At 39.2% G+C, this 71,696-nt stretch overlaps 5 protein-coding genes across 9 annotated transcripts in view; 3 read left to right on the top strand and 2 right to left on the bottom strand.

Moving 5' to 3' along the window:
* The window catches only part of LOC121958973 (uncharacterized), a 9,437-nt gene extending 55 nt beyond the window's left edge, over window positions 1-9,382 (top strand). The window contains exons 2-7 of the mRNA XM_042508158.2: window positions 1,044-1,327; window positions 1,809-1,896; window positions 2,372-2,463; window positions 2,551-2,709; window positions 3,536-3,630; window positions 4,408-9,382. Coding sequence (XP_042364092.2) covers window positions 1,044-1,327; window positions 1,809-1,896; window positions 2,372-2,463; window positions 2,551-2,709; window positions 3,536-3,630; window positions 4,408-4,484 — 795 coding nt within the window. The 3' untranslated portion in view covers window positions 4,485-9,382. The remainder of the gene's footprint in view (window positions 1-1,043; window positions 1,328-1,808; window positions 1,897-2,371; window positions 2,464-2,550; window positions 2,710-3,535; window positions 3,631-4,407) is intronic.
* A 5,954-nt stretch (window positions 9,383-15,336) lies between these two features.
* Window positions 15,337-18,023, top strand: LOC121964560 (transmembrane protein 100-like). Its single transcript, XM_042514764.2, has one exon. It carries the CDS (start codon window positions 15,337-15,339, stop codon window positions 15,805-15,807), a length of 471 nt encoding a protein of 156 aa, XP_042370698.2. The 3' UTR covers window positions 15,808-18,023.
* An 11,682-nt stretch (window positions 18,024-29,705) lies between these two features.
* On the top strand, window positions 29,706-38,136 carry smim36 (small integral membrane protein 36). The gene is made up of 2 exons (XM_088070273.1): window positions 29,706-30,634; window positions 34,187-38,136. Exon 1 carries the CDS (start codon window positions 30,146-30,148, stop codon window positions 30,497-30,499), a length of 354 nt encoding a protein of 117 aa, XP_087926399.1. The 5' UTR covers window positions 29,706-30,145; the 3' UTR covers window positions 30,500-30,634; window positions 34,187-38,136.
* Window positions 38,137-40,932: 2,796 nt separating this feature from the next.
* Window positions 40,933-59,261, bottom strand: hlfb (HLF transcription factor, PAR bZIP family member b). 2 transcript variants are annotated; one of them, XM_042508057.2, is made up of 4 exons: window positions 58,866-59,261; window positions 56,486-56,860; window positions 46,294-46,508; window positions 40,933-45,130 (listed from the first exon to the last, which is right to left on the bottom strand). In XM_042508057.2, the coding sequence occupies exons 1-4, from the start codon at window positions 58,996-58,998 to the stop codon at window positions 44,912-44,914; spliced, it is 942 nt and encodes a 313-aa protein (XP_042363991.2). In that variant the 5' UTR covers window positions 58,999-59,261; the 3' UTR covers window positions 40,933-44,911. The 2 variants fall into 2 exon arrangements, with proteins under 2 accessions (XP_042363991.2, XP_042363992.2); XM_042508058.2 differs by having other exon boundaries at window positions 40,933-45,127; window positions 58,866-59,260.
* A 10,070-nt stretch (window positions 59,262-69,331) lies between these two features.
* Window positions 69,332-71,696, bottom strand: part of stxbp4 (syntaxin binding protein 4) — a 56,201-nt gene continuing 53,836 nt past the window's right edge. For all 4 annotated transcript variants that reach the window (XM_088069923.1, XM_088069922.1, XM_042508466.2 and 1 more), the window contains 2 exons: window positions 71,148-71,205; window positions 69,332-69,763 (listed from right to left, as the gene is read on the bottom strand). In XM_088069923.1, coding sequence (XP_087926049.1) covers window positions 69,548-69,763; window positions 71,148-71,205 — 274 coding nt within the window. In that variant the 3' untranslated portion in view covers window positions 69,332-69,547. The remainder of the gene's footprint in view (window positions 69,764-71,147; window positions 71,206-71,696) is intronic.

Raw genomic sequence — 71,696 nt, 5'->3', positions numbered from 1 at the left:
CAAACAAATCCCATGTGCAATGCAACACGACTGGTGAGATTTCTGCAAATCACTGATATGTTGTTTTTGTACATAATTATGTGGAGGATGTTTTAACTTTGCATTTCAACAACGCTGTAGTTAATATGTGGTTAGGCTCAAAAACACTTGGTTATGGTCAGGAAAAGATCACATTTTGGCTTAAAATACCAGCTTTTTATGGCAAAAGCAACAATGTCTCTGTAAAAAAAACAAGTATTAAAAAGTCTCACCATGGCTGGTTTGAAGGAAAGCCAAAAATAAAAATAAAAACATAAAATGAAAATTTAAAACATTAAGACAAGATTAAAAAACTGTAAAACCACAGAGAACGATGAGATTAAACAGTGACTAATAACTAAGCATAATTAACAATAATATGAAGTGTGCCTGAAATATCAATAAACAAATGGCAGCAGCAGGTTTAACCCTTTAGGACCCATTTTAATATTACACACACTCATATCGCTCTGTGTATTTTTTTTTTAAAATCAAGCTTTATAAAATATTATACATTAATATTATTTCCTACTTTCATTTAGTTATTTTTTAAACCAACATCAGTTCTAATCATAAATATCAAACATTCATTAATTCTCAGCATTTTAACCCTTTAAATGCCAGGTTTCTGTCATGATGCCACTATGTCTTTAGATGGAAAAAAAAACAAAAAAACACAAAAAGTGAATTATTTTCCACATAGTACATACTAAGTAGCTTATTTCTTTTTGTTTATTATTATCTATTTTATGTTATTGTCAGTATGTATATATATATATATTTTGAAAGAGGCTCAGTAATTTAATTAAACAGCTGCACACTACAGTTTTTAGCAAATATTACAGGAGGAAATAAGGCATTTGATGGGGACTATTTTCAGCAGCGGATTAATCCACACTTTGTCACTTTGGATGCATGCACATTTCCTCTCTTCCCTGGTTTAGGTTGATTGATGAGATTTGTTGAGCATATATGAACAATGCAGATCTCAGTTTGTGTAACTCACTCGTGGTCTCTCGCTGCAGGACTCCCTGAAGACGGAGGAGGAGGAATTCTTCAGATTACTGCCAGACGAGCTCCTCACGCTGACACAGACCCAAAAACAGTTGATGTGCACCGAAACCGCACAAACAGCAGACGTTCAGAGCAGAACTGTGCCGCCACAACGGCCCCCCTGTCTGAACTACAGCTCCCAGAATCCCACAGAGGCGGACGAGCGGCCAGGTGGGTCATCAGAGCAGGAGCCGGTTCGTCCCTCGGTCTCGGTGACGCCTAAAACGGAACAACCGAAAATCATCCCAAAGATTCGGTAAACCACCACAAAACAGTCTCATGTATCCTGCAGCAATTTTTTAAACTTAAATTATGAATGGTGATGTTAAAAATATTTGTTGTTATAATTAGAAACAGGAATTTATTGACTATAATAAAAAAGTCTGTATTTTTTGTTAAAAGTGGAGGAATCAAACTAGACACGTACAGATGCTCAGATCCAGGGTTTTGTTATTATTACTAATTATTATTTTTATTTTATTATTCATTATTTTTTAGGCACTGTGGAGGGATTTCTTTTTTTTCGGGCTTATAGGAGGGGCATCCAAATACAAATGGTTCTGTAATTTTTTTTCTTTAAAGATTTTTGATTTTTCTTTTTTTTAAGTTTTTGGTGATTTGTTTTTATTTCATTTTTGGGGGGATTTTTAAAATATTTCAGAGATTTAAAAAAAAACATTTCAGGGATTTGTTTCTTGAAACATTTTAGTGATTAATAACAAATGAATTGTGTGCAGGAACATCCTCTCTACAGTGAGTCTGGGATGCGGTCTGGACCTGGACTTCATCGCAAATAATTTGTGGAACGTGGAGTACAAACCCAAGGTAGACTCACCTGTAAACACCTGTGTGCGTGTTGGAGGTCAGCTGCAGTTTTTGGGTGTTTCTCATATTTTAGGACAGTTAGGATTTTAGATGGTTTCTCAGATTTTAGGATGTTTCCAGGATTTGAGGACATTTCTCATATTTTAAAACCTTTCATTTCCAGGATTTTAGGATGTCTACGGTTTTTGGGACGTTTCTAGGATTATAGGACATTTCTCACATTTTAGGACATTTCTCATGTTTTGGGATGCATCTATAATTTGGGGACATTTGTATGATTTTAGGACATTCGGGGGTTAGCTGGGTCCTCTGTCGGGGATCCTCCACTTGCAGCAGCTGGCTCTGATTGCAGCGGGTTTTCTGATGTGGGTTTGGCGTTTCTGGGCCTTCAGAGGACAATTTAAACTGTGTGGACTTGGTCCAAAGTGAGGTCTACGGCTCTGTGTGAAGCAGCCTGTTCTGTCTCCTGTTTCAGAAATTTAATCCGCTCATCATGAGGATCCGTGAGCCGCGAACCACCGCGCTGATCTACAGCTCTGGAAAGCTGGTCTGCACAGGAGCCACCAGGTCCGACTGCCTGTCCGTGTCCTCAACTTGTCTCTGATAACAGTCAGACGGTGTCCGCCGTGACGCTCCCTCCGTGTGTTTCTGCAGTGCGCAGCAGTCCCGGCAGGCGGCCAGGAAGTTCGCCCGCAAGGTGCAGAGGCTGGGCTTCCCCGTCCGCTTCCTGAACTTTAAGATCCACAACATCTTCGCCTATTGTGAGACCTTCCCCGTCAATCTGATGGAGCTGGCCTCCCATCAGTCCTGCAGGTCAGGACACAGAGGACACATGTCCCCCAGAGGCTTCAGTGTGAATGGAGCCGGTCCTCTCGATGAGTCCTGCACATGTCCTACAGTCAAGAGGTCCAATGTTTTTTGAGGGGCCATTTCTTTGAGTGGGGGCCACTTTTGCAAAATGACAGGAGGCCAGGGGCCAGTCCCAGCAGCCCCACACCTGTCTCTAAAATGTTAGGACGTTTCTAAGATTTTAGGATGTTTCAAAGGTTTTAGGACATTTCTGAGATGTTAGGACATATCTAGAATTTTAGGACATTTCTAGGATTTTTAGGACACTTGTAGGGTTTTAGGACATTTCTAGGATTTTTAGGACACTTGTAGGGTTTTGGGACATTTATTGGATTTATGGACATTGCTAAGTTTTAGGAGGTTTGTAGGATTTCAGGGCGTTTCTCAGATTTTTGGACATTTCTAGAATTTTCTGACATTTCTGCAGTTTCAGGACATTTTTTGGATTTTAGTTTGTTTTTATGATTTTAGGACATGCTGTTTTGTGCTCTTTGACAGCTTATAGAGACTAAAACTACAAAAAACAATTGTTATTGTGAATCTTTTTATTTTTACTGTGAATCAGAAAAAGCTTGGGGGCCAGACGGCAGCCTGTCAGGGGCCAGATTTGGGTCTCAGGCTGTGAGTTGAGCATCACTGCAGTATTTATTCTCTTTAAAGGAAGAAATGTTCTCCTGTTGTGTTTAGTCCAGCTTGAAATCAGCGAACCTGAAGCTTGAGTTTTGTTTTCGCTGTTTTCGCTCACATGCTGGTGCTCCGGCGGCTTCTGTGTGATTTCAACTCTTCACAGTTATGAACCAGAGATGTTTCCTGCTGGCGTCTTCTTCAGAGGAATCCCCGACATCACCGTCGTCATCGCTCAGAGTGGGAAGATCTCGCTGACGGGTAACTGACCTGAGAGAGTGTGTGTGTGTGTGTGTGTGTGTGTGTGTGTGTGTGTGTGTGTGTGTGTGTGTGTGTGTGTGTGTGTGTGTGTGTGTGTGTGTGTGTAGACACACTCAGAGAATCTGTTTATTCCTGTCAGTATATTATTTTGAAGTCCAGTACATTTTTGGCAGAGAGTTTTTATTTTGAACTTTTTCTATTTATTCTTACAGTATGTTTTGTTTATTTATGTTTAAGCCAACGTGTTTTTCGTATTTCTAGAATTTTAGGACATTTGTAGGATTTAAGGAAGTTTTATTTTTATTTCAGGAAGTTTATAGGATTTTAGCACATCTTGAGGATTTTAGGACATTTCTCGGATTTATGGATTTTTCTAGGATTTTTGCCTGTTTTTAGGATTTTTAGGACATTTATAGTATTTTAGCACATTTTGAAGATTTTAGGACATGTCTAAGATTTTAGGACTTTATATCTTATCTAGGATTTTAGGACGATTCTTGGATTTAAGGACATTTTTTAGGATTTAAGGATAATTTAAGGAAGTATCTAGTGCAGTTTCTGTTCATTCTTTCAATAACGTTTTTTATTTATTTGTGTTCTAAGCCAACATTTTATATTTATTTTGAGACATAAAATTGTGGTAATTTATCTCATGTGTGACTCTTGAACTGCTGACGGAGGGAAGATCTGGACCCTGCTCCTGAACCGGTGCCCTAACATGGAAAGTTTTGGAAAGTTCATAAAGTTTTACATTTGGGATTTTGTGTTGACTTCCAGGAACTAAAGACGAAGCTAAAATCTACAAAGCGGTTGACACCATCTGGCCGATCCTTCAGCGCTTCAGGAGGAGCTGAGAGGAGACCGACTCTGACAGCAACTCTTCATTTAAAAACTCATTTTTACAAAATAAACTCTGTTTTAGATTCAGTGTTTTAACGATGAGTCAACATGCACCAACCTTCATATCACTGAGCAGGAAACTCAGCCTGAATGCAGCACGTATTCTTGCACATTTGAGTGCATTTTTGTGTCATTTGAGAGGTGAAAATCAAGAGAAAACTTATAAAGGAGTACTTATATTTAAAGCCTTAATAAACTCAAAAGTCTCACATACATTCACAAACAGTTTTACTAAAATTATGCAGATTTTACAGATTTTCCTAATGTGTATATGAGCTTTTTCTTAATTATTTTTTTTATCGTTGTGCATTTATGAATTTTTTAGTGTCTGCTGCGTGTAACAATAAATCCCCCCTGAATCCTTGAGGGTTTTTGAAAATCCCTTAAGTTGCAGAGATAATCATAATTTATCCGCTATTGTTATTAAATTGCACGGCAGTCAAATTGAAAACATCAGGTCCTTTAACCCTTTAAAACCTGAGCAAATGAACCTGAAAAAGCACACAGCGGAGGATGGCTCATTAGTGGCCACATTGAGCTCTGTAAATGAGGTCATAAACAGCGTCCAGTTCCCTTCAGCACCACCAGATGTCAGGATGGTTGCAGGCTGGTTCATGTAAAATTCAACTATTAACTGCTTTTTCTGTCACAAACACGGGGAGCAACTGAACAAGACATGGCCCAAAAATTTGCAGAAAAATTGGTAAAAATGTTACAAGAAAATTACCTGAAAATAAGAAAAAAAGACTTTAGAAAATGACTGTATTTTATTATACTATTTTTCTGTGACTTAATTTTAAATATGAGATTAATATAATTATAAATATAGTTCTCTGGACATTTCGTCTCTTTTTTAAAGGATAACTTTGTAATAATGCTACATAAATCCAATAAAAATTTAAATTTGTTTTTACTGAGACATTTCTGAGTTTCCAGCAGAGTTAGTGTCAAAAAAAGTGACTGTTTCTTTACCGAGAAACTGCTGCATTTCCTGCCGACAGATCTACGAAAGTGGTCATTTTCTTTACCAAAGAAATTGCAAAGATAGTGCCAAAAAAAGGGGGTACTTTTGCTCAAACACGATCTTTTCCTCAACATAATTAAGTGTTTTTTGTCACCAGCGTTAATCATAATGTTGAATGTAAAGAAACGTGAACATATCTGCTATATAATAACGTGCACAGGTAAGATATCTGCTGTTTGCAGTTTTTCTGGCGGTTGGGTTGCTTCACTCGCAGCACATCGTTTGTCCGAACGGCAGTTTTATCGCATTCTCTGCGCTGACCTTTGCACTTGAGTTTTGTTGCAGAAATTTGAATCGGCTCACGTTTGAGTCGTGGATCAGTTTTGGATCGACGCAGAAGTCGTGTTGCAGATTTCTGAACTTCAGCCTGAAAGCTGGAGAGACACGTTTTGGCTCGGAGCTGCAGGACGTTTTCAGAAGGTTTCTGAAACATCTTGTTTCGTGTTTCTAGTGAGAGTGTTTTCTGTGACCCGCTGACCTCTGAACTGGAAGCCCTTCCTGTCTGCTCTCCAGGGCTTTCTGCAGTGTTGACACTGAGCAGCAGGAAGTGAGGTAATCCTGCGGCTGACATGATCAATCCGACATGAAAACGGTGAATTATGGGAACGCTTCCTCTCCTGTCCAAACCTAACGCTCCTCCTCGCTTTATCGACCTCTCACTGACACTTTCTCCTCCTTCTTGGTCAATGAACTTTTTGGTTTTTGAATTTTCTTTTCAGAAATAGAAAAATAATAAATAATAAATAGGTAGGTATTTGATTTTCACTTCAAAATCCAAAAATGAAAAATTAGACATTATTTATTCTTGGGGTCATCAAGGAATATACAGAAACTACATGTCAATTTTCTTTCATTCCCATAAAAAAATAAAATAAAAAAGCAAGAAAATATTTTCTGAAAACTGAAGTTGTCATGGGTAAAAATAAACAAACAAATAAATAAATAAAAACATTGCTCAATAAAGAAGTGAAGAGTGAAGACCTAACTTATTGTTATTTATTTATTTTTTGCTTTTGACTTTATTATATATAGGTCAGCCAAGCATTAAACTTTTTTTTTTGATAGTAGACAAAGAAAATTAAATGGCCTTTATATTCTGTTTTTTTCTTTTTTTTACTGAAAGGAAAATTCAAAAACCAAAAAGTACACTGACCCTTCTCTTTTTTGTGCATTTTAAAGTTTATTTGTCGAGTTTCTTTTTACATAATCGCTGCGCTGACCTTCCACACAGCACCTGTGACCTGCTCTCCTGTTTGATTTCATCTGTTTCAGTGTTTCACATCCTGTCGCTCCCTCTCTCTATTTGGCTCTTATCTTTCTCCCTCTAATAACATCCTCGGCTTCCTCTGATCCTAATAATACCAAACGATAGTCATGCTGACACTAACACATCCTGTATTCATCTGTCACATCCCCTCCGCTGTTTTCCCTCTTTCTGCTGCTGCTGCCTCGTAACTTTGGCTCATGTTTGCTTTTGTTTTTAAAGAAGGTTTTATTTATTTGGTTTTATTTTTTTATTTCTTAAAGGTTGTGTTGATAATAATAATAATAATGATATAATAATAGTAATAATAATAATAATAAATTATTTTTATTTTTATTATTTTTTAATTTTATTTTATGACTAGTTGCACTTGGACTATAAAGCACTGGATTTGGGTTTGGGTGGGTAACGGGTAATCTCGGCTGTGCTCGGTGTGAATATGGGTTTTGGTTTTGGGTAATGTTTATGTGTTTGTATGTTATTAATGTATTTTTATGTATAGATCTCAGGAGGAATAGTTGTAGCAACTAATGGGGATCCAATTTATCAAATAAACAAATAAATTTGCATTTTTGTGTCGGCCACCGTAGTTGGAAACTAGGTGTTTGGAAAACACTTTTTTTACAGTGTTTCACATTTTTTGGATGTAAAACTGTTTTCTTCAATGTTTTACTGGTTTTAATCAGCTGGTCTGTTTGTTTGAAAGTATCAGAGAAAAAAGTTAGCAGGTGCTACTGGAAGTCTCTGATAGGCCAAAATAGCATCTGAGAAATATTTATTCGTAACACGAAACGTCTTTCTTCAGTGTTTCACAAGCGTCTGAACTTCTGAAATGTAAAAAAAAATGGTTTGGTTTGTTTTGGGGAAAAAAGGTGATGAGAAAATTAGCTGAGGCAGAAGGAATATAACATAAAAAAATAGGAAAAAGTGTGCAGAAAGCTTCATTTATGAATTGAATCATTATATATTAAGAGTTATTCTACAAGATGAAGAATTTTGTATGTTTTTCCACACTTTCTTAAGATCATTTTAGTGTTTGTTTTCTTTCATTTTTTTGTTACTTACTTTCCTGTGACTTTCTGTAAATTTCTCGCTGATGTTTTGGTCATTTTTTTGCTCATTGCCTTCTTCCTCTGATGCCTTTGAGAAGAAAACGCTCAGCGTTAAAGCTGCAGAGAGGAAAGCAGAAAAGTCAAGAAAAGCGCCACTTAACCTTAAAGCTAAAGCTGATTTTCTTTTTTCACCTTTCTGGCTTTTACATTTTTGGTCCCGCTTGTTTTTGCTCCGCTGAAGCCTCGGAGGCTGCTGCTGCTGTGACGGCGCACTTTCACTCACACTTTTTTCTTCCTCCGCCCTGCGAAGCTACAAAACTGCAAAGTCAACTTTTCCACTTTGGTCGGAGCCAAAGAAAATGGAGAGACGACAGCGCAGCGGTGTGAACACACCTGTATTCACAGGAAGGAGGAGGGCGGGAAAAAAGCGCAAACACCGTCCTGCGCGCTCCAGTGAGCCGCTCACCTCTCACCACTTCACATGCACGCGCTGAAAGCATCTGCTGCGGAGAGGGAGCGCGGAGGAAGTCTCCAGAGAGCCGCATCCAAAGCAAATCACTCACATCATCCACAACCCAGAAACGGATCCGGGAAGGAAGTGATTTAGCACTCGTCCAGCGGCCTCGCGCGGGAAGGAGGATCGATCTCCGCGCGCTCATCAAACGTCTCATTTTTGCACTCTGAAACATCGGAAGACGTCCTTCAGGGAAATAATACCATAACACCATAATACAGCAGGAGAGTAAAATCAGTGTCACTCAAGAGGCCCCTGAAAGTGAGGGAGGAAAATTAAACGTGAGGCTGCACAAACATATTAACCCTTTGTGCACGTTGGCTTGATTTCTCTGAAAAACATGGAAATGAGCAACAAAAGAAGAAATGATATGAATGATTAATATTAACTATCAGTGTGCCCATTTAATCATCGGTGCTTTGTCTTTACTTTTAAATCTATTTTATTTATTTATTTCCTTCTGTGTGTTGTGCACTGCGAGGGGTGTGCAGTTTCACTGAATTTCTGTTCATGATGACAAATAAAATTCTTGACCCAAAAATTGATTTTTTTCTTCTTTTTTTTAATTTTTTAAAAGTACCAAAAGCATTACCTGAAAATTAGTTAGAAAAATCTTAAATTGATTTTTTTTAAATTGTGAAGCACTTTGAGCTGCATTCAATGTATGAAAAGTACTCTATAAATAAAGTTTATTATTGTTATTATAAGCTATAAATAAATAAATTTAGAAAAATGTTAAATAAGGATATGACCTGGTGCTGAAAAACTATAATAATTAACCAGCCTAATTTCAAATATAACTGATTATCATAAATATTTTTTTTTTTCTCTAAACTTTTAAAAATATTTTTTCCACTTATTTCTTGCAATTTATGGAATATTTCTTGCTAAGTTGCTCACAGCCTTTTCCCCATATTTTGAAAAAATTATCAATTGCTCTAATTTGCTCAGGGTTCAAAGATTCAAATACTTGTAAAAGGCCTCTGAAAGCAACATGAGAAAAGTTTTCAAAGGGTTAAAAGATATGAAATGACTCACTTTATACATCTGCATCTCTCAGCAGCTCCCAGTGTTTTTGGGGTTGCAGCTTCTCTCCCAGGCCCTGCTGCTGTGACCCCTCGACGTGGATCAAATGACTCACCGGGGCCCCGCTGACCCTCGCCGACCCCTCAGAGGATCATCTGCGAAAGCAAAAGTCCGCTCAGTTTGAAAATAAGGCCAGATGTGCTCAGCTGGACTCAGAGGAGGAGATTTAAATCACATTAACAACATAAATCTGATCTTTGTGTCTTCACCTTCTGATTTTCAGCGTCGTGCTCAAACAGACTCGGCAGGACGTTCACACCTGCGTGTGTTTGGAAAAACCTTCAAATCTGCAGGAACAATGTTCCCAAAATACTCCGCCTGCCCCGCTAACGCCAAACAGGCATCTTTAGCCCCCAAAAACTCTCACTCTGAGCGGTGAGAGTCAACTTGGCCATTAATGTTTCTAGGATTAAAGGACATTTTCAGATTTTAGGTTATTTCTTGGATTTCCTGACATTTCTAGGATTAAAAAAAAAAACATTTCTGGGATTTTAGGACGTTTCTGGGATTTTAGGACATTTTTGGAATTTTAGGACATTTTTAGGATAAAAAAAAAAAAGACATTTCTTGGATTAAAGGTCATTTCAAGGATTTTAGAACATTTCGCAGTTTTAAGGACATTTCTTCGAGTTTAGGACATTTATAGGAGATAGGACGTTCTTAGGATCTTAGGACATTTTTAGGATTTAGAAAGTTTCTCACATTCTAGACATTTCTGTGATTTTAGGACATTAGTGTCTTATCTGTGTCCTCTGTCAGGGGTGTGGGGGATCCTCCTCTGGCTCGTTTTTTAATTAAAAAAAAGCTCCGTTTTGATGCTGTTTTATGTCTCTGGCACCTTATGGAGACTAAAAGGACAAAAACAATTCACAGTGTGAATCACTTTATTTTTACTGTGAATTAGAGAATGGTTTTGGGGGGCCACCCAGCATCCTGGGGGGCCAGATTTGGCCGTAAATTGAGTATCACTGCCAAAGTGCATAAAAAGGCACAAAACTGATCTTGTTTATCAGAAAGCTTTGGGTTAAAACATAGAAAAGTTCAACATCCGCCTGAAGAATAAATCTTATTGCCAACAGCTGTGGCTGCTCCCCGATCGAAGCAGCCGGCACAGAAACTTCAGACCGAGAGAAGCTTTTCTCACTGAGGCTCATTTGGAGAAAAAACTTGAGCACGAAGTGATGAAGTCAGCAGAACTTTCGGAGTCTGTTATTTAGGTTGCAGCTGCTGTGAGAGTTTGGAGGGAAGAAGGTCAGCTGTCACCAGAAGCACCTGCAGCTGAGCGATCACACCTCAGATCAGCAGCTTTTATCCACCATTTCACAAATAACCTGCCGCAGAGCCGCCATCCTGAGCTTTTTCACCGTTTTAACCCTTTAACACCCGGAGCGACGTCAGTTTTCTTGCGCTGCGCTCACACGCCTTTCACTAGCAGAAAATTGCTTTTATTTCCTTCACAAACGAAGGGGAAAAACATAATTAGCAACTTGGCAAGAAATGGGGATTATTATTAAATATTATTCAAAAATGAGGTGAAAAATGTCCAGACAGATATATGTAGAATCCTCTCAATAATAAATGTAAAATTATGCACTAAAATTAAACTAACTTTTTAAAATATCATTATTTTCAGTTATTTTTTGTAAGTTTATACTAATTTCTTGCTAATTTTTGGGCAATTTCTTGTTAGTTGCTCGTTGCCCTTGCCGTGTTTTTGAGAAAAATCAAGCAAATTCGCTCAGGTTTCAAAGGGTTAAATGAGTCAGATGAGTGTTTTCTGATCTTACTGGTTGTTGTTGTTCTGAAATGTTTCATTTGATTTCTTCTTCGATTTTGTGACGAAAAATGAATTTATTCTTTCCTTGATTAATTGCCACAAATTCACACTGTGAATATCTTTTTTCTGATTTTCTTATAACTTTAAGGTTTACGAAGTAAAAGTTTCAAACGTGACCTCAGACTCTGGACTCATTAACGCACAGACGGAGGAATAAGCGTCACCATCACCTGCAGGAACATCTTCTCTCCCCGGTCCCAAACTGTCCTCTCTGGGACCACCGAGGACGCGAGAGCCGAGCTGTTTGGAGTCTTCAGAGGACGACGAGGATCAGGATGATAAATAAACCTCAGCTGCTCCTCTCAGCTGATTCCTCCCAGATGTTGCAGGTCTGCAGGGCGGAGGCTTTCCCCCGGAGGATCCTGGGAGGAGAAATCAGAGCGCGTTCAGATGTAAAGTCGCAGATTTACTGTGTCGATGCTTTCAGAGGATTTTCATTTCAGCACGCTTTTTATTTCTTTTTATAAAGCATGAGTTTGGTAGAAAAGAGTCTCCAGTACCACGAATAAAAATCGGTATCAGCCTCCTGTTTATAAAGTTTAAACTCTTAAATTTTAACCCTTTAAAACCCAGAGCAGCATCTCTTCTCTTATGCTTCCTTACACAATTCTGATTTTAATTTTTTTTTTCCAAAACTATGGAAAATTGGTAATAAATGTTCTGCACAATTCATAATTTGTAAAAAAAAAAAAAAAAAATTAGTAAATTTGGGGGAAAATTTCTAGTGAAAACATTATCTATAATTATCTGAATTGTTTATTTAAAATTAGCTTAAAGAATTATTATAACTTTTAAAGCACTTCTTTCTTTTTATATTTGTTTGTTTTAAAAATTTTAGGTATCGAAATGCTTTTTTTTTTACAATGCAAAGGAAAGACTTTTCCATTTTCAGCAGGGCCATTCTCATCTTCAAATAACATAACACAAATAAGGCTTCTTAAATCATGATTAAGCCTAAATAATCCTCAGGATGTTTGTATTTATGGTAAATCATCCTCAATTTTCTATTAAAAAGCAAACTGCCAAAGAAGAAGCAGCTGTTTAAGGTGGTCTCAACAAAAAAAGGCAAATTAAGGTGTTTTCCTCCTCCATCAATAAAATAATAATTTTTAAAGGATAATTTAACGAGAGTCTGGGGTTTATTTTAAGGAGCATGAGTGTGTGTTGGCACCAGCTGAAGGGAGGAAAGAGTTAAAACTTTTCTTGTCGGTCCAGTAGGAGGTGGAACAGAGTGGGGGGAGGGAGGAGGGAGGCGTGGGGGAGGGCAGGCCCCCCGTTTTTTCTATTGATAGCCATATTCCCCCATTTATTCCTGCAGTCAGGACGATGCAGAGCAGCGAGCGCAGACTGACGACCTGTGGAGCGTCTGCACAGAGCGACTGAAGACAGAGCATGGAGAGCTGCACACGGCAACAGTAAGAGCTTTACGTTTACAGCGCTAGAGGAGAAGAAGAAGGTGTTTGCATCATCAAAACTTAAGAGTGTGTGAGTGTGTGAGTGTGTGTGTGTGTGTGCTCAGCAGTCACATCTCTTCAGATCTCAGAGGTAAAAGGCATCGAGGTAAAATCTTTTCTCACTTTAAAAATGCTTCTCAGAGTGCTCTGACATCAACTAATGACTCCATTTAACCCTTTAAAACCTTAACAAACTGGCCTGATTTCTTTCAAAGAAAGAGGGCGATGAGGCTCTTAACAACAACTGACCCAAAAATTGGAAAAGAAAGAAGTAAAAAGTTAGAAGAAAATGACCTGATATTAGCAAAAAAAGAAAATGACAAGAAAAAATCATAACATTAAATATAAATAATATATATAAATTATAATGAATCTATAATTTTTCTGTCACCTAATATAAAGATATGATTATAAATGTAGAGTTATTTGATATTTTTTAAAATTATTCTCTTTATCACTATGGTTTGTTTTTTGCCCTCATAGTTCACTGACTCAGTGTCATGTGACCATGGTGTGTTGGAGTGTAATAAACATCTGATTTATTATTATTTATTAAACTTTCCAGCATTACATAAAATGAAAAGCTCCATCTGAAACAAACTTCAGGTAAATTGAAGCACATTGTGCTGATAATAGTCCAACCTCTCCTGACTGCAGGACTCTGACTTCAGCTTCTGTCAAACTTCTGTGCTGTTAATCATTTTACTCAGGAATTAAAAACGTTTGAGTCGGCCTACTTCTCCTATAGCTGCCAACAGCCTGCCGACATTCACAGTTAGAGAAAGGCTGAAAATAAACTCATGTGCTTGTGGCCCCGGGCCCCCAAAACATTACATCTGCCCCTGGAAATAATAATGAGAGCTCAGCGCGAGCGACTGGATGAGACACGGAGCGATGCGTCCTGGTGTTTCTAAATAATTTATCCAAAGTCTGATTAAAGCTGAAACTAACACAAAGTCGTCTGTAGAGTCTAAAGAAGTCACTTTCACCTCTGCAGATGTGTCTGTTTCAGACACTTTGGTGCTTTGAGGAGAAGCTGCGCTCTGTTTGTCTGTCTCACTGCGCTGCTGTCGGACCATCAGCTGTTTGATCTGTGATGATGAGATGCTGTGGCTGTCAAACACTCAGCTGTTCTACAGTCAAAGTTGTTCACTTTTTTACATCAATGTTCAACACTTCTGCCCTCGCTGTGTTTTGGTGTTTTTTTTGTTGTGAGAGCGTGAGACAGCCCAAAAGCGTGAGACGCGTGGCAGATGCGTGGGAGTTGGCTGCCCCGGTGGGGAAAGGGTTAAGGGAATTTTTAAATAACTGAAATACCCAAAATGGGCAAGGTTACATCGGTTAGAGGTTCTGAATGTCGGTTTCAATTATTTTTCGATTAATTGCCCAGCACTACTCCTTAAAAAATATTGTTCTCATTCTTACATTTTATTACAACTTGGCCACGGGTCCGGATGGGACGAAGTTTTGGTCCGGATCTGGACCGTGGTCCGCCAGTTGGTGATGCCTGGCTTACAGGTACATGTGATGAGTCGGTGGTATGGGCGCTATTAATAACCACCTCTGTGCATATTGTTCGCACACAATGACAGTTTGTAAAACTGCTCCAGTCGGAGCGGGCGGTTGGACATGATTTAACATGTTTAGAAACATAACTTTACAAAATCTTGCCAAAATGTCTTGACAATTTTATCTAACCCTGTCACTCTGGCTTGATTTGTTTAAAAAAAAAAAACATAAGAAGGCTAAGGGCAAAAAAAGAAAAAAATACCCCAAAATTTGTAAGAAATGAGTAAAAAGTAAAACAAAATAGCAAAATAAATAAATAAATACATAAATCAGGTAAAAGAAAGAAAAATAAACTAAAACAAAATAGTACTAATTACTCCACTTATTTGATGATGTAACTTCCAAACTGCAGCAGATGATGGACCTCCTGACCTCCATCAGGCGATTCTTTCTAACTGTCCCTGATTTATGTCTCTGATCATGTTTAGTGAGACCCTCCCTGTTTTCTGATCTGCTGTTAATGAAATCTAAATGCTTCCTGCGTCTGTTTCACATTAAAGTGTCGTTAGCAGCAGCTGAACATCATGAAACACATCAGGAGTCACGATCGTCGTCACTGAGGATGAGGAGTCAGAGGGAGGAGAGCTTTGTCAACGCATGCTTCAAATTAAATGAGCAAATTGGCTTAATTTCTTTCAAGAACACGAGTATAAGTTACAAGTTAGGAGAAAACTACCCAAATTTAATAAGAACGAAAGAAAGAAAAGGAAGAAAAAAGAAAGAAAAAGAAAAGAGTTTCTGGACATTAGTCGTTTTTTCCATGCCAAGTTGCAGATTTTTTCGGTGTTTTTCTCGGGTTTCAGAGGTTTAAATGCTCGTGAACGGAGTCTGAATGAACGCGTAAACTGATGTTGCTCCCGGTGTTAAAGGGTTAATATTTGTTGTAGCTGTTTATGTCATTTTCAGCCACTGAGGTCGATACAGGAGAGATTCTTTAACACCTCTTCAATTTTCCTTTTTCAGCTAGCTGTTCTGTGATTGGCTGACTGCTGACATCAGTGTAAAGATGGCCCACCTCTTCCTCGCCAGTAAGATCGCCATGCCGGACGACCTCCACAGCAAAGCCGGCAGGATCCCCAGAGGCGCCGTGAGGATGCCGGCATCCATCTCTGCCGAGAAGCTGAGCCGGGAGAAGGCCAGGAAGGACCGCAGCGTCGTCGTGACGACACACGTCCCGCACGTCAACGAGATCCAGCTGACGGCAGCCACAGGTGGCGCTGAAATGTCCTGCTACCGCTGCATGGTGCCGTTTGGCGTTGTCGTACTCATCGCCGGAGTCGTGGTCACGGCGGTGGCGTACACCTTCAACTCGCACGGGTCCACCATCTCGGTGCTGGGGCTGGTGCTGCTGTCTGCTGGACTGGGCCTGCTGGGATCCAGCGCCGTCTGCTGGAGGATCCGACTGAGGAAGAAGAGGGACAAGCGGAGGGAGAGTCAGACCGCCCTCATGGCGAGCCACGGTTACTGCGTGGCCTGAGCGGCGTGGAGTTTAAGTTACGTTGGTGGTTCAGGCTGTGAACATAAAACGCACCTCACCGACAAAGTTTAACTGGGACATAAACTGGTGGACTTTGCATTTTCGTAAAGTGCGTCTCGCCTTCACGCTGCAGGCGAGAAAACTCTGCAAACGACGCCTTAAAGGACGAGACGATGGTCAGAGCGAAGGACGAGTGTTTGGACACATTTGGACCTGCAGGCTTTAAACTCCAGACCGGAAGCCGAACTCTGAGACGAGTCTGAAACTTGAGCAAATTTGCTCAATTTCTTTCAAATATATGAGAAGAAGGCAACAAGCAACCAACAAAGGAAATGAGCCCAAAATCTGCAAGAAATTAGTAAAAAAAAACAAACAAACACACAAGAAAATTACATGAAAAATAGCAAAGAGAAATGGCATGAGTCCCGAAAATAATCATAATTATCATTTTGTGAGATCATTTTAAATATACAAGTATGATAATTACAAATATAGTTTTCTGTTTTTAATATAATTTTCTAAATCTAAGAATTTCTTGCAGTTCGTGGGACATTTCTTGGCGAAGTTGCGTTTTCAGTCTTGTTTTCCAAAGAAATCAGAAAAATCTAAAGGTCGAAATACTCTTGAAAGGCGCCTGAATGCAGGACAAGAAAAGTGACATCGATCTGGATTTTAAAGGGTTAATAATCGATTCTTCGGACATTTTACAGACTCAACGAATCGATTCGTCTGCAGGTTATTTGATGAAATAAAAGGTCAGCTGTGGCCCTTCAGAGCTCATCGATGATGTACAGTTTCTCTGCTGAAAAGCTGCTAATAAGCTACGAAAGACTTTAACATGGTACTCTGTTATTGATGTTTCTCTTCCTGTTTCTTCTTCTCTGACTAACTCGAAATGTGGCCTCAGCGGTTCATACGTTACTCTAATTCCTCTTTTTGTTGGATATAACATTTCGCTTCTGCATCGGCAGACATTTAATGTTTCTCAGTCAGTCGCCAAAAAAAAGCATCTCTGCAAACCACTGATACATTGCATTTGTACGTTTCATAACAACATTTTAAAAATAGAACATTTAAATTTATAAAAATAAAATAAAATAAAATTATACATTTTTTATTTTGTTTTATCTAAAAACAAAACTCCTCCACCAAAATAAAATTATTTATATTATAAAATGAAATAAAATAAAATAATACATTTATTTAATTTTATTTTGGCGGAGGAGGTCAGCGCCGCAACTTGACAAGTATTTGGATAGCGAGATGTTGTATCTCCATTTTTCCGCTGCTCATACTTCCGTGTTGGTAATCCGCGTCACCAGCACACGTACTGACGCCTACGTCGTCACCACAGCAACCCGTGCATCGTCATTAGTAGTTTTTTGAGTGATGTATGGACGCAACAAATCCAATCTGATCTCTTCCAAGTGACAGCGCGGACGGTCTGTCCTCAGGCGGATTTGCCTGCAGTGTGAACGTGGCCTTAAGGGCCGTGCTGCTTTTGCTGACATCACGGTGACGACATCTCGAGCTGTAAACAGCTGATGCAAAAGGATCCCTAAAACTTGCTGCTGATAGATTAAGATGACATTTCATGCTCCCAAGTGGATGAATCTCCTCACTGTTATTGGTCCTCTGACATCTAATCTAGTTCCACCAGTCGGGGAAATATCTCGTAATCTGGAGCGACACAAAATATGCAGCAGACGTTCAGGGACGATGTCTCCTAATGATCATTTATTTAACGGCACAATGTTCCAACAACCACTTTCGAGACCCGTCTCCTCCAAATTACATTTGCATCCTACTAATTTATCTTATCAATTATGTTTTAAGGAAAAGTTTGGCTGCTACAAAATAATGCAGAAATGTAAGATTTCCATGATTTGCAGAAATGCCAGCTCTTGTTCTGGTTTTGTCTAGAAGAGGATAAAGACGCACTAAAAAAAAAAAAAAAACATCGCGTTGAGTAGCGTTGTGAATGCTGAGCTCACAAACGGGTTAAATCTCTGATATGCATGCCACTTTGTATGTTTAAACTCGTGCACTATGATCCACAGTGATGAGAAATAACCAAATGTCATATATTCCACTTTATCAAGCTGTTAAACTGATGGTTATAACCCGTAACTTTCCTTTTTTTCAGTCTTATTTATTCTCTGCTGACAAATGAGTGAAACATATTTGTTGTATTAAACTCAAGATTCAAGTGCCAACATGAGGGTCCTTTTTTTAACCCTTTAACACATGAGCAGACTGGCTTGATCTCTTAAAAAAAGATGGGACACTCACACTTTCTTGAGATATCGCATTCACGAGAACGTGCTAAAAAACTCAACAAAAAAAACCAACTCAACTCAACAAAAACAAAAAAAACCAAATCATGAAAAAGAAGAAAAGAACAGAAAACAAAAACACATAAAATAAGAAAAAAAATTAATTAAATAAAAATTATTATTATTATTATTATTATTAATATATTTATTTTTCTCTGTAACATTATTTTTTTGAATTATAAGAATTATAGGAATATTTTTCTGGACATTTTCTCCCCCAGCTAATTTTCAGGTCATTTCCTTGCCATCTATTTTATTTTTTTTTAATTTATGGGACATTTCTTGCCAAGTTTTCACATGAAATCAGGGTTTCAGAGGTTGAAATACTTGTGAAAAGTGAACACAGCACAAGAAAAAGTGATGGTCTCTGTCCTCGGTGACGGTTCAGTGTTGAGAGCAGCTTGAGGACAGGCTGGAAAGTATACGAGCGGCTCGGGTTGATATATTTAGTTTTGTTTATGTTGCCTAGCGTCCCGCAGACACACGACCAGATAATAATACGAGGAGGAGGAGGAGGAGGAGGAGGAGGAGGAGGAGAGGGGGCGGAGGTTTGGTCATTGGGAGGAGGAGGTTGTGTTGACGGGTAACGGTTACAACGCGTTGTCACTTCTGCAGTGCTAACTTTATCTCCACCGGAGTGCAGCATCCTGGGAATGTGGGAGGAGGAGGAGGAGGAGGAGGAGGAGGAGGCGCAGACAGAGTGGAAAGAGAGAGGGGGAGAGACGGGATGCAGCGCTGCATCACCTCAGTCTCGATCCTGCAGGCTGTCAAATCTGAAGTTGACATTACTATAATTCTTAATTTGTGTTTACTTTACATCTAATTGTTGAGTTTACTTAAAACTTTTGTGAAGTTGTTTCAACTTAAAAATTACAGCTTTAATTAAATCAATCTTTCATCGTTTTAGTAACTTCAGAGAAGCAGGTTTACTTTGCTTTATATATCTGCACTCTGCTGGTTACAAACTTTTCAGTCATATTTCTATTTTCTAAAACCAAAACTTGCAGATCTCCTAACTTTATTATCGGCTAAATCCTCTTTGTGATGATCCAGTTAAGTCTAACTAACTAACTTGGTTTACTAAAACTGCCGAAACTTAGAGAGAACAAGGTCATTCCACGTGTCATTTTTGAATTGCAACAACTTCAAAAAATTAAGTAAATATTGCTCAATTTTAAGTAAATTTAACAGTTAGCTATAAAGTAAAGCAGAATGTATTTTTATTAGTCATATTGACTTTCCCTTTTCAAGGTAATTGGATTCCAAGATTTATTTGAGTAAAATAAAATAGTCAAATTTTACATTGTATTGTAAAATATTGTTCTTGACATTTTGCAAGTTTCAGCTTAAGCACAAAAAGAAATATATTATCAGAAATATATCTAAGTTTGGCTTTTAATTGAATTTTACCTGTTTATATTTATTTATTTAATGACTATTCATTTATAAATGTTACTCTGTTTGACTAGATGTTATATCATTTTATTATTTTTAACATTTTTATGTAGAGTTTGTTATGTTTTCATTTTGTTATTATTTTTTATTCTTTTATTTTAAATTTACATTTATCAAAAATTGAGAGTATTTCATTTACTTATTTATCTTTTTTAGTTATGATTAATAGTATATTTATTGATTGATTTGTTATCTTTTATCTGTTTTGGTGTTTAATCACTTTGTGTTTCCACAGTTCCCAGTTTGAAGAACGTTCCCACAAAGAGATCTCTTATTTTAACCCCAAAATGATTGATTAATAATGACATGTTATGTTCAATCTTAATTTTTCGACGTGTCTTAACTGAAGGAGAGGACCAGGACTTTTTACAAAGCATTACCAAACCAATCAAACATATTCTCACGACATAAAAACACCAAGTACCTTCCGGTGTTTTTACAAAGATTAGCTTTAAAACAACAAATGACACAATGTTGCAACACGATGAGAAATACAGAAAACAGAGTGAGATCTTACTTTTGGTCTTCACATTGACTTCAGGAGGCTCAGACGATGCTACTTCCTGCTGTTGATCATGTGACGTATGGACTGACCCAAATTTTTGGAAGGTGGGGGGGTGTCAGCAAATGAAAGCAGGGGACAAAAATGTGTTTTTGAGAAAATGTAGGCCTGTAGTAATGTCCAAATTTGAAAGACAGACACATGATAAAATAAATACAAGATAATAAAACATATATATAAACATACATACAGAGTTATATTGATAGTTATATTGAGTGATTTATTGATTTGTTTATTTAAATGTCATGCACTTTATTGTTCAAATTTCTCAGGTCGATATACAAAGGGCAAGAGAACAAAAATTCAATTTATCCTCAACACACACACACACACACACACACACACACACACACACACACACACATATATAAACTATTGTCCTCTGATTTCCCGCCTCAATTAAAAATCTGGACTCTGCTGAGACTGAGACTGAGACTGAGACTGAGACCAGCAGAGACTTCTGTAAGTGTTGCTGAGGCTGAGGCTGATCTCAAACATTACAACATCAGAGTTAGTGGGATTTATTTTCTGGTAAACGTGGATATTTGTGTTAAATTTCCCAGCGATCCAAACGATCATTGTTGAGATAAATGCAACCATTGCCAGCAGCTGCTGGGATCAGACTCATTTCCAGTTTGCCCAGTTTGAGGTGCTGACTGTTTGTTGGAGGTAAATAATTTGGATCAGCGAGTCTTTGTGTTTCTGCTTGTGTCTCAGGTCTCAGGCTCTGTGAGGACGGTTCGGAGGGGAAATCCCGACCCTCCCTTCCCTTCCTGTAGCACAGTGACCAGCTGAGTGACCAGAGGTGCAACACAGTGGCAGCGTCGCCCCCCCTGTCCCCCACTGTCCCCCTGTCCCCCTGTCCTCCCGCCGTTAAACACACCCCAGACTCTCGGACAGCCAGGGCCTGGCACGCAAAGAGACGGGGAGTCGGCAGGATGAAAAGACATCAGCCGGAGAACAGGAAGGCGGTTTCTGTTCCTACACACCCTTTACCAAAACTTTGAAATAATTCCCCCGCAGGCGTGTGATTGTTCTGTCATCGGGCCTCAAGGTCGGCGGGCGGCTGAACAGACCCGCCTCCACGCCTCTGAATCCAGGCGCGCACAGGTCTGCTGCTGCTCGTTTTCCTCTGACTGAATAAAGTTTCTGCAGCTTCAACAGTCGATCTCTGATTAAAGATTTCTGCCGACATGATATCAGGCACGACCCGCGCTTATTCTGAACTCGTCAAACGGCGCCGCTCTGTCGGTGCTTTCGGCGTACGAGCGTGACGCCAGAAGCCACCTTCCGCGTCCACGTGCAATATGCATCAGATAATAGCGTGGTCGGACAGAGCCGGTGGCGTCGTTATCGTGCGTTGGCCGACAGCCGGAAGGCGGCGGGCGCGTCCACATGCAACATGCACTGGTGACATCACTGGTCAAGGTGGCCAGCAAGCTACAACCCAACTCGTTAGAAACGCACGGACGCACAGACAGATTATTTATGGCGGTGTGATACGCACTGTGATATAAAAAGTGAAAAAATCCATATAGGCAAGCCGGAGAAATCAACAGATTCTGGACCCTCTGGACCCTAACCATAACCCGGGCCCCAACTTTACATTTTAATCACTTTCTAAATCAATGAAGCTAACTTTTCGCTGGCATCTTTTTTAAAATTTTATCTGTAACTTTTTTTTAAGTTTATGTTGTATGTCTCATGTAGTTTTTATAGTATTTAAAAAATATATTATATAGATTTGCCACCAAATGCCACCGATGTCTCTAAAAGCATGGTTTTAGTGGCACTGTCACCACTGGAAATGCTGCAAAGGTCTTGCCAAAAAACGTGCAAACAAGTGGGATGTTGAATGAATTAAAATTGACTTGATCTCCATTAATGTGAAATTATACATGAAGTCGACCGTAAATGCATCAGAGCTGTCAAAAATAAATACACTACAGCAAAGTGTCACAGAGAAATTGATGCCATATTTTGCAAAAAGTGAAAAATTTGAAAGGTTTGATAATCTGCATCAACCTGAAGCATCCAGTTCTCTGAAAAAGAATTGGTACGCCCACCACTGTGCAAGAATGCAAAGGGTTAAAGTGCTTCAGTGTTTCTGCTCCGGTGACTAATAAATGAAGAAGACATTGACCGCAGCAGCTGAGAGCCCTTGAAGTGGTTCTGAGGTGGAAACACAGGAAACATCGGAGGAAACTGTGAAGTCGAAGATGAAAGAAATCAAATCAGTGAGACAGCATGAAAGAAGACGCCGCCGCCTTCCTTTAACTGGAATTTGATCACTTATATTTAATTCTTACTTTTTTATAGTTTTACTCGCATGTGAAACCTCCAGGTTTGAGAAAAACAGCCTTTGAATCCTGTTTATGTTCTGTACATGTGGCACAACCGACAATAACTTTGACTTTTAAAGGTCGACACCTTCTATGATTTAAATGATCTAATGAGGGTCAGTAAGGGTTAAACTGTGAAGATCACGAACTGAAAATCCTCAGATGTCATCATTACAACAATCAGGTCCTTTAAGCTTTAAGGTATAGATTAAAGTGTGGTTACTTTAACGTTTTTTTTGTAAATTTTAACTTTCTTGTTTGTTTTTAACTCTTCAGCACTCGCCTATCAAGCTACATAGTTTAGGAAGCGTACAACACATTCTCCCTCCAAACTCCACGCATGCTGACACTCGGTCAGGTGACCTTCCAGTCAAACGATGACGTGCCGCTACAGAGATGCATGTGGCGGGATGATGTCATGGTGTAATGATGTCATGGCGGGATGATGTCATGGCGGGATGATGCAGCCCATCACGGTGATGTCAACAAACGCACGTGTGACGGGATGAAGCGGCACGGTCTCTGTGTTCACGCAACAGCGTTGAATGTCAGAGTCACGGCGTGTTAGATTTAGGCAAAGGCAGATGGTAAAGTGTAGATAACACACACACACACACACACACACACACAGGACACGAACTCCAGACTCCCACACAAAAGTCAGCAGTTTGTGTGGCTGCTGTGCTTCTCAAACGTTACTGTGAGAGGAGAAATCACAGAACATCACTCAGTGGAAATGCTGTCATCTCGCAATTGTGTTTTATCGACATTTCCAAATATCTCTTTAAGTTTTGCACAAATCTGAGAGGAAATTCGTGTAATTCCTGCTGTGAAACTCTGATTGGCTCAGATTATCTCAGTGATTCTGCTATCTCAGCTGGGAGAAAAAAAGCTTTGAAATCTGCATTTTCTATCTGCAGACTAATCGTCCTGAAGAGCTGCTACGTCTCTGTGGTTCATTTAGAAACGTTCATTTGCTTTAACGTCAAAAAAGAATCAGCCACTGAAACACTAACGAATTTCTCAAAGTGGAGCCGGTCTGACGGTTCGTGCTGCAGCTCGTTAGAGTCAGAGAGCGGGCAGACGGTGTCCCAGCTGTCTGCAGAGGTGAGCTTTAATTACCTGTCGGCAGACAAACTGCAGCTGCTGCTGACAGGTGGCTGAGTCAGTAATGAGGCTGGATGTGGAAGATGCTGTTGGTCAGAGCTGCTGGGAGGCAGCGCGGCTCATTACAGACTCGTTTCCTGCAGCTAAAACTGGAATCTGATGGGAACACTGAGTCATTACACGCCTCGCTGCTACCTGCCGAAATGATAACCAATGAAATTAAAGCTGTGAGACCTGACCAGGTCACCAGGATCCAGACTCACAATGTCATCAAGTTTAAAAGTTGTACCGTCGGTGCAGAATTAACTGAGCTCATAAATAATTCCTTTTGTGATCACTTTGACTTAACTCCGGCAGCGTTTCTGAGACTCTCGTGTTCTTTCACTGACGTTTTTACAAGCACAAATACTTATTTGCTGCTAATTTGGGAGTAATGCGAGCTTTGTGGCGAATGATTCATTTTAAAGTACAGCTCATCTCTTAACTGGTACTTTTGCTGATTTCGTCTAAAAATGTCACAGTCATAAAATAATGATTTTATGTGTAAAGCAGCAGTTTGGTACTGACGGACCATTCTAGCTGGAAATGCAGCTGCTGTCTCAACAGCTCCGCCAAATCAGCATGTTGTTCTGATAAACTTAGGCAGCATTTCCAGCAGCAATGGTGCCAACAAATATTGCTGATGTATTTGCCAAAAAACAAGCGGTTTTGGTGGAACAATTGACGCTGTAAATGCTGTTGACGTTTCGCCAATAGACATGGTTTTAGTGGCACAGTTGTGGGTGGACATAGAGCGAATGTCTCGTTTAAAAAAAACTTGGCTTTGGTGGTAAAATCACAGCTTGAAATGCTGCAGATGCCTCACAAATAAAGATTTTTTTTTCTGAATTGGTGGCACTATTGCTGCTGGAAATGCAACTGATGTCTTGCTAAAAAGATGTGCTTTTGGAAACAATCACAACTGAAATTGCCTCTAATCTTTGCTAAAATACTTGCTGAGTTAGTCGCAAAATTGATGCTAGAAATGTTAGCAATGACTTTCTTAAAAAACGCAGTTTTAATGGCACAATCGGCACTGGAAATGCGGCTGATGTTTCACAAAAAAATGTTGTTTTGGTGGCACATTTATGGGTAGAAGGCCATCAATGCCATGCTAAAAAAACGTGGGTTTGTGGGCACAATAGCTGCTGGAAATGCAGCTGATGACCAAAAATATACAGAGCGTGGCTTCACCAGATCAGGGAGCCCAAATCCTTTGTTTTAAAGCTCAGGAAAGTGAGTCCTCAGTTGCACGCTGCACTAAGAAATGCTGTTTTCAAACATCTGATAGGGATGTTCAAATGCAGCAGACCCTGAAGAAGAAGCAGAGGTTTTTGTAGAGCAGATTTCGGATCAGTTTGTCCTCTGTGGGACGGAGTGGCTCCGGTTGTGGTGGGAAAGATCCTCTGATTAGAAGCTGGTCTGAGCCTCTGAAGGAGACCAGCAGGGCCAACAATGGCACAGAGGCCCAGGAGAGCCCCGAAAGTCCCCATCAGCCAGGGAGGGGCACTTCCTTTCATCTGTCAAAAATCCCTTTTTTCCCCTCAAACTTTTTCTCTGCATGTGTTTCTTTCATTTGCTGGCGTGCTGATGGATTTAGAGGCGTATTGAAATAAAAGGGTGAGCGGGGAGCTCCCAGTTTGCAGTGGGTGCTGTGACAGACGGGCGGGGGGGCGCCGCCTCGATGCAGGAAGTTCACATTGTGTTTCAGAAGAATGGCAGCACCATGTTGATTGCCATCGTGGCCCGCTGACGTCCCTCCAGTCAGCGATAAGACGAGCGAAGGCTGCACATGAGAGCCTTAATGACTCCACTTCCTCTAAACAACACAATGCTGCACAGCCGCAGCGCGGAGGAACACCCAAAAACGACCGACTGGATGTCACGAAATCAGCTTCAGATATTCATGTTTCCCTTTGGATGATTATAAAAAGTGATTTCTTAAAGCAATAATTTGACGTTGTTGGAAGAACGCTTCAAACAATCTGCCACATATCCTATAATTAATCTGACCATTTTAATTTTAAACTTTTTTCTTTTATTGTAACATAATTTTTAATATATTATTAACAAAATTATAATATAGTTTTCTCTCATTTTCTTTTATTTTTTATTTTTTGAAATAATATCTAATAATCCAAACTAATAATTTTGGGGTCATTTTTTTTTTTAAATTTTTTAAAAAATTTCATTTTTTTTAACAAAATAAGAAATATAGGGGTTTTTTTTGTTTGTTTGGTTTTTTTTTTTACATTTTTCTTTCATTTTTTTGTTCTATTTAATCTAATATTTTAGGTCTTTTTTCACCTCAAAAGTGTTTAATAATATGCAATTTCTGTTGGGCAGCACTTTTCAAAAGTGTTGAGTGTAGTCATAAATCAGCCTTTAGTGCTCTTAAAGCACATTTTAAGTGTTTTGCAGTTGTTTTACTGAACCTGCAGACATTTCACCGACCTGTCCCTGGTCCTCCATCGACTTTCGTGACACCAAACATGGGTGTTCAAGTAAAAATGGTTAATCTTTTATTAACCATAACTGAGTGAATTTGATACCTAAACTGAACCACAAAGTTGGTAAATGTAAAGTTTCAACATATTTGTTCAAAACTGGATGTAATGTAACACTAGTTTGCAGAAACGTTCAATGCAAACATTTTTTCTGGTGCTGATTGGCCCGTCTGACCGAAGAAGCATCCCTGACTTTGAGAAGCAGCGCCTGTTTTTGGTTTAAGTCGGTAAAAACACAGAATCCCGAAGCATCCAGTTGACTTACGTTCGTTTTCTGCAGTGCAACAATTTTTATTTAACGCCAACATTTAGTGAAACGTGAAGACGCGTTTCTCCCCTCAGAAGAGAGTTGTCAGACGCGTCTGCTGCTGTTTACAGTTTAGTAGGTCAGGCTCATATTATTCCATTAGCAGCTCATTCCAGCTTGTTTGGGTGTCCTCTCTCTCTAAAGTCTAATATCCGCTTTTGCTATATATTTCCTGCTGTTATTTTTACCCCGCCTTTTTATTCCCCCGGCGCTCGCCATCTGCTGTCGAGGACAGTAGTTTAGGTGTCCCTGGTCTGAAAGGTATTTCCTGATTCTGTTGTTTTACAACATTTTTTGAAGAGACTGGATATCCTCTTTTCATTTTTCTCTGTTTTATTTAGACAGGAGGAGGGTTGAGAGGTTTAAAGACGGACACACGCGGGGTCCGCAGACAGTCGCTTGTTGACCTGTTTCTGCTTTTTTTGGTGGAATTGTGAAAACATGATTTTTTTGTTTTTGTGGAGGCTTTAATGCGAGTTTGAGGGACGCTGCGACACACGAGAAGCTGCGGCTCTGATGCATAATGCAGAACAGATGCAGAGTGAATTCAAACAACATGCAGAAAACTTTCATGTGGAGCCTCGTCCCGCTCCGTGTGCACGACGGCGGGGTCACATGACATCGTTTACTCAGTGTATACGTTCAGAGCTGCGGTCTGTGGCGCTGCGGCTGCTCAGAGTCTCACAGACGACGTTTAAAGTTCAGCATTAGTAAAGTTTGAACTCTCCAGCAGCCGTTAGACGTACTGAACAAACAGCAGAAGAAGAAAAAGGCGTGATGAGCAGTGCATGACAGGAAAGAGAGAGAAAAGAGCGCCACCTACAGGAAATTAACAGAAAATACAAAAAAGACTATTATGCTACATTAAATTTGATAATATCTTTCCACTATATAGATGTATTCATTTGTGCCAGTAATATTATGTTTTCAGTGCAGACTTTTGAGTCCCATCAGTCTGATTAAAAAAAATAATTCAGAAGCTTTAAACAATGAAAATAAAATTAAATTAAATTAAATCAAATTAAATCAAATTAAATCAAATTAAATAAAATTAAATACGATCAAATAAAATTAAATAAAATTAAATTAAAATAAAATATACCCTTAAAACAGAAACTAAAACAGCCGGATGTTCTGAATTTTAAACTAGTAAGGAGATGACTGGTCTCTGTGAGTTTTTGCTCCCTTTAGACAAAGGAAAACAATTTTATCCTATTCATTATTTTATCCATTTGTTATTTATTTATTTTTTATTGCTTTTGTTATGTTTTTGGTCTTTTTTAAATTGCATTATTAAATTAATTTAACTCTAGTCCATTTCTGACTTTGCTTTGTTTGTCAAAGCGCTTTGTAAATTCTCTGTAAAGGTGTTATATAAACATAGTACATCTGCAGAAATATGTAATGCAAACATTTATTCTGGTGATGAGCTGCATGAAGACAAGAACACTCTGAAACTGCAAGGACCTAAAATGTGGATAACAGAGTACGTGTTCAGAAACACGTTTCACTCTCTTGTTCTCATTTAAAGTTATGAAAGTAAAGAATAAAATAAGACAACACTCACTGAGAGAAGTATCATGGTTGTCAAACTGTCAGTTTCAGACTCCAGTTCTGCTGTTTCAGATGCAGTTAGATGATGTGAGGATCATTTTATTTTAAACAGACTAAAACTTTACTGCCTGCTTTTGTGCTAATTAACTAAAAGCAGGTTTTAACACTTTTTGATTATTGTTTAGCACCATGACACAAACTCAGCCTCTCATGGTGACTGTCTGACTCCTCCTCCACCTCCTCCTCTCCTCCTCTCCTCCTCCTCCTGCTGCTGCTGCACACTGAGATAAATAACAAACACATGGTCTCAATACAGATTACAAAAATCCTCCTTCACTCTTTCTGATGAATCCATCCAGACTTCAGTAAAAAGCCTCCTCAGCAGATTACAGGAGAAAAGATGCAGATGTAATCCACGACCTGAAGTGAGCCTCCCAGACTGCTTTAGATCACAGATGGCTGAAACCTTTCTGGGGTCAAAGGTCATGCCGCTGCTTATATCTTTATCTCTGGTGCATCGTATCAATTCTTTTATTCAAGACTTCCTCTGTGCACAGCTCCAGCCTCACCTCAGTGTTAGCGCCGCTGTTCAGGACAAAAAGAGGGACAAAGAGTCGACAAAATAAAATAAAATAAAATTTAAAAAAATGGAACATACAAGAAATTTAAGTTGGAATTAAAAAAAAAACATTTTAACCAGTTCAAAGCTGGATCGACATTTTCTTGCGCTGTGTTCAGGCACCTTTCACAAGTATTTAAACGTTTTAATCCTGCGCAGATTGGTTTGAATTTTTTGTTGAAAACATGGAAAAAATGCATTGAACAACTTTACAGGAAATATCCTGCAAATTGCAAAATTTTGAAAATATAGAATTTTCTTTTTTTTTAAGTTAGGGAAAAGTGTCCAGAAAACAGTTTTTCTAATTGGCATTATCGCAGATATAAAATTATGTTTGAGAATAATTGTTAGTTTTTAAAGACTTTTTTCCAGGTCATTTCTCTGTTGTTTTTTTCTTCTCTTTTGCATCCTTTTTTGTTCTAATTTTCAGTTTGTTTGTTTTTTTTAGGGCAAAATGTAAAAGATCTGAAATAGAGCTTGAAAACAAACAAACAATCAAACCAAACACACAAAAGTGAATGTAAAAAATAAAGAAAAATCACACTCATGCAGACGCACAGCCGTCACCTCGAGCCGGTTTTAACGTGTTTTAAAAAAGAGAAAAAGAGAAAAAAAATTCTATCTATTTAAAATATTTGGACCGCTATTATAAAGCTGTATCTGATAAATATTATACCATTTTAATGGTTAATAAATACCTTTTCAAGCGAGTGCGTCTGTATCCTGTTTGTGTGACTTTACTATAAGCCTCTTTGGGATTCTTAACCTCTGCTTTTTTATTCTTGTTATGTTTGTTATTATCTACTTATTTTAATCAAATCTTGTACGATGATAAAATGCAATAATACAAAGTAAATTAAATACTGTGTAGTGCATCTCTAAAAACTGCAGTTTTATAATGGCCCCGTGTATAAAAACCTGTACTGGTCATTACCAGGATGTGCTAACATGCTAACATCAGTACCCGTAAGATTGCGTGTTTGCAGCGAGTCTGCAGCCTGTTCGTGTGACGTTTTATGCTTTTAATCTAATTTGATTTCAAATGTTAAAAAAAAAATAATCTCAGTGACATAATAACAGTTGTTTAATACATATTACATGACTCCCAAAATCCCCCAAAGTGACGCTCGTGGCACGCTGACAGGTGTGCGTTCGGGGCACCTTCCTCCATTTTGCCGATTTTGTCACTGGGCTGCTGGGAAAATCAAAATGGTGGCTTAAGTTATTAAAACTGAGCAGCTTTAATCATTGGCTGCTGAAATTCAAGGTTGGAGGAGCAGATTAAAAGCACAGAGCTTCACATCCACTCTGGCCTGCTGTCGCTGCCTCTCTCTCTCTCGGCTGATCCGCTCATTTCATCTCTCTGACGCCGTCCTCGCCTGTCTTTTGCTGTCTCTCGTGCCAGCTGTCCGTCCCGCAGCCGCCATCTGAGTCTTCTTTTTCTTCTTCTCTTCTGCATATTCTGTTGATTTCCCTCCTCCGGATCCGGGGCGCGATATGAAGCGGCACCATGGGTTTCATGGAATTCTACCTGGAGATTGACCCCGTCACCCTCAACCTCATCATCCTGGTCGCCAGCTATGTCATCCTGCTCCTGGTCTTCCTCATCTCCTGCATCCTGTACGACTGCCGGGGCAAAGACCCCACCAAGGAGTACGCCCCCGACAACACGCCGGCGCCGCCCAGCCAGTCACCAATACGCCTGGTGGTCATGCAGAACTCTCCCGCCTCGTCCCGCTACGAGCCCAACAACACGGCCGGCCACGGGGAGCTGCCCACGCCAGACCTGAGCCGGGACAGAGGAGAGAGGGAGCGGGACAGAGAGAGGGAGAGAGAGCGGGAGAAGAGGAGTACTCTGGTGTGAGGAAGAGGAGGAGGAGGAGGAGGAGGAGGAAGAGGGACGACCATGAAGTGCTGCTGTGTCACTTTGTATGTTTTTCTTTTTTAGGTTTTTTTAACTTTTCCCTGGATGAAGAGCTGCTGAGTAGACCAGCAGGAGGTAAGCAGCCCAAAGGTCGACCCAAAATCTTTGATAACCTGTCAACAAAACCAACATCAGACAAACCAAACCATTTTTAACCCTAACGGGACATCGTGATTGTACGTTTTATCAACAGTCATTCAGCATCTCAGCGTTTTTCAGGGTTTTTTCGCAGTTATTTAGTGAAAATGTTGATGTAATGACCGTACCATTTCAACATGCTGCTCTGTTTTTTCATGTTTTAATATGTGTCTCTCTCCCTCTTAATTTAGGCCTATTAAGTTATTAGAAATAATCTCAGGTATTAGGTTATTTCTTATTTTATTTATTTAGTTAATTTAATTAGTAATCTGTCACTTTATCGCACGCTGCTGGACCTGAGTTACGAGTTTCATTCTTCCACATGTCAAGATGTACAAATGACAATAAATGAACCTTGAACTGAACCGAAACAAAGACCGAGACCAAGACCAAGACCAAGACCAAGACAAGACCAAGACTATCTATTTATTTCTATGATGCGTATCAGCCATTATCAGTGACCAAAAAAACAAACTATGAATGAATTGCACGATTGGTTAGATTTCTGGATTTGAAAAATTAAGTTTTACATCCAACCACAGTAATTATGTTAACAAATTCATCTGTTGTAGTCTCTATTGGTCTCGTCTCGAGACCAAGACAAGACCAAGTCAAAATATGTTTGATTCTGAGACGAGACCTGGACGCTCTGAAAGTGGAGACCAGTCTTGAGACCAAGACCAACAGAAGTTGGTGATGCAGGCTACGCTTTGCATGTGCCTGCAAGTCAATAAACAGAGTATAAGAATAAAAGGTTACAAACTGGAAACATAACAACTCATTGAACCATCTACATGAGAAAAACAAATATTTATATTAAATAGTTAATTAAATGACAAATCAGTTATTAAAACTGTTGCCTTTTGATTTTTCTCAAGTAACTTCTCAGTTAATCAACTGATCGTCTCACCAATAAAAACATAAAGTGGCACCACAATGGCATTGTGGGGACTAAAACAGACATTGTGGGGACTCGTGGTGGAAAACACACTGACATTATGGGGACTCCAGCAAGAACAGAACTACCAATAAGGGGAAACTTTTATGGCATGAAAACTGTCATTAAAACTCAAAGTATATTAATAATTTGAACCTACAACCACAGAGATTTGTATTTCTGTAAAATAAACCAGATCTGTTAAATCTTCCTGCATGCAAACATCTGTGTATGTTCAGATGTTACTGTTCATTGTGCATCGAGGGCATCTGTTCATCCCATAACATACAGAACATGTCGTGCCAGTGTTGTTTATGTTCCAACTATAATCCATCGTGCATTAGTAAATGCATGGAAATCAATTAATACTGATATGTGTCTGAGTACGAATCACCGCGACACCGAGCAGCCGAATGGTTCATTCTGTTATAATCAGATTAACAAAAAATGAAAAGCTGATTAATTAATTTCAGGCTGCAGTTTTGTTGCTGATCTATTGACATCAAACATAAAGTATAATGCCTTTTAATGTTTGCAGACTTTTTCATCCGCTTTTGCAGTCTGTTCATGGTGTTTACCAGCTCCTGCAGAAGAAGAAGTCCTTGTGCTTTATGTTTTCAGGATTTTCTACTGATAGTTTGGATATTTTTGGATATCAAACTCAACTGGAGCTGCTGCAAAAATCTGGAGTATATTTTTGAATGTTTTGAACCAGTGCCAGAACATCAGTTATATTTAATTAGGTTTGAGTCTTTGATCTTTAGGGTTGTTTGGGTGGAAATTTTATTTACTTGAGTTGATGTCCACTATTATTGCTTTTCTTTCTCAGGTGAGGTAAAAGTCTGTAATCATGAATCATTTTCAGCTGGTTTAACCAACAGTGAGATTATTTGTTCCACTTGAGCCGTAAGAGTGGAAGTTTCCAGGAGTTGTTTCAGTGAGGAAACATCTACATCATGTGATCACAGTGTCCGGACTCCTGGTGGGCAGGTCATCGACGTAAAGCTGCATGCAGACAGTTTTACAAAAACGTCCCACAGAGGTTTAAAATGATTTATCAGAAATGTTCAAACCATGTTTGAAACATAACGTTCCCACTTCTGTCAGAGTAATTATCTTCTTGCAAAATGTTTTTTCAGTGTGTTGCAGAACAGCTGTGTTTATAGCTGCAAAAGCAAACATGACATTTGGCTTGTTACATGAAGGAAACTACATTTATGTTCTACGTTACAAAATTATCATCACATTATCTTTTCTTTCAGTCTGGTAATTTTCAGGTATTTTTTGTATCTTTTTACTAATTTCTTGGTCATTTTTGGGTGTTTTTTTCTTTGAGTTGCTAGTTGCTGGTTAAACACACTGTCATGATTGGTCTTTAGACCTCACTCACAGCAGTTATGAAGCTGTCATCAGCACCAAACCGTCCGTCTGTGGTCTCCCCTCCCCCCAAACTTCAGACCCTGAGGTCCCAGACTCTAAGCCCTTCGTCCTGCTGCATGAGGGTCTGAATCCAGCCTGTAAATCCTCCCCCTCCTCCCGCCTCATCTCTGCATCACAGAGATGAACTGGGCTGACAACATAAACCCTCAGTGGACAGGAAAATAATGAATGGATGGACAGATGTACACTCGTCACTCATCCCTTTGACGTATGCTGGACAGTGGGACTAACCCTTCAGTGGCCTCTGACAAGGGTTAAATTCTCATGCGGCGGGCAGCAGATGTTGGCGTTAACAGAGATTTGTTGGCTGGTGTTAAAAGACAGAGAAACAATGTTTGTTTGGAGGGAAATCCTCCAGCTCAGACACATCATCTCTTTATCATCTGTAGATCATCACAGGGTAAATGAGGCTGATTATTATTATTATTATTATTTATCATTATTTGGTCAAAAAAATGAGGTATGGGGCTAATCAAAGTCAGAGTCAGAGTCAGAGAATCACAGAAGTCACTAGGATTCAAATTTCATTTCAATCCATCAAATAGTTGTTGAGATTTTTCAGCCTGGACTAACCCATTGCACTGACTGATAGAAAACCAAATGATTGACATTGCCTTTCTTTAAGCTATGCTTAAGCAATACAAGTATTTTTTTAAAAAAAAAAAGCAAAAAAAGGTCCTTTTCTTCTATTTTATCATTACTATTATTATTATTACTATTATTATTATTATTATTATTATTATTATTATTATTATTATTATTATTATTATTATTATTAAATTTTACTTGTTTTTTTCCCCTCATTTTTAGGATTTTTCCCTGTAACTTTTTATGAATTTCTTGTTCATTTTTGGCCATTACTTGTTAAGTTCCTTATTGCCCTCTTTCTATATTTTTTAAAGAAGATTTTGTTGGACAAAATCAATCTCATCCGAAGGTCCTTTTCTGAAGCTTAAGATCCATGTCGTTCAGTTTTTCAAGATTGTTCCTTACTTTGGAAACTGTGGTTCAATTGTAGTTTTTATAGTCGAGGATGAATTTTGGAAGTCAGCCATTATGAAAACTAAGTGATGGGAATTTGTAGTTATTTGCACGTTTTCTTGTTTTTCTAGGAACTCAGACAACCTGCTGATACAACTCCCATAAGTCTCTTAAATTCCTGCCATCAGCATCCATCCACCTGCAGCACCAGTCTGCCTGTTCAGTCCGAACCTTCGGAGGGTGTCGACCACATCCCATCAAGGGGCCACGAAGAACCAAAACTTCTTACACTGACTGGTTTATCTGCATGTCCTGCATCAGATGAGCTTACAAGACACGAGACAACAAGTCTGACTTCAACCAGTTCACTGAGGTTTATCTATCTGCTGGGACATCGGACACATTTGGACTTTGACTCTGCTACATCAGGACCTGCTCGTTACCTGCAGAAACACTTAGAGCTGTTACATTTCTGTGTGATGGTGCACCGATTATCATGTAACGGTGAGGGCTGTTAAAGCTGTTTCCATGGACTGTAATCAGGGACCACGTGACTGTCAGCTGACAAAACAAACAACGATGTCAGCCGACAGTACAAAAATCACTTTAGCTTTCTTAGTTGCCTGCATGGACAAAAATGTTCACAGTCTCTTTTTGTGTATACCTGAATGACATCATCATTTCTCTGTCTCCTTCGATTTGTTCGTGTTTGTAAGGGCCGTGTGGTCTTGGTGAATTTTAGCAGCAGATCCGTCATATCTGCAGATTCTGATAACCGTCAAATGGTGTGCAGCCTCCGCCCACTTGGCGTACCTCAGGTGTACGCCGGTGTGCTAATGGTGCAGATCCGGTGTGTCTAAGGGGCTGTTTACATGGTTCTTGCATGAAAAGTTGAACTTTTGTTGGTGGTTTGGCTTTCAGTTCACATGACAACAGCATTTTGGGGGTCTGAAAATGCAAACTTTTGAAATCGGGTTCCAGTGTGTATTTTTTTGAAAACACCACTGCTTCTTGTTGCCATGTAAATTGGCAATGCGCATGTCAATGGCTGTTGTCATTACAATGTTACACCGCCAACCCCTGACCTGGTATGAACACAACAGCATTTTTGGTTGTTTTTGTGGAAATTAAACTTCTATCTTCTGCAATAATCAGTGAAGTTTCGCTGACAGCGGCTCTGCTCTGCTCTCTGCTATGTTCACATTTTATTCAGTGTCATTCATATACGTTCCTCATATAGAGGCATCTTACTCTCTGAATGGTGTAAACAGCAGGAAATTTTGGGATTTAGGGAAAATGACAAAATCTCCCCAAGATGTGTTTTAAAGTATTTTTTTATACAAGAAATTTCTCCGCACAGAACGGATACGCTGTCTTTTTGTGACTGATTCTAAATGTCAGATTTATTTGTACTGAGCACAAAAAATGGCAAACTGGCTTAATCCGTCTTCCTTCCTGAAACGGCCAAATCCTCCTCGACCAAAAAGACTCTCGTCTCCCACGTCAGGCCATCCCCTTTTGCCCATTGGCGGTGGCACCCTGTGACAGATGATCCAACCCCCGAGTCTTTGGAGGACTCGTGCCATAGAGGCCCTCACTGCAACAAATCCTCTTACATAAAAAAAAAAAACCCAGCACACAGCCAGCTGAGCAGCCCACCAATGGCGGCCTCCCATCCATAATATGAATTGCACAATTATCCACCCCCCTCCATATTCCATGTTTGTGGATTATATGGTGACCGCCGCAGAGTATTAGGAGCATGTATTATGTATTTGTTTTTGCCCTGTGCTGTTTTTTTGTCCGCTGGAGGGTTACGTAAGCTTCAGGTTGTCAACAGGCTGAGATTTGGTCGTGTTCAGGCCTGACCCGACGGCTCATCTGAAGCCTACATGAGGCTCAGAGACCGTGCTCGCCACCGCAGCACGCAACGCCCGGGACCTGACCGAAACCTGGACGTGCAAACCCCATCTGTCTGTCTGTGACTCCAGTAATCCAGAGTCCTGCGGACAGAGCGGCTCTCTGAACATCAGGGACGTCTGATACGAGCACCTGCCAGTTAACCCTTTGAAACCTATTTAGCAAGAAATTTACCTGAAAACAAGAACAAAAGATAAATGTAAAAAACAAAAATTAACACAAAAATGACCTTAAGAAAGTGCAAAAAAAAGAAAAGGAAAAAAAAAACGAATAAAGAAACAAATATTTACATCTATAACAACATTTTCTTGTTGATTTTCTTATCACTTTATACCTTTTATTCAATTTGCAGGATATTTCTTTCCAAGTTGCTCACTGCCTTTTTTTCCAAAGTTTTAAAAAAATAATTGAAACTAGTTTTCTCAGGTTTCAGAGGTTTAGACGCTTGTGAAAGGCGTCTAAACGCAGCGCAACAAACAATAATGACTTTAACACAATTAAACTTTTTTATAAAATAAATTGTGTGCTTGAATAAAAAAACCTAAAAAGAGACACCCACAGATCATCTACCAACGGCTCAGTGAAGGTCAGCTTCCAGGTTTCTTGAAGTCTGATGTTGGTAATTCTGAAAAATTCTTGTCCGCTTACACGAATCTGAGTTTGAACAAATTTTGTGCATAAATGATGCAAAAAATGAATGTTTTGTTGGGGTTGCAAACTGTATATGCGACAAAGTTAATGCTTTGAAACCTAGACGGACATCAGTGTTTTCTTGTGCTGCATTCAGACGCTCTTCACAAGTATTGAAACCCGAGCAGAAAGGTTTTGAAAAACATATGGGAAAAGGCAATTAATAAATTGCAAGGACAAAGGTGACAAAAAAAACAAGCAAAACAACAAAATTGATGTTTACAAGAAAAACTTAAACGATATTTTTGAAATGTTGATAAAAACACAATGAGGAGTTGACTGTGTTTCCACTGTCTGTAGCATCTCCTCTGGTGATAACATCCCAGTAACCATGGCGATGGATGTTCGAAACATTAGCAGCTTTATTTCTATTGCAGCCACCAAACTATCCGTCATTATTTCCTATCCAAGGCCACGTAGGCGTGTTATGGAGCCGTGATGGAAAGGCGAGCCCCTTATACGTGGGAGCGGCCACGTATGAGGGATTTCTGGGAGATGTAGTCCACGATTTCACAGAGGAATTGTGGGTTATAAACTTATGTGATGCAATAACAGCTCTTGACTAAAAAGGGTTTCCACTGAAGTTTTGTGAAATGTGGCTCTTTTGAATTGCCTGAAATACCACCTCATGCCAGTGTAAATTTTTCCTTTTTGGCGCTAATTTTTTGACGTCTTTTCATTAAGTGTATATGTATTTCCAATTTCAATACGCACAATTGGAGGGCTAAAAACCTGCCTTTAGTGTGTTCTTCGCTGAGGTCCGAGTGATTAGTCGTCAGGATTATGTAACGTTAACCTGCAGGTATAATGTCTGCAGTGACCACAACAATAACATATTAACATGTACAACTACTGCAGAAAGCAAAAAGTGTTTGAAAAAATGTTACTTTTTGTACATCTCTAACAAAAAAGAAACCCAGGGAGTTAAAATTTCAGTTTTGTCTAAAATTCGATACACCTGATGCAGCACATTTTGAACATAGACACATAACTGATTTTTCACATCTATAGATCTACAGAGACAGATCTATATCGATTTATCAGTTATTGGAGGTTTCATTCAATAATTCTTCATATTGATGTCTGCGGGTCTCTTTTGGGGTTTTTGTCTGGTCTGTTGTTTTCACCTCTGAAGGAGTCGTACTGATTTTTTTTTATGTCTCTGCATGTTGCTGCTCATGCTGTGTGTTCATTTCACGGTTTATAATATCAAAATCGAGTGGATTTCATTACTCGAATGAATGTTTGCTAAAATTTCATTCCACTCATGTCACAGAGAGAAATGGGAGCTAGTTATATTTATCTTTATTTTATGGGATGAGGCAATGTTTAATAATGTTTTATCCATTAAATCTGTTATTGTGCAAAGACAACGATGTGACCAGAACTTTTAAAAGGTGCATTAAGATTTTATTTAACTGATGTAAACAGAAACTAATGTGCAAATCTATGAATAAAAAAAGAAACTGAACTGTTGTGTACAATCTTGAGTTATTAAAAAAGGAAACATATAACGAAAAAGTTAAACATTTTAAGGCTGGTGCCGCAAAAAACAAATCTGCAGTAACTGAGAAACTGCAAGAGAAAAACACATCAAACACGTCCACGCTGTCACGCTGATACATTACGTGTCCACCCAGATTTTAAAGCGGCACTAAAAACTCCTCTGCTGTCACCGTGTGACGCTGGGAAGCGGTGGGATTAGCAGAATATCCTAATCTGCTCCCTTTCACTTTGAGAAAATGGTATTACATAACGGCAATTCCAACTCAGCGGGGTGCCGCAGAGGGTCAAATATGAGACAGCGGGAATCAAAAGAGCCGTACATGTTGTGCACTCGCTGGGATTTAATCTGGTCAGAAATGTGGAGACAGAACACGTTCTTTCACGTGTTCAGTTTTCATCTCACTTCTTCAGACAAAGAAAGCAAATGTTGTTTCTGCAAACCACAGAAACCTCACATTTATGCAGCAAAGACACTGAAACATGTGATTGTTTGGGCACAAAAACACTTGGTTATAGTGAGAAAAATATCATGTTTTGACTTACATTTTCATTTTTTAATATCCTTAAATTAATTGAATTAATAATCGTTAATCAGAAATTCTATTTTATTCCATTTCAGTGAACTGTGATCGCTTTTCTCAGTCTGTCCTCAATTACTCACAGCTTTCGCTTTTTGGTCAATAAAAATAAAATAAAATAAAATAAAATAAAAAAACACTGTTTAAGTGCTGTTTAAAAATATAAATATAAATTGCCAATCTTTCAGTTTTTAATTTTTCCTTTTTGCAGAATTTGGATCCTGAATTCATGCATGATAGCTGCAGAGTTGGATGTCATCATGAACAGAGACTTTCTTTGAGCATCCCAAAGTTTAAACTCCAGCTTAAGCAAGATGATTTAAACTAGAAACTAAAATAAGCTTCCTGCAACAACAGATTATTTTACTTGAGGTTTCATGTTTCAAAAATGTATATAAGCTTGTAAATAAAATAAAATAAAATGAAATAACAAATGATAAAGTATAATAGAATAATAAAAATAAAATAAAATACTAACTAATAAGCTTTTCTTTGCACAGTAAGTTCTTTTATGTTTGATGCATCATGTACATGTTACATCTGACAATAGCAGGCCATATGTAGGAGTTTGAGTGCAATACTTAGACGTATACTTATACTTACTTACACTTCAGCCAAAGGAGGTATTTTTATGATGTGGCAGGCTTATTAGTACTTTTACTGACGTAAAGGCTCTGAACACTCCAACTTTTACTTCGATAAAAAGAGGAAATAAAGAGCTTTTATTTTCCAAATTGAGCCTTTGAGACATTTCCTGTTTTAAATAAACATGAGTGATTTTTAGGGGGGTGCTGCCACCTAGTGGACCTTGTTTGGAGTTACATCACTCTGCATTTTTGGAAATCTGACATTACTCTGTCTCACGTTTTGCTCCTCAGCTTCCTCACTTTAATCTCTGCTGAAGATGAAGTATTATTACTGAATGTTGAAATCATACTACCAGTGATACTCTGTCTGCTGCGGGTTCAGGTTTTTGTCTCTGCAGTAATCGGCTGGAGTCCTCTAAAACTGTCCAGACGCACCCTGGAAACAGAGACAGGTGTCTCCTCTGTCCTGTGAGTGAGGACAAAACGAGGCTCAGGTGTGTTCAGTGAGGGGACGAGGGACAGGTGTGCAGACTGAAACACAATCAGATACTCTGAGGACATCTGGTGGACAGAAGAGGAAAGACATAGACAGGAATTTCTAACTTTTAGGCATTTTTCAGGGTCATTTGCTTCATTATTATTGAAATTGTTTTTAGTTTTTTAACTAGTGTTTTTTGGTAATTTTCTTGTACTTGTAATAATTTCTGCTTAATTTTTGCATCATTTCTTCTTTCGTTGTTTGTCACCCTCTTCCCGTGTTGAGCCATTTTAGTCAGGTTTCAAAGGGTTAAAGGAGAAGAAAACAGTCTTGATTCTCAGTTCAGGTTTTGCAGAAGTGTTTCATATACAGGAATCTCCCTCACAGACACTAAACCTGTGTTGATTTGTTAAATGTCTGCTGCATGGGACAACAAATTTGACAGAGGACAGACTTTAAGACACAGAGACAGAATCAGTGTTGAGGAGGAGAGGACAGAAGAGGAGTGTCTGCTTTAACCCCTGAGAGTGTGATGAGACATCGAGTCTCAGGTGTGTCCAGTGAGGGGACGAGGGACAGGTGTGCAGACTGAAACACAATCAGACACTCTGAGGACATCTGGTGGACAGAAGAGGAACGACACAGACTGCAAAGTCTCAGAGCCTAAAAAACATTAACTTGACTTTCAAAACAGTGAATTAACTCTTTGAAACCTGAGCTAATTCATTCATTTTGGAAAAAAAGTTAAATAAGGAGCGAGATAAAATAATATGCAACAGAAGTCTGCAACTGGACTTGATTTTTTCTGATTTATTTAGTGATAAAAAGAGATATCCAAACGTCAATCTGTAAAAACCTTTGACTCCAAGATGTCAACAAAGTAAAACAAGATTCTTTTTATTAACTTATTTTGCAATGTCCACTTTTTCATTTTTGAAATGCGTGCAAAAGCACATATTTAATTAGATAATGCTTAATTTGCATTTTTAGACATTATAAATAAATAAATAATCTTAATAAAATTACAAGAAATTCAGATTTATATACAAAAAAAAGAAAAAAAAAGTCAAGATTGTAATCTGGATTAAACTCACACAAGAACCAAACTGACACGCAGACTGGATTTGAACCTTTATTTATTCATTATTATTTTGATCATGAGAAACATAATCAAGGACAAATATAGGAAAAAATATCTTTGACCGAACAGAAGAGAGCGGAGCAGAGAGATAAATCACAGCAAACAAACGGAGCAAGAGAAATAAAAATAAGTGCTTCAGGTTGGGTGAATACATTCCTCTGGGCCAAATGAAACTATACATACGTAAGCATATTCATATTTATATATATATATTTATATATATATGGAGGAGACCGTGTCGGCGCACCTGGTGCAAAAACAAGCCACCAGCTGAGTCAGCTGCTGTAGCACCTGCACAGGTGTGACGGAGGGTTTGAGGTATTTCAACTACGCCGGGGGGAAAGAGGGTTTCTGTAATGCCCATGCATCGCCCACACTGGTCGGGCACGCTGTTTTGGTAATATTTCTGAATATATTTATATGTGTAATATATACTGCTTATATTCATGTAACCCTTTCCCAAAATACACAGGAAATATCTATGTAGGAAAAACAGACTGTACAAAAAAAACAATATCTCTGTATAAACATTAAAACCTTTAATATATATCAATATATCCTTTATATACTGTAATCTTTTGGTCTGTAGTAAAGAGTACTAAAGTGAATCCACAGTAGAAGACGACAACACTCACCCAACGTTTCAAATATACATTCATGTCTCACTCGGCCACCGGGGGGCGTACTCGTCGCTGAGCTACACTTCGGAAAATACGACGGAGGAAAAATAAAGTTCATGCCAAAGCCGTAGAGAACCATCTATTGCACACGTTTGGTTTCTATATGAATTAAAAATAAAAAATTAAAAGTAAAACCCTGTCAAACATCAGTGAGTCTTTAAAATGTTTCTGTGACGTTTCAGAAACATTTAAACAAACGTCTGAGCTCATAAAAAACCTTTTCAGAGAATTCAAAACAAAAGTACAAAGTGTTTGTTTTTTCAGGACAGAAATCAAATGAATCATTTTTCTGTTTGATATCTGGATCTTTTTTTTTTTTTGCTTTTTTGACCATAAAAAAAGACCCAGGTTGTGACAAATTGTGTTTTTCTTTCACATTATCATCCGACAGATACGTTTCTTCTAATGAGGAAATGAACAGTAGGAAACGTTATTTTGTCCTTCACACAAAGTGTCTCAGATTTATTTGTTAACCCTTTAAAAACCTGGATTGACATCAGCTTTGTTGTGCGACATTCAGGCACCTTTCACAAGCATTTGAACCTTTAAAACCCGAGCAAACTGGTTTGATTTCTCTCAAACACTTGGGAAACAGGCAAGAGATAATCAGCAAATTGCAGGAAACTGGGAAAAAAGGTGACTTGAAAATGACCTGAAAATGAGTAAAAAAATGAAATAAAATGAAAAAAAAATAAATAAATAATAGGAGAGAGAAAATTATAAGAAAATTATTTTTGGAAAAACATTCAGAAAGACACTTTTTAACAATGAAAATTATATATTTAATATCTATATCTCTCTCTATATATATACTGTAAATATATATATATTTTAAAATAAATCCAGTCTTAAGGCTTTTCGTAATTTCTTGTGAAGTTGCTTTTTGGGTAAATTCTTGTGAAGTTAAGGAAGAAATCAAGCCAATCAGCTCAGGTCTCAAGGGGTTAAATAACACCAGGTGGTGACATTCATGAGCTCTGTCTGTGTTTTACACTTAATACGCTGCCATACAGGTTTTATGATATGAGCTGTGAGCTTCAGATTTCGGCCCATCAGCTCTGCACCGTAGAAATCTCCGCACACGCCTTCCTCATCCTCTATTCTATGATGATAAAAATACAAAATCCATTAAAGAGACGCTGAGTGTGCAAGAAAGAGCTCTTATCCTGCATATTAAAGATATTAAATTGAGTGCACAAGATCGTATTTTGTTTACTTTCTTCAGCACACAATTTATCATCCTGCACCAACAAAATTATTAAGTTTTTCATACATTTTCATTTATCTTGTTCATGCCAAATAAAAAAGGTGTTATCCTGTTTGCACAAGATATTATTCCACAAGCACAAATTATTTACTTGATTGCACAGAAAAATAATTTTGGGGCTCAACTTGTTTACAGACGATACTGTCTTATTCACACAAAATATCTTACCTGCAGAAATGATTTTTCAAGAAATTCAAGAAATGCTGTTTGCACACAAGTTCTTATCTTACACAAAAGATACTAACTGCAGCTTGCAAAGTAGTATTTTTTTTGCCCCCAAAATAACAAAGTTTATCAAAATGTGTTCCACAATTATTTTAGGAGAAGAAACCGTTAAGTTGTCCCTGCAAAAAAAAAATTATTTGCATGCTTGATATTGCATAAAGAATTCATCTTCTTCAGCTAAGATATTACTAAAGCTGCTCAAGGTCATATCTTGTTTGCACAAAAGAATAAATAATTGTCAGATGTTCTTTGTCATTTTGAATTCTCTTTGAAAATGATCTGAAGTTAATCTTTTAAATTTTAAATTATAAGTGTTTAGAAGCCACATCAGTATCTCTCAGGCAGCGAGGCGGCGGTGCAGAGATTTCTACAGCGTGTGCATCACATCAAACTCAGGACTTTGAAATTTCACAAAGATTCAAGACGCTCGTCTCCGACACAAAGAGACACACGGAGAAACGTGTCGATAAGATCAATCTACAAACACTGAAGATATTGAACTGAAGGGAAAATGTCACGTTTATCACGAGAGCTGCAGTCTGACTCCACCTCAGACACTGCCGGTGCGTTATGGCATCATTCAGATCACCGCGGCTGCTGAGGGCCACCAGGGGCCCCGAAAACAAAAAACATCAACTCTCTTTGGGTTTGTCTCTGAACTGTTTGTGTCATAATTAAAGTATTTAAAGATACACTCCCTGATGTTGTTACAGCACTTTTGATTGTAAGAAATACATTTTTGGGGAAAAATTTGGGTTATAATAAATTTGGGGCGTATAAAAAATAAGATTTCTTATGGCATTTTGGGACACTATATCAAAATCAGTGAGTGCATCTTAAAGTTTCTTTGCACTTTCCAAAAATATCCATAAAAAAACTGCTTTGGGGCCCAAAAAAGGCGTCTGACCAAAATCAAAACAGATGCTGATTGACCAATAGCAGAGCGGCAAGAGGCGGACCACATTCATATACAGAGTCATCAGGAGCAGAACAAAGGCAGGTATGTACATGTGAACAGGTGCATTGTGGGAGCACCTGAACACCTGAAGGGGAGGGGCGGAGTCTGTGAGTGGGGTCGGTGGAGAGCGAGGCGTCGGTAGCTCTAAAGTGCCGTTATTTTACACTGAAGGAGGAGGAGGGGTCAGAGGTCAGACGTCAGGTGGGGCGGCAGTTTTGTGTTTGTGACACAAAGAGGAGTCCGTGAGGAGGATTCACAGAGAGACGTGTGTGTGTGTGTGTGTGTTTAATAAACCTGAATAATGGGCTCGACTCACGGCCGTCGCTCAGGAGCAGCTTTAAGCATCTGCTGGGTTACTGTTACCATGGAAACAGATGACAAGTGTTAGCTGGGGAGCGGAGGACATTATAAAGATGTTTTTTTATTTATTTTATTCCATATTTTTTTAAAATAACACTCCTGGCTGTCCTCGTGTTGGTTTGATTAAAAACTGCACTATAGATTTGTGTTTTTACAGAAAGACAGAATAACAGGACGGATCTTTTTACTTTGCACTCATATTACTGGATTTTGCTCTGATTGGTCGACAGAAAAACCTCCGCCAGCTTGTCAAAGTCAGCTCAGAGAGGATGAAAAGTACGTTTTTGTGCACGTTGAGCTGCCGTGAGTGGAGCCGTCAGGAGTGATTGTGGAGGAGGAGTGAGAGGAGGGTCGCTGGTGGATCAGGAGGAGGCAAGATTCTCAGAGTGAGTGTTGCTGTGTACATGTTTTAATATTTAAATGTATAAACGTGCGTGTGTGTGTGTGTGTGTGTGTGTGTGTGTCCTCACAGCGGGCCGTGCTGCGCCTCGTACTTGGCCAGGATGTTCTTGGTGCGTCCCAGCTCTTTCCTCAGCTCGGCCACCTCCTGCCTCAGCGCCGAGTTCTCCTTCTCCAGGAAACCGGCTCGGATGGCGATCTGGTTCTCCTTGAGCCGCCTGGCGTCCCGGGACCGCTTGGCCGCCAAGTTGTTCTTCCTGCGCCTGGCCCAGTATTTGTCATCCTGCTCAAAGGACACAAAGGAGGAGAGATGAGACGGACACTTCAAAGAAGACAAACATAAAAGAGGAATATTTTTTTAGTTTTGAAATGTTCCACGTTAGTTTTGTCTTTTATGAAAACTGAACTGTTCACACATTAGAGATAACATTTATTATTTACTATCTTTACTTGTGTACTATTATTATTACTTCTATCTATTATTTATCAAACTTTAAAATAGTAAGTAGATACTAGATCATTAGATAGTTTAACTTTGTGTTTAGACTTTAAACAACATGAGGCAGCGAGGCGTAATGTGTCGCCACACTGTGCAAGTAAAACGGACTCGGCTCTTATTTGAAGTTTTATGGTATATTTTGTTTCAATCTTTCCTCCTTTGTATTGCAACTGCTGCTCCCAGTCAGCCATCACTGGACCACAGCCACACACACACACACACACACACACACACACACACACACACACACACACACACACACACACACACACTTTTTTATTGCAACAAATTAAAAGCTAAATCCTCTGAGCCTGACCTCTCAGCGGAGGAGACAGAGGAGCGCGAGGAGGGATCACGAAACTCACTGCTGTCTCTTTCAGACTCATATAAGCCTCTTAACCAGGAGGACACGCCCCCCTCACTGCAGCAGGACCAATCAGAGGGCAGAACTAAGGACGGCGAGTTCTCTCCCAGCATGCCGTGCAGGTTTAAGCCGAATCGATAATAATCAGCACTAATGGTTGTCTGTCAGTCTGTCTGAGCTGCAGCTCTGCACCTCAGAGTCTGACACTTTCTGCTTTTTCTTACATGAAATTCTCACCCATAAACGTTCCTACGAGGGTTAAATTTTACAGTGTGAAGGCTCAAAATAACAATAAGATCAAACTCTCAAAACTGACATTCAAACAAAAGCTTAACAAGACATGGCCCCCAAAATTTAAAAGAATTATTAAAAAAAGTTACAAGGAAATTACCTGAAAATAAGCAACTAATTTGTTAAAAAAAAAGCTCATGAATTTCTCAATTTACGTTAAGGTTATAAAATACAGACAGGAAATCAGCTGTTACATAACAAGATGATTTCAAGCTTTTGAGACTGTAAAATAAAATTCAAAAGAGATGATTAAAAAAAAAAAGCCTTGATCCTGTCAGAACCGGCTCCAAATTACCTTCAGGTCTTCTGGGATGAAGATCTTGCGAGCTTTCTTGATCATCGGTTGCGGTTTCAGCTCTTCGGCCGAGAACTTGCGTTTGCGCGGGTCGAACATCTCCTGGCCCGGCACGCTGGACAGAGCCAGGTCGGCCGGGTCGGGCTCGTACCCGATGGGAACCTGGATGGAGTCTGGGTCGATGGGGCTGGGAGTGTTTCTGGAGTTCGGGAGGCCTGGAGGAAGAAGAGTCGAGTCTTTAAACGTTGAACATCATAACCAGACATATCTTACTCAGAGTCTTCCTGTGAGTCCAGACAGAGATCTGAAAAGGCAAAAAACAACCTGACAAGCGATGGATGCTTGAATAACAAATGAAAAAAGCAAGTAAGTAGTAAGCAGGAAGCAAAAAAAAATAAAATACAATCTGCTTCAAGAAATAGGTGACAAATAAAAGGAAATGAAATTAAACTAATGAAATAAATAGTTTTGATGACAAAGTCTTTTTTCATCAAAGTTATTTCATTTAAGTCCTGGTAATTCATTTTAATACATTTCAATTTTTTGTATTTTCTTTTTTTTGAGCAGAGAAGATCTTCCATACATTTGGCCTCAAAAAGAAAGAAAGAAATTAGACACAAGCAGTTAGAGATAAATAAAAATAAATTAATAAAACTGGTTAAAACTGCCCAAAAGCACCTGTGCTGCTATATGTATTAATTATTATTTAATAGTAGTATGAAGTACTACCATAGTAGTAGTAATATTAGTATTACTAGTAACAGTAGTACTAAATATTCACAAGAAGAGAAGTAGTAGTAGTAGTAGTAGTAATAGCATTATTAAATAATCACAAGAAGAGAAAAGGGAGTATTTTGACATATCTCATTCTTTCAATTTTAGTTAATATTTTGAAGGAATATCTAATATATTTCTATATTATATATAATATATTTCTACTGGTTGTTAAAATGCTCAGAGCGTCCTGCAGGCTGCAGTGACGCGCTGCAGCCTGCAGGAGGCGACACACCTGAAGTTAAACCATTAACTGTGTTTTTAAAGCAGGTTTCAATAACTGTAATCAGCTTCAGGTGACAGGAACTATTTCTTCATAAAAAATGTGACATAAATGTTTCCTGTTGCAGTTTGAAGTCTTTTAATGTCCTTATTGAGCCCTCAGCTCTGACCTAATGATGCGTTCACTGTCTCCCCTCCGCTGTGAGCCCGTGGGCGGATCAACCTTGTGAAAATCTGAAGCATGTGAATATGAATCCAGGAGATCAAATATGTGTCATGGGGAAAAGGACATTTCCTTTGCTCTTTTCGCAGTAAACTGATGACATTTAAAACAATGAAATCAGCCATCAGTGTGTTTCCTGCAGTTTTTTCTCTCTCCATCATTTCTGAAGACAGACAGCCGTTATGTAACACTGACTGTGGGTGTCTTAATTAACACACGGTTACAGAAGCAGAAAACGAAGGAAAAAATGCACCAACTGGTTTCAACTTAAAACTTAAGACTCTGTAAACGTCTCAATTAGTTTAAAGCTCCTCAATTACAAACAAAAGGAAAAATTAGCCAAAATAACTGCAGTATACATGAAAAACCCTTTTGTTTTAAGTACTATTGTTGTATTTTTTAAAACTTCATCCAGGAAATAATGCTTGCATAAAAAACAAAAACAACAACAAAAAAATGTGGACCCTTATAAGTTCTATTGTCACATCCAATTTATGATTGTTGGAATTTGATGTGATGCAATATTGATGCAAACAGTTTCGGTAAATCAAAAAATAAATCAAATAAAAACAAAAAAAAATCTGTATTAAGTAGTAAGTCACATAATATAAGAATAGGATAAAATAATTAAACATAAATAATAATAAAGTGAGTAATAATTCATCTTAATTTTGATTTATAAACTCACATTTTCAGTGAACTTGCAATGTTGGTCCAAAACTTAAATTGTTTCCTCTCACTTAAAATGGATTTATATTGATAAAACCTGTAGCTTTCTTGCCTTTGAACATTAAAACCTATAGTTAACTAATCAAATAATCTTTTTTAATCAATTTTGTTATCATGGTTATCACTTTTTTATTTCTGTCCTCCGTAATTTAATTTAACACATATTTTTAGGTATTTTTTTTGAACAGAAAAGGACTTCAATATACATTATGCCCACAAGGGAGTTTCAAGTACAGTTTAGAAAGAAATGTGGCTTTGAAAGTCACATTTTTAACCCTGAGTGAAAGAGCTGTGCACCTTTTCGGAGGCCCCCCACCCCCTCGTCTCCCTCTTTGTCTCTCTGAGCCTGAGAAACACTTCTTGGAAGAGACTATTTGTTTTTCCTCTCCAGCTGGTCCTGCAGAGGTCAGGGCAGGTGTGTGTGTGTGTGTGTTTGCTCTTGTATACCTATCTTTGTGAGGACCAGTGAAAGATTTTAGACCTCAGTGAGGACATTTCTACAGAGTGAGGACATCTCTACAGAGTGAGGACATCTCTACAGAGTGAGGACATCTCTACAGAGTGAGGACATTTCTACAGAATGAGGACACTTTGGTTGGTCCTCACTTTGAACAACAAACAAGTCATGTTGCTGCAGGATGCAGGATTTCCCAGACATTTGTTTATTTGTGGAGGCCCGCCACGATCAAAGTATGTGCTGCCACAAATGTTTTTATATTTCTGATTGTGGACACATTCATTAGACGCACTATTGGAATATATATACTGTTAATGTTTGCACCAAAATCTCAGAGTGCAGAGCGTACTCTGCACATAGTGAGCAGCCAAACATCACGTGCAGTGAAAAATAAACTGAAGTGCTCATTGTGCAAAAAAAATATAATCATGATGAGGCCTGAAGGTGCAGTGTTAACCCACCCGAAAAAGTGTCCAAATTAAGAGCAGAATTCGGACAAAGAATGATAATCAAACTGTGTTGAATGTGTACTGGATTTTTTTTCTTGTCTGAGCATATTCTGGTTTCTCATGAATGGAATATGGTGTTTACATGCTTAAACACATAGATGCTCCAAACACTTGATCATAAACGAGTTAATCCTGTGGGAACCCTGAGTAAATCTGCTTGATGTCTTTCAAAAACATAGGTAAAAGGCCATGAACAATTTAGGATGAAATGACCCAAAAAAGCACAAAGAAGTGCAAGAAAATTACCTGAAAATAAAATTTAAAAAATAAATAATAACATCTAAAAAAAAAAACAAAAAAAAAACAAGCACCCCCGCTATTGTGTTACCCCTCAGTTTCATACTAAAACTATTCATATAGACTTTGCAGTTGCAGAGAAATACTATAATATCGAATTTGGGCATTTAATTAATTTTGGCCTGAGCCTGAGGCATCATGGAAAAGAGGTTTCAAAAGGGCCTGTTAGAAAGTTCAGCCTGTGTTTGTTTTAGGTTCATCTGAGGACAGATTTCTGGAATCACAGTTCTGCGTAAAAGCATTAGTGATGTTAAAACCGACCGCAGATCTTCCTCTGATTTTGCCCGAGGAGCAGCTGCAGCCAGTCCGCCGTCATGTGCCTCCACATGATGGCAGCGCATGATGGATCCATGAGGACACATGATGATGTGCCTCGCTGCCTCAAACGTGTCGCTGACAGGCATCCTGACGTGTGTGTGTGTGTGTGTGTGTGTGTGTGTGTGTGTGTAACATGAGTGTGAGCCACTGAGTCGTGGTTCCTTATGTTTCCCACAGAGCCCAGCTGGTCTCTTATTTCTATGTTTAGAGCAGGTTTGAAAATATACGTCTATCATTACCATTATTACCATAAAACAAATAAAAGTGAAGCAACAAATTTGGTCTGTTTCAGACTAAATAGTACTCGAACATTGTTGTTAAAATTATTTGGCATTGATTTTGAAGAGAAACTGAACACGTAACAGATACAAATAAATAACCACTGTGACATTTTCACCGGCCTCCATGCTGCTTTCTAAGTGTTTTCTTGCATGTTTTTTGACATTGAAAGTGACTAAATAGTTAAAAAAGGTGATCAAGGTACACTTGTTTACTGGAAAAGGAGTCTTTTGCCTTTTTTAGGTTATTAGCTGTTTATAACGCTGCATACATGCACTCATTTCAGTGGAAAAAGGTAACCGAGTGTTATCAGCGCTCCTCTCATGAGAACTTGCAGTCGTGCAGTTGTTGTTTAAATAAATTTTAGGGAGCAGATTTAGAGAGAAATGTATGCTTCACTTTGCCCAAGACCAGACCTACAAATCATGGGTTGACTGGACAAAAATTTGGAAAAAAATCATCACATTAATTTTTCATTTCCAGTTCAATCCAATCACTAGAAAAAATAACTAAATGCTGGCATTAGATGTCTCTGCACACCACATTTACATAACATTTGTATGTTGTTATGTAGCAGATACACTTTAACTTTGCAGCTCGCGTAGTATTCACACCATTCACCATCCTGCAAATATAATGCATCTGTGGAGTACTTGATTCCATATTTGGGGGACTTGGACTGTTAAATCCTATTCAGAGCCCCAAAAGAAAGCTCCCTGGGTTGATGGGATGACTCTAGTTATTAAAAAGTGATTTTTCATGAGCTCAGCTCTTTTTCCCTGACAATATAAACCCAGGTCTTACAGGTCAGAAGTGAGCTTGAGTTTGAGTTTATTTCATTTCAAACAAATAATGATAACAATAAAAAATAATACAATTTTTTAAAAAAGAGTCTCCATCATGGAAACAAAACATATAAAGGAGTTTTTGAAGTTCTCCACCGACCAAGCAGGATGTGTGTGTGTTTTCAGTCCCTCCGCTATGTCTGTCCGTCAGTTTGTTTTTCGTTTCGTGCTGAACCCTGGGTAACCCTGGTTGTTCCTGCCTCCTTATCTGCCGGACGGCCACAGGACCATGTGGGAATACAAATATGCCAGATTATGCCAATAGATTACTCGGCTATTTTTAGACATGAGAGCGGCAGATTACTGCTGGCCTCCGCTGGGCTGAAGCTCCGGTGTGATGCTGTGCACGGGGCCGTGACCGCTGATGGGAGAACTTTTTAAATCCTTCAGGGAAGCCAAAGTCAGTGGAAAAGTCCCAACTTTACTCAGTAAAATGAGATAAAGTATCCAGAGTGAACAGCTTAATGTTAGTTAATGTGAGTTTATAGTGCAACACACCTGTCCCTAAGAGTCTTTGTAAAGATCGCTGAAAGTCTGAATCATTTCAGATACTTTAATGCCTCATTTGGGATGTTTCCTTAACCCTTTCAAAGCTTGATCGACATCCCTACTGAATTATTGGAGTTTTTATATTAATATATAGCCAACTTTTATACTTTTAAAGTACACTTTATAACTTTTTCTTATATTTTAAAGGTAATTTGTTTAGTTTTGTTTGGGTATCTTATACTTTTAACAGGCTAATATTTGAGTAATTTCTTCTTAAGTTGCTCAATTGCTTAATTGCTCTTGCAATTTGTCCAGGTCTTAAAGGGTTAAGGGGGCACTCGAAGTGAATATCATCATGAAACTTGGCCAATTACTTACACTTACACAACTATTATTTATATTACAAGTTTGATGAAAAAAAAGTTTGAAATTTTGCAGTATCTAATGAAATATGTGCTGAACATAAATCCGAACATCGGAACGTTGTTTCATCGTTTCATCATTCAAATACTTGACGTTTGTGTCCTGAATATGTCCGATGCGTTTTTCTTGCTTATGTTTTAGCTCGTTTTCCTGTTTTATTTTGCATATTTTAAATGAAGATCTTAACAACAAATTTAATTGTCAAAGGTCAAGTGTGAGATTTAGCCGCCGCGGTGAGGCTACAGATCGCAACCAACTGAAACTTCTCCTGTTTGACCAGCGTGCAGCAGAATGATGGCGGCCGATTCAAAAAGTGAATGTCTCTATCTGTCACTAGTTTGTGGTTTGTCCGTTCTGGGCTACTGTAGAAACATGGCGACAGAACATGGCGATCGCCGAAGACGAGGATCTGCTCTCTATACAGATATAAACGGTTCATTCGAAGGTAACGAAAACACAACCATTCTTATTTCCAGGTGATTATACACTAAAGAAAAAAGACTTTTTAATAAAGTCCATTTCTGACAACATATCAACCTAAATTCTGCAAACTGGACTTTTACAAAGAAGTCAAAAAACAGTACGTTTTTAAAAAGTTGCATAGTATCATAGATTCTGAAGAACGTGCAACTGTGCTCTTCAGAAAAGTTCAAGAAGGACACAAACTTTTTTGTGGGAAAAGACGAATATTTAACAAAAACAAGTGGAGTGATCTTTAAGAATATCTCAGCTCCAAAAAACCAAATGAACTCCTGCAGCTGATTTCGGAAACACAAGACATGAACTCTGCTCTGACCCAAGAGGAGTATCCCTGTCTGACTCACACACTTCAGCCACGTGTGTGTGTGTGTGTGTGTGTGTGTGTGTGTGTGTGTGTGTGTGTGTGCCACAGGGTTATTAGTTGATGTGAGCGTAAACACAGGGTTGGAAACTTGGTGAGTGTTGATGTGAGGGTTGCCGCCCCCTGGCCTATTTCTTCAGAGAACACTATGTTCTTAAAACATTGATCTCATGCAGAGACATGCACGCACGCACACACACACACACGCACACGCACACCCACACGCAAAGACACGCACACACAGACACACACACCACTGGTCACATGTCTCTGCACGCTGTGAGAGGAAGGCTTGTTTTCTTCCTCTATAAACATGAGGAACTCGAGGTGAGTAAAAGACTTAACACTGAAGTTTTCGTCGTCACACACACGCGTGTCGGTACACGAGTGTGTGCACACACAAACACACAAACACACACACACACACACACACACACACACACACACACCCTGAGGCCAGGACATCTGTCGAGGTGCTGAATCTGACACCTCTCTCACTCCTGGCGTCTGGGGCCAACATGTTTTCCTCGCAGCGGCGCAGAGCGCGTTACTACTCACAGTTTCCCCCCATCTGAGATCACACCTGAGCTCATCTCACCTTTGCACTGTTTCCCGTTTTTACGCAGCGTTTCTGCGACCACGAAGAGGTCGAGGATTTAAACTTTGCTCTCTTTGCTTTGAGTGTTTTCTGCGTGTGGCGAAAGAGCCCACAGACTGAAGATTAGAGCGCAGGGCGGTCGGATCGCGTGCAAAGAAAAGCCTGACAACAATGTGGAAATGCCACACGAGTAGATGTCATAACGACTGACGGTCACACTGCCACCAGGTTTTGTTTGTTAGTTATTCCACAAAATTTGGAGGACAAATTGGCTTCAAGGAGTAAGATTTCTTTATATTTTTGCCAACATTTCTGATTTTTTTTTTTGAGGATAAAAAAAAAAGAAGCAAAAGTTAAAAGTTAAATGTTGCCTGATTGCTTCACTTTTACGGGGTTTTGTGTGACAGTTTCTAAAATAAGGATCGTTAAAATATCAATAACAATATCAATAGCAAAACAGCATTTTTTAAAACCTTACTTCTCAACAAAATCATTTTTTCACTAAATATAAGTAGCTCAAAATCTCAAATGTGAATTGTCTAAAAATGAGCAACTTCACTTAAATAAAAAGGTCAGAAATTGGCTAAAATGGGATTTGGCTCCTGGTGTTTTAACTTCTGGGTGTATTGTTTACCTAAACCTCTGGCATGTGGTTTAAAAATAGCGTACAGTGGCCGCATGACGTCATAAAGTTACATAAGAATCAGGCTGACTCAGAAATGTTTGTTTGTCTTTGAAACTTTGCTAACGTGACTCAAGAAGTCACCATAAGATACTGGTCTCACCAGTCCCTGCAGACTGAGCGCACTGAGATGACACTTCGTATTTCTTATGAATTCAATAAAGTCCTTCTTAGGAACTATCCTAACAACATCGTTATTTGTATATTGTTTTGGCCCCGACTGACAGAAACCTTCTCGTCTCTCTCATGTTTGTTGCAGTTTTCCTGTAAATGTTCTTCTGCACCCTCAGATGTTTGCTTTCTCTTTCAGTTTTCCACGAGCTGCATGATAGAAATGTTATCAATACGGCCACTTGCTCGACAAGGTCCTGTTTTATTTTGACATAACCTGAACGGGACAGTGCACAGACTTTGCACTAAGGACTTTTTCACACACAGCTCCTCCAGCTAAAGTCAAGATTATTTCAGGTTTGCAGTGCATGAGTGAGCGCACACGAGAACCGAGACCTCCGTCCGGACGGACGATGAAGTGGAACTGTTACTTTGAGGGACGCTGAATTAAAAAGCATTTAGGCTATTTATCTGAAACGTAACTTGCATGCGTGAAGTGCGGCCGTGATGTTCTCACAGGATTCGCACGTTGCCAGTTTACACGGCGACAGAAAGGGTGGCGTTTTTAAAAGTTTACACTCTGGAACCCGATTACAAAAGTTTGTGTTTTCAGGTCCGCAAAACGATTGTTTGTGAAAAAAAGGCCAAACCTCAACGAAAGTTTAACATTTAATGCAAGAACTGTTGCCTGTAAACTGTAAATGGCCCTTGAGTTTAAACTTGTGGAATATGAACAGCCCTCAGGTGTTCAGACAAGCAGACGTGACCTTGGTGTTGCCGTAGTTACGGCCCTGCTGAGAGTCCTGCTATTTAACAATCGATTCCCAGCGACAGCTAAGAGTCCAGAAATAATTTCATCTTAAATCTGAACTCATGTGAACTCATTTTTACCGATTCCTTCCCTAAGCTGCAAATCAAACCGTTCCTCGAGTGAGATATTTAGCCGATTGATTTTTCTAAACAAAGACCAAATCCCCCCTGCAGCCATGAACGCCTCCTGACTCCCTGTTTTCTGCTCATCCATCACTGCAAATCACTCAGGAAGACAAAGACTTCTGCCTCCTACTGCAGCTACAACTCATCGTCTTCCCTTTTGTTTTCAGTCCGTGACGACTGCTAACAACGAGGCAAACGAGTTGTTCAAAGTAACAACTCTTCTCTGGCAGCTTTCTTTAGGTGTTGAGTGAATAAAATGCAGCCTTGATGTCAGTTTGACCGCCTCGCTTTTCAAGTCTGGTGATTTCTCAGCTCAAAGAAGAGATCATTTAAAGGAAAACTGTTTTAGTTCCTGCAGATCATATAAAGTTATATTTTTGCTCATTAAATTCAAAATGTAGAGCTTTAGACATCTAGCTGTTTTTGCCCTTCAGTTTCAGACACCTTTTGGTTTCCATTCATTTTTGTGAGGTCTGTTGAACTAAATTTGAAAAGATTAGCCAGTTACAAAATTTGCTGATAGGTTTATTGACAAAAAAGAACAACAGAATACTGAATATTTTGGGGTTTTGGACTGGTGGTTAAATAAAAGAAATACTTTCACATATCACATAAAATCACATACCTATTCCATAATTATCCTTTTTGTGCCAATTTGGATGATTTCTCATTCTAGGAAGAATCTCTGGTGAGGTTCCTCAAGGGCCCATTTTGGGGTCCTGTTATTTTTCTCCCTGAAAATTTCATTTTGCCTCTATGCTGATGACACCCTGCTTAATCTACACCTAAAAAATAAACGGACTGACTTTAAGACTCTAAAAGACTGCAAATTGCAAGAAATTAGTAGATTTTTTTTGAAGATTATCTCAAAAAAGTAAAAGTGAAACTGTCATGAAATCTTTAATTCTAATATCATGATTATACTTTTTAAAGGATGTTGTAGAATTATTGTTCTTTTCAAGCACTTTTTCAACCAATTTCCTTGTTTTAATGGTTTTCTTAGACTTGTATGATAGTATACTGAATATTTTGGGTTTTGGGCTGGTGTTTGAATAAAAAAGCAATTTAAATCTGTAAACTCTGGGACATTTTAACAGGCATATTGGGTTTTGTCCATGTTATATCACATAAACCCTACACTTATTTACTGATTGTCCTTTTTGTGTCAGTTTGGATGATTTGGATTCAAGAAAAACTCTCTGATCAGGTCTGTCCTTGGGTCCTGTTATTTTTCTTCCTGAAAATTTCATTTTGCTGCTATGCTGATGACACCCTGCTTAATCTGCACCAACACACAGTTGCATGGTTTGCAAATCCAACTCTGCTTGTAAAGTATTAATGCAATTTATAGTTAAAGGGGGTAAAACTTGCAAAAACATCACCTTAAACTGAGGCTGGAACACGAAAATCAGTTAAAACCTTTAAGGAGCCGCTGGGTGTAAAGATGTGTGTGTGTTACCTGCTCTTGCCGGGCTGCTGTGCAGGCAGTTCGGAGAGACGACGCTCGTATGTACGGAGGTGGAGGCATGGTTGCTGAGGTCCATCACGGAGGGTGTGGATGTGGGCGGGGCTTGGGACATGATTGGCGGCTGGTGCGGCTGGTGCGGCGGAGCGTGCGGTTGGTGCTGGTTGAGTTGGTGGTGGTGGTGCTGGGAGGGGCTGGAGGGGATGCCGTTTTCAGACAGGAACTCTTCCAGGTCCATGTACTCCAGCTGGAAGGTGTCTCCATCGTAGGGCAGGGTCTTGTCCCACAGCGTGGGGCCGAGGAAGGCTGACTGTGGGGCGCTGCGCTCCTCCTCCAGGTTCTTCTCCTTCTCCTGCTCCTTGCTGAACGCTACACAGGAGGACAGAGGGACTGAATCAGTCAGTGCACCCAAAAAAATAACTTCACTTTTCTGGATATGTCTCTTAGGATTGGTAGTATTTGATCTATTTTTTCCAATATTCGTGTTTAAAAGCTACCCTGTAGTTTGACAACTTGGAGCGTTTCACAATTGTCTTGTTCAGCAAGTCCATGTTTTTATTTGGGGTCGACAGATTATTGGCCTGGCCGATCAATGGGGCCAATATTCAGCATTTGCCAATTATCTGTATCAGCGTTTTATTTTATGAATCGCCGATAAAATTAATTCATGAAAAAGTGTGTATTACACTCAACTAAGAGCAGGGAAGGCAGTCAGCAATAAATGCAAAGAAAGTGTCAGCAGAGGAGACACAAGCGATCAAAAGTCCTTTGTCTTCGTAAAACTCATTCGTTCTGACAATTTAATTTTCAAATCCATGTTTTCTGATGCAAACATGGATTTAAACATTGCAAAATCTATTTTTTGTAATTATTTTGAAGAGGTTTACTCTTTGAGTGAGGAAGAGCTGCTTTCAGGGACAGTTTGAATCTCAAAAGTAAACATGAGATTATTTACATGCATCAGGTGAAAATTAAGAAATTTAAGTTGAAAGTAAACAATGCTTCTCTGAAAATCTGTGTCCCCTCACAGGAGAACTGCAGTGCTTTTTTCATTTGTTGTGAAAACACCAAACAAGAGGGATTATGGGTATAAGATGGCAGATGTCATAACAGGATACTCAGTATGAATTGTAAACACATGATAAGCCAATGTGTTTACAATTATGTTATTTCTAACAAATCACCAAAACTTGGGACGAGCACAGTTCAGATTTTTGACTAAAAACTTGAAACACGAACACGGCGCCTCAATACCAGAATTTCTCTCTGAGAACTTTGATGGTTTTCGTACTGAAAACATTTCCAGCAGCAGCGAGGCGTGTCCGTGAACACAACACTGGACCTCCATCAGCTCCAAAAAAACCCTGACCTCTGACCTTTCCACAAACAGACATGTCTTTCTCACAGGAATCAATAAGGCCCACACAATCTATTATTATTGATTATGAGTGTTTTTTAAACTTTCTGGAGACATTTCTGCCCAAATGTTCTTCGACAAATAAGTCCAATATTTTGAAGAAAGTATGAGTGTACTTTTCACGTTTAAATATGCACTAATTTTTTTGCATTCAGTCCTAAAATATTACTTAAACAAAACTCACCGTAATGTGAGGCCTTTCAAAAACATGGTGACAGCCGATTTAACAAGAAACGGCACAATTTCACAATGATGTAGTAAAAATAACTTGAAAATTACCTGAAAATAACCACACACACACATAAAAAAGATTTTAAAAATACCTTAAGAAAGTGCTAAAAAATATTTTGTATTTTTGCTATTTATTTAATGGGAAATGTTACAATTTGCATTCATTCATATTTAGAAATTTTACATAATTTCTTTAATTAAATGCATTGAAAAAAACAACTATACTCCAGAAAACTATATTTATCATTAATTTAATTTTAATATAAACTACTAAGCAATGTTCTGCACTTTTCAAGATGATTTTCTTTTTTGTTTGGTTTTCTCCTTTTCTTTTTTTTAACTTAATTTCTGGTAACTTTTTAACTCTAACTCTTTTTTTTCTTTACTAATTTCTTGCTATTTTGGGCATTAGCTTTTTGTTGCTCATTGCCTTCTTTTCGTGTTTTATAAAGAAATCGAGGAGATTTCAGGTTTCAAAGGGTTAAATGCAGGTTTTAAGGACTACAACTGACTTGTTGAGAGCGCAGAGAAACGCACTACATGTCTGTAGCGCAGCTCCGCAGCAGCACTGAGATTCTCATAAATCAGGTCTCTTTAACGCACTGCGCGCAGTCAACATGGACATAAAACCACAGAGTCATAAACACGGACTGTAAATAATCTCCTAAATGAGCTGCAGAGGTTCAGAGCTCGCAGCTGCGCCACACTTTTCCCTCCCAGCTTCACCTTCGTGATGCAGCGGCAGCTTCATCGGGTTCTCCAGCAGAGACTTGAGCACTCCGTGCGCCGCCGCGGGCACAAAACTTGGGTTGAGCAGGATGGGATGTCGGGACATTTTCTCCATCACGCCTCCTTGCATCGGGGAGATCCCAAAAAAAAGCAACACAAAAAGAAGAAAAACAAAAAGGAAACGTAGAGAAAAGAAAAGTATGACTGAGCTGCGGTTTCCTCGAGCTCTGCAGCCTACATGGATTAAAAAATACAAAATAAAAAGCCCTAAGAATAAAAACCGAGAATTAAAACGGTGATCGGCGCGGGACGTGTTGTGGGCGCGTGCGGCGGTGCCTGACCGGGCTGCAGGAGGCGGACGGACCGATCACCGATCCCATGTGTGAGACCGGAGGACTGCTGACGTCAAACCGAGAGGCAAGCTCCCGCCTCTCTGTACCGCCACACCCCTCCCTCCCCCTCTGTCTTTACCACTAAACTGACATTTATTACTGTAAATAAAATAATGATAATAATAACAAGAATCATTATTATTATGATAATATTAGGAGTTTTGACATGCGTTGTCAAAAAATCAGGCATAATTAAAATTCCGTGAATGCACTTACCAGCATATCAGATGATTAACAATGTCAGTAAAATAGAGTAAAATAGATAATTTGAATAGTAAAGCAAACTGAAAATATTTAATAACGTTTGTTTGAGGTCATTAAAGAAACAATTAACAAGAATATATTGATAGAAATTCATAGAATCAAGAGTAAAACAGTAAATATATACATAAATTTCATTTTTATGTAAAGTAATATGTGATTTTTTTTCTTAAAGTCACCCTAATAACAGGATTTAATAAGCCTGTAAAGTGCTGTAAATCTGGATTAAACTATAATCTTAATTCTCCTTTAAATACTCCTATAAATACATAAAGTCAAGATTTCTTTTGTTGTTGTTGTTGTTTTGTTTTGTTTTGTTTTGTTTTGTTTTGTTGTTGTTTTGTTTTGTTTTGTTTTGTTTTGTTTTGTTTTGTATGTGTGTGTGTGAAACTTTAATTTTTGACTCCTTTTATGGACACAAAAATATCTAAATCCTCTTTTTGAAGCACACTGGATAGATCCTTAAAAATGTCATTTGTCCTAATAAGTTATTCATTTTAATGGTTTTTTAACTTTTTAAAATCAGTAAAGATGAGTTTCATATTTTGTGAGTCAAAACAGCAGTTAGAGCTGCTGAGTTTGTCTCCTGAAGCCTCCATTCATGATTTTTTTTCTACTTTTTTGATTTTAAACATTTATTCTTTAGATTTTGGTGATTATAGTAAGAAGTGAGAGCACACACACACACACACACACACACACACACACACACACACACACACACAGGAATGCTGGGTCACATGAGTGGGCGGGCTTGACCTACTTTTGTCCAATGAGAGGACGTCGTGTCTCTCACTCCTCCCTCCGCTCTCCTCCTCCTGCTCCCCCCCGCAGCCGGGACACATTGAATCTCATGTGCTCCGGAGGAGAGAAAAACAAACCGAGGGGAGGAGGAGAGAGAGAGAGAGAGATAGAGAAAGGGGGGGCAGAGGAGAGGAGAGAGGTGGAAACAAGAGGAGGAGAAGAGAAAAAAGACATGAAAGGAGAAAGGAAAAGAGGAGAGGAAGGGGAAAAGAGGGGAGAGAAGGAGGGGGAAGAGACAGGAGAGGAGGAAACTAGTGAGGAGAGGGCAAAGAAAAAGACATGAAAGAAGGAAGGAAAGAAACAGGAGAGGAGAGGAAAGATTGAGGACAGAGAGAGGAGAAAACAGAGAAACAAGAGAGAGAAGACACGAAAGGAGAGGAGACAAAAGGACACGAAAGAAGGAAGCAAAAGAGCACAAGAGAGGAGAGGACAAGGAGGCAGGAAAGGTTAGGGAGGAGGAAATAAAGGAAAGGAGAGGAGCGAGGAGGAGAGAAGAAGACACAAAATAAGACAGTAAAAGTGGACAAGAGAGGAGAGAAAAAAGGACATAAGGAGAGAGGAGAGGCAAACAGAAAAGTGCTCTATATGTCCAATTTATTATTATTATTATTATTATTATTATTATTATTATTATTATTATCTTCTTCTTTGTAAAGCATCTTTTAGTATCCAGAAACGTGCTATAAGTTCATTTTTATTATTATTATAATTATTTATTATTATCTTTTTTGGGTTAGGGTTTTATTATTATTATTATTATTATTATTATTATTATTATTATTATTATTGTTATCATCTTTGAAAAGCGCCTTTGAGTATGCAGGAAAGCACAATATAAGTTCAGTTTTTTAAAATGTATTTATTTCTATTTTTTTGGTAAGGGTTTAATTATAATAATAATAATAATAATAATTATTATTATTATTTTCTTTGTATTAGCTGTGGACATGAGCTGAGCAGCTGGGTGGACGTCCTGCGGTCAGAGTCCTCTGTCAGACACCATATGTGTCACCGAGTGGGAAAAAGAAGTCGTCCTCGGCAGCCTTGACAAATCCCCATCAGCCTCGTCTCATTAAAACTTCCTTAGCAACAGCGGTTGCTACAGCACAGCGATGTTGTGACGACCTCTGAGAGAGAGGAAAGTAGGACAGGGCTCAGACTCGCTGAGAGGTGACTCGGCCAAACGCAAAGCTCTGACTCATCCCTTTAATACGCACGGTCGACCTGCAGAGAGCTCGCTGTCAGATCCTCAAGTGTCTGTCTTTAGTTAATGATTACACCTGTTAGAAACGCCCTCTGCCGCTCTGCACAGAGACTTTACCGAGTCAAAGCTGCTCTCATCTGCATTTTTATATCAACATGTAATATGAAAGTAGTTTCTTTCAAGCCTGTGGGAACCCGAATCACCAAAACCCAAAAATACCTTAATCTTAATATGTAATTTTGGGCCTCACATGCACAATAACAGCATCATTTACGACGGAGGATTAGGGCCACGTTAAAGAAAAAAAGTTCAATTTAGAGAATAAAGACACAAAATTATGAAAATAAAGTTGTAATTTCAAGAATAAACTTGTAATATTACAAGATTAAAGTTGTAATTTTACGAGAAAATAAATTGTACTTTTATGAGAATAAACTCGTAAAATTACAAGAATGAAGATGTAATTTTACAAGAAAAAAAAGTCATACTTTTACAAGAATAAACTGATGTTACCAGAAAAAAGTAAGAATTTTAGGAGAAAAAAGTTGTACTTTTATGAGATTAAACTTGTGATATTATCAGCAAAAAGCCGTAATTTTATGAAAGTTAAAGTTGTAATTTTATGAGAATAAACTTGCAATATTACAAGAAAAAGTTGTAATTTTATGAGAATAACAGCGTTATATTATGAAAAAGGGGATGTTAAACAGGCGAGAGTGCAGGTCAAAAGGTCACCTGATGACTGTGTGGCACAGCATGACATCACAGACAGTCGTTGCCAACGAGCACAGGCGGTCTCCTTGGCAACGACTCAGTGGAAATGCAGTCATCTCACAATTGTATTTTTTTGGGAAAAATATGGCTTAAGTTTTGTGCAAACCTGTAACGGAAACCTGCCTACTGATATCAGTACGTACGAGGAAATGAAATTTTCAAAGAAGCTGAGCTGCTTCGGTGTCGCAGCGCTCCTCCGTCACACCTCACTCACCTGTCTGCCTCGTCTTCATCGTGGTTCAACATCCACAAACATCACCTGAGGAGATCCTGCACGCTGTTTTCACTCAGCATCACACTGATACTAACATTTTGTTTTCTTTGTTCTTTCATCAAGAGCGTCTGACGCTGCAGATCTGAGGACGCACAGATGAAACCGATAATCTTAACGATGTTTCCCAGTCAGTCATTCAGGTGAAGCAGCGTGCACAACAGCAGAGCTTCACCTGAACATATGCACCTGTGCTTTTTCACTCACAGGTGATCAATTAAGCCGCCACTAGATCCCGCCCCTTAAGTTTCAGTTTTGCATTATTTTCAGGCTGCTCTTATGGATTTGGGGCTAAACGCTGAGCCCGGAGCACGGACCGGACAGTTCTGAAGGAGATAAACGTTTCTTCTCCGTTTCAAAACTGACATCAGTCGTTTTTGACTTTTTAATTATTAAAACAGTGAATACAGTGAATTAAAAAACAGTCGATATTTTACCAGCTGTGCGTCGCTTTTATTTGTTTATTTATTTATTTATTTATTTTGATTGTATATTTTCTGACAAACATTAATTTTGGCGTGTTGGTGGTGCTTTTCGTTTCATTTATTTTATTTGGTGTTGGCTATCTGGATTATTTTTGACTGTAGTCATTTGGCAAGATGTTTTGAAACAGCAGGACACCATGAAGACAGCAACGGCTACAACAAACAGGAACTCCCGATACAGAACACGAGCGGCGCGGAGCAGCGAGGAAACAGCAGAAAACCAGCATCAACGTGAAGCTTTTAGTATAAACAGTCACGTACGCAGCACGAAGCCACGACACACGTGCAGAGCAGCTAAGACTCACAACGTAGCTCGTAATAATGTGTTAAAAAATGTATGGGTTGTCAATATATTTCAGGTCATGCAGCGTAAATTTTTGCAGGTTGTCAATAAAATGCAGAGTAATTATTTAGGATTGTGTCGAAACACAGAGCCAAAACCTAATTAGTGTCTTTTATTGTTACGAGACAAAAGTCTTTGCTGTGAATTGACGTCATGCCGTAAAAAGGGAAACGTGGAAACATCGGTGGGATTCTGGTGGTTGTTTGTCATTAGACCACAGAGACTCTACTGTGAAACCTAAACTGGATTTTCCTCCTGAAACGAAAGGATTTGCCTCCGGACGGCTTCATGCTGGGGAGCTAATTTCCCTCAAGAGCTCCGTCACACAGAAGCGTTTTGTTTTGTGGGTCAGTTTTTTTTTTGTTTTTTTTTATAGCTGACTGTAAACAATAATGTGCTCATGTAACCCCAGCGTGAGCGAGCGCGGTGCCTGCTACGCTCTTTGAAACTGCAGATTTACATAACCAAATCTGGCCTGAATGAGTTCAGTCAGGAGCTCCTGGTACGCCTTAAGACCTGTTAGACCCTTAATGAGACCCGTCATCACGGAGAACTTAAGTCTCTTTTAAAATCATCTTTGTTAGTCGGGCCGAGCGCTGACCGACTGTGATCTGTTTGGGTCGAGCTTTCTAATCCAATCTGTGCAGCGCTGTTGATGCAGCCTGTGACCTTTGAGAGGTGCAGGTTGAGTCGAGGGAAGGAGGCTTTGCAGGTTGTGTAACATCTCCGCTCATTTGATTGTAAAGTGTTTCGGATACGAGCCGTGTGTGTGTGTGTGTGTGTGTGTGTGTGTGTGTGTGTGTGTGTGTGTGTGTGTGTGTGTGTGTGAACAGATGATCTAACACACGCAGTGTGTTCAGCAGCTTCCAGTTCTCTATAAATATATCAGCGTCTTTCCTCCACCAAACAAAAATCACGAGCCTTTATCGAGACAATATTGAAATCATGTTCTCGTTTATTTCCAGTTGGTGCAGGATATCCAGATTAAGTAATCCCAATCAGAAATACTTTATTGATCTCCGGGGGATAAGTGCGGTTCGTTGTAGTCGCTCTGATGAGAATTACAGCAAGAAATAAGCACCAGCACCAGTATATAAGAATAGAAAACAGATAATAGAAAAAACAATTGGCACAGTACATAAATATTTAGATCTTTAAAAAAGTATGTAACTAAATATGCTCAGTATGTAAGTGTGTAAACATAAATGTAAAATCAGCTCTAATCTGTGAAAATATGAATTATAATGTGTTGAGTGTGTAAAGTGTGTAAATAAAAACTATAAAACTGTGCATATGTTAGCATGTAATGTATCAACTAATCAGTAAGTTCAAATTTAAGAACATAAACATGCTACAATAACAACAATATATACATAATAGCAATAAGGAGAAATATCCACAGTATACAATGCGTAACATGTTGAGTGAAGCCTACATTCAAGAGTTAAAGAGTTAAAGAATATTCCACATTTGAGTGATTGAACAGCGTAATGTTGCTGTTGAAATAGAAATATTGCACCAAATATCACAGTGTAAACAGTGATATAAAGAATTATTGCACCTTAAAAACCATATTTCACATTTAAAATAGTAATAAATAAATGATGGAACAGAGTTGCAGGTGAGTGTATGACGTCCGTTTTACTGAGTCAGCGTGTCAGAAACTCTGGGGGAGATGTTGTAAAGTTAATTAGAGTAAAATGTTGCTGCAGATCAAAACTTGTATATCTTTTGACTTCAGCCTTAAAAATAAGAAAACGTGGAGCTCAGATCACGTTGTTCATTGTTTGACACTGATGGAGACGCAGCCTCGGCTGAACTGAGTTAATGACCTTTTCTTTTGGATGAGGCTCCCCCAATTTTTTTGCAACCAAAGTGGTCAGGATGGAAATGACCTGGAAGTTTTCAATGATAATCATTTTGGAAAATTATTGTGTCACCTTGTGCTCTTAAAACGCTTAGATGAAATGTTCAAATGTACACGTCGACCGTACACAAGTTATACAACGTATTGTGACGTCATCGTCTTTTAATTTCATACAGGACACAAACAGCAGTCTCTCGGGTGAAAGTCTTGTTTCGTTTGACCCACTCATCACCCGTACTCACGCCCTCTGTGGACTTTAGCTGCTCTAAGCGTCAAATATTTCTGCAGACGGTTTACACTTTAAATAGTCACACGCTTGTCACACGCAGATGGACGGCTGCGGTGCATCCACGTGTAATGAAACGCTGAAGGACAGCGTCAGGTAACAGAGAGACACCATGTGACGAGTCACAATGAGACGACGAGTTCTCACTCCGAAGTCGTCAGTGACCTTCCACGTCAGCCTATGACGTTTTAGGCATCTTTGCCACATCGAGCGATGACCTGCCAGGATGCCGCTGCAGAAACGCGCCTGATGGGATGACGCAGCCTGTTACCGTGATGTCAACAAATGCACGTGAGGATGAAGCGGCGCGGTCCTTATGTTCACACAACAGCACAGACGGTCATGATGGTTGGGATTAGACATCAGAGTCACAGATGACATTTAGGCAAAAAAGGCTCATGGTAAAGTGTAGAAAACACACACACACACACACACGGGACACGAACTCCAGACTCCTGCACAAAAGTCGGTTGTTTGTGGGACCCATCCACCATATAAGCACATTCATGCTCCTTAATATTGTTTTTATTGTATGTATGATTTTTATTTAAACAGGTTGGTCCCACTGAGATTAAAAATCTCTTTTTCAAGGACGACCTGACAAAGAACACAAAGCTGCAGACAGACACGCAATCAGGGACAAAATACAATTCACCAGCACGAAATCAGCATTCAGAGAGAACGATGTGGGAGTCACTCGACCAACGAGACAGGCGAAAACATCCACATCCTATAGAATCTACTTCTGAGACCTAAATTTTAGATTTAAAGACATTAAAGACACCCGCTCCGCGAGCTTTGAGTCATTCTGTAACAAACTCCAGGCTGAGCGTGCAGAAGACCCAAAAATTTCCTGTTCTGTCTGAGCGTTTGGGACGGAGAGCATAAAGAGGTCCTGAGAACACAACGAGTGCTGACCGGTACTTTTTTTGGGTGATTATATGAAAAGATGCACCGCTGTAAGAGCTCACAGGTCGCCAGAGCTCGCCATCCAACCCGAGAGCAAAACTCACAGTGGAGGGTCAGATTCACACGCACGGTGAGCTGAATCAGCCGTGAGGAGACACTGAGCGGAGGCGTACGCAACATCCCCAACACCTGACACAACCGAAATATCACGTAGTTACTGTCGTCACACCTGTTCTCACTCCGAACTCAGAACGTCAAAGCTCGTCGTGGCCGAGATACCTAAAAACATCACAGGTCGGCGTGAACGTGCACGAATGTGTTCAAGGGTCACGCAATAGTGTAAGCACAACTTAAACTTAACAAATTTAAAGAATTATTATAGATTATTATAGATTTATAGATAATTATTATAGATTTAAAAATGTTTACCAAAAACTGTCCCATCTAGCCAAATATATTTGGATTGTGGCAAAAAACAAATGCAGATACTTTTGAGCATAAAATCCTCCACAACAAATGTCAGAAATGTGTCATCGTTAACAAAAACACCACATGCAGTCATGTCTGTGTTTAGGTGTTTATGAGTGTGTGTACATGTGTGTGTGTCTCATGTCATTACAGCTGCAGATATTTATAGCTGCACTTGTCAGCGCGAAGGGAAATCAATACTCGGAGCCCGAGGCAGGAAGAATATTGGCTCGGCCCTTCCACTTCCAGCCCTCACACACACACTAAAAATACTACCATTCACACACACACACACACACACACACACACACACACACAAAGCCACGCATTTAATAAATGATTCCCCGACGACTTCCTCACCCGAAGCCCAACAGTAGAATAATCTTATTATTACAGGCTTTTATTTTGTTACTTTGGAGTAAAGACGTCAGCAGAAGCAGAAAACAGAGAAGAATCCGTTTAAAGACCCACATCAAAACGGAAAGACCTTTTTCTCTATCGATCTGCCTCTCTGACATAACATGTTTCAATCCAATAATAACTCATATACGCGGTACAGTGCGGCTACTGAGGACACACTCAGCAAATCGTTACGCGGGCTGCAATAACGGTTTAAAACGCTCCACATTCAGAGCTTTTCAAGATTTGATTCTCATGTGAAATGTGAAGAAATGAAATGAAAGAAAGGAATAAAAATGGAAAATATTTGAATGGGATTTGTTGGAAAGATTGAAGTCGTTTTGGGTCTCAGGATCAGAAGTTTTTACACGCAGCTGGATCTCAGTATTCAGGACATTAGCACACGTTACGTTTAGGAAAGATGATGTAGGATACAGCTTATCAGTTATCGGCTCCAAAAATGTTCAGAGAATGGGACAATGCAGCCGGTGCAATGTTTTAGTAACGTTTCAGCAGAACGTTCCTCTTAAAGTTAGGATAAGGTGGAGGTCAGGTGTAGAAAAAGACAGAGCGGCGCTGTTTCAGTTTGGAGAGAGAGCGGGCTGCAGAAAACACTGAGTCATTTCTGCAGAGGTCAGATTTTCACAGAAACATCTTCATCACATGAAAGCCATTTCACATACAGAAGCCCTAAAAGGACATCTTTCTGTACATTTTATTTTCTCCGTTTTCGACACATTTTTCTTGAGATCACGACTTATTTTTCTCGTTATCTCGGGACATAAGTTGAGTCTATTTTTGCTCGTTTTGTGCTTTGCAGCTCTGAGGATACAACTTATGATTACCAGCCTGAAATGTCAAAACGGGCTTCGTTTTCCTGGGATAACGAGAAAAATAAGTCATTATCATAAGAAAACGACTGTCATAATCTCAACATCACGATATAAAGAAGTCGTGATCTCGGAAAAACAACCGGAAACACGACGTTATCGCGAGAAAACAGAACGTAGAGAAAGACGTTTTCAGACTTTCAGGGCTTCAGTGATTTCACACACAAACCACAGAAAAAGCAGCTTTGTGGGGCACTCTTTGAGACTGAAGTATTTTCCTTCTGCAGCACTTCAGCTCGTCTGGACTCTGTTTCTTTGTCTCCGCTCAGCTCCCGGCCTTCACAGCCTCGCGGCCTCAGCAGCCGGCATGTTTTTATTCCCAGCGACAGGAAGGTTTTCTCAGCGCAGCTATTCTGAGAAGGTCTGCATTCCTGCCTCTGAATTGTTCTTCGGGGCCACAATGGAGCCTGAAAGTTTGCTTCCACGAGCTTGTCCAAACTAACAAGATGTGTTTTTCTCTCCGCCGCGGCTCCAGGGCAGAAGGACGGAGAGTCGTCTGCAGCCAATCAACACGTCAGCTTTCCCGTCTGACGAAAAAGATAAGACACAGCCGGCAGAGCTGCTTCTCTCTAGTTTCTACGTGTTTATTTTCAACTATAATCTGTGTTTTTTATAATCAAGATAGGAAAAGTAGAGCGTGTGGTATTTATTTTAAAAAAGGCATGTTATCATTTTTGGATTTTTAATGGAAAGATTTGTCAGAATAAAATTCTATAGAGGTGCAGGAGGTTTAATTCAGACAAAAATTCAAACACTTTTCTTTTTGCTCTCATTTTTCACGCTTAAATTAAAGAGCGGAGACTTTTTTCATGGACTCAGTAGATATATTTCTGATATTTTGTTCACAAATTTGTTAAAATCCATGTTAATGAGCCTTTTCCTTTTCAAAGAGAGTCCACCTGACAGGTGAGACTGATTAACCATTACTGCACAGGTGTGCCTCACTAACCAAAGAGCCAACACGCAAAACATCCAGCAGAAAACGTCCGAAAACGTCCAGCAGAAAATGTCCGAAAACGTCCAGCAGAAAACGTCCGAAAACGTCCAGCAGAAAACGTCCGAAAACGTCCAGCAGACAAGAAGAGGACAAAGGAAAAGAGACTCAATCGCTGCAGAGTCACAGCAGAATTTTATTCAGAAACATTTCAAATTATTACTTTAATATCACGTTTACACTTTTACTAAAGCGACTGAGGCTTTAAAAACAGATTACATACTTCAGAAATATCCAGTGTTTAATTTATACTTCACCAAATTTCCCCTGAATTCCTTTAAAGTAAAGTTCTGTGAGTTTAACATTTTAAAATATAAATTACTCAAAAAGCATCATGTTGCTATGGTAACACTAATGGCAGACAGGAGGGAGAGTCTGCTGCAGGTTTTCACATCTCCGTCTCGATGGACGGGCTCGGACGCCGCTCCGTCAGCTCTCCGTTCCGCTCCGCCTCCCGCTCTGACGCCTCCGGAGGCGCAGGAGGCCCAGAGGCGCCGCCACCACTGCTGGTCACAGGGAGGCTCCACGATGTCGTCTGGGTCACGTGACTGTCACAAAAAACACAAGACAAGATACTTGTGCGAATGCTATCAAACTTTAGAGGCCTCAACTTCCTCCTCAGAGTTTCTCTGGAGGCTTAATGTTTCTGTTTCGGAGATATAAATGACTTCATGATTAATGTGGGCGAGTTTATCGATAGTTTTAGATTTCAGATAAAACCCTTTGAAACCTGAGCCCAAAAGGGCAATGAGCAACTTAATCAGAAATTACCCAAAAATTAACAAAAATAAATAATACATAAACAAAACTACAAAAAGAGCGAAAAAAGAAGGAAAAATATAAAATAAAATAAAATAAAAATTCAAAAAAGCATATGACCTGGAAAAAAGTGCTTATTATAATAATAATCATATTTATGTAAAAAAAATGATTTTAAATATATAATTATGATAATGATACATTTAGTTTTTTTGGACATTTTTCTCTATTTAAAAAAAATCCTATTAACTTCCTGCAATTTGCGTAACAGTTCTTGTTGAGTTGCTCAGAGACTTTTTCCTCACGTTTCAAGTTTTTTATCGTGACGTCAACAAATGCGCGTGGTGGGATGAAGCAGCGCGGTCTTAAAGTTTGCACAACAGTGCGAACTGTCACCATGGTGATCAGGCAACAAAGTCACAGATATTTAGGATTAAGCGAAAGAGGAACACGATAAGGTGTGAAAAACACAAACAGAAATCAAACGCCAAACTCCAGTAAGTCGGTTGTTTAACCGCCATTAAACACAAAGAAGAAGAACAACAAAGTCACATGACATTCTCCAAAACGTGACTCGGTGTGTGAGGACGGAGGCAGAGACCGACTTCACTCGGATACGAGACAAAGAAATTACGACGATATTAGATCGGCTTTATTGAGCGGCTGAAATAGAAATAAAGCTGCCAATGTTTTGGACATCCATCGCCATGGTTACTGGGTTGTTAATTGCGAGAGGAAAGTTGCATAACACCACGAGAGAAGTCGCATAATATCACGCATTGGAAACACAGTCATCTCGCAATTGTGTTTTATTGAAATTTCAAAGATATCGCTTAAGTTTTGCAAATATCTGTAATAGAAAACCGAGCTGATGACTATAGATGAATGTTAAATACAAGCAAACTTCAAAAGATCCAAACTCACCAACATTATTCACACTTTCTTAATTAGTATAACACCAAAGATGTTCAAAAGATAATCCACATTCAGATGATAAAACAGGGTTTTTTCCATGTTTGACATCTGAAACTTTGTGCACGTTCTGGTTGCACATAAATTAGATTGAACGCAGATTTGTTTGGGAATTTGCACCACTGACATACTTTAGAAACTTGCACTGCACGGAGGGAAAAGTACTTTTTGGGTTTTGGGGTTGGAAAGTGTTGCTCTTACTTGATGTAGTATTTGACTCCGTCCGCAGTGTAGGCCTCCTCCCAGCCGTAAGGGAGACCTGCGGGGGGGAAACAAAAAGTCATCAGTGGGCGTCGTGTTGAACGTGGTCTGTTTGCTTCACTTTTCCAGACAGAATCAGGCCAGCAGATCTCTCACACACACACACACACACACACACACACACACACACACACACACATATCGAGTTTCCATCCTGCCTCTTTTCCCTGAGAAGCTCCAGGATTCTCCGACTCCCCTGTGAGTCTTACTGTACTTTTCCACTGTGGCTCTCCGTTTACTGTACGAGCTGCAGGATGAAAAGTCTCTTAACCCCGTTTCAGAGCACAAAGGGGGGCGACGTTTCAAATGCTGCCCCCCGGAGATGATCCCGTAAACTGACGCCGAACATTTCACACCTCCAGAGAAAAGAGGGATTGTGTTGAACGCTGTATCAGTGACCCGATGACACGATACACGACATGATACATGACAAATGATGTGTTATTATGACATGGCAGCTCTGCAGGGAAACGCTCTAAAAAACATGGA

This window comes from Plectropomus leopardus, chromosome 19, assembly GCF_026936395.1.
Source record: "Plectropomus leopardus strain MGB_pleo_1.0 chromosome 19, ASM2693639v1, whole genome shotgun sequence".
Classification (NCBI taxonomy): domain Eukaryota; kingdom Metazoa; phylum Chordata; class Actinopteri; order Perciformes; family Serranidae; genus Plectropomus; species Plectropomus leopardus.
This window is presented reverse-complemented; position numbering and strand designations above follow the sequence as displayed.

Excerpts from the sequence above, each read along its gene's own strand:
- LOC121964560 (XM_042514764.2), top strand. The coding sequence starts at position 15,337 with ATGGCCCACCTCTTCCTCGCCAGTAAGATCGCCATGCCGGACGACCTC.
- smim36 (XM_088070273.1), top strand. The coding sequence starts at position 30,146 with ATGGGTTTCATGGAATTCTACCTGGAGATTGACCCCGTCACCCTCAAC.
- hlfb (XM_042508057.2), bottom strand. The coding sequence starts at position 58,998 with ATGCAAGGAGGCGTGATGGAGAAAATGTCCCGACATCCCATCCTGCTC. Across the intron at positions 56,861-58,865 it reads GCTGCCGCTGCATCACGAAG|CGTTCAGCAAGGAGCAGGAG; the intron begins GTGAAGCTGGGA and ends CCTCCTGTGTAG. Across the intron at positions 45,131-46,293 it reads TCATCCCAGAAGACCTGAAG|CAGGATGACAAATACTGGGC; the intron begins GTAATTTGGAGC and ends GTGTCCTTTGAG.